Source organism: Lissotriton vulgaris, chromosome 4_1 (assembly GCF_964263255.1).
Source record: "Lissotriton vulgaris chromosome 4_1, aLisVul1.2, whole genome shotgun sequence".
NCBI classification, from domain to species: Eukaryota; Metazoa; Chordata; class Amphibia; order Caudata; family Salamandridae; genus Lissotriton; species Lissotriton vulgaris.
This window is the reverse complement of record NC_141691.1, coordinates 701,342,306-701,414,394: the sequence shown is the minus strand read 5'-3', so window position 1 is coordinate 701,414,394 and position 72,089 is coordinate 701,342,306. Positions and strand designations below refer to the sequence as shown.

General features: G+C 47.7%; 1 pseudogene; it reads left to right on the top strand.

Moving 5' to 3' along the window:
• The first annotated feature begins 19,573 nt into the window (after window positions 1–19,573).
• Window positions 19,574–23,385, top strand: LOC147722469 (uncharacterized; annotated as a pseudogene).
• The last annotated feature ends 48,704 nt before the right edge of the window (window positions 23,386–72,089 follow it).

Here is a 72,089-nt window from a genome sequence, read left to right as displayed (position 1 = left end):
ACGAATGTTTCTCGGGCCAAACTCAGGGCCACCTCTTTCTGAGACAAAAGGGCTCTTATTCTAGTCATACCATTGAACTCTGCTTTCAAGGTTGGGATGCGCGGCCAGATGGAAACATCTGAATTCCCATGCGTAGGGGGATACATTAAATTTTTGCAGCACACAACACACTCAGATACAGTTACCACATAAGCGCTACCGACAATAAGGCCACAACACTCCTCGTTATTTAATAGCAAATAACTACCATTTGCCAAAAGTGTAAACGTGGGAACAATTGCGGGTACATGAGTCCCTTTCAAAACACAGGCCAGATTAGGCCTTTCCTGGTTGCAGGAACCATGCAATTAAATGTGTCTGCATATTAATGAATGGGCAGGGGACTGTGCATTCTTCTCCATTGAGATAAACTTCTCTGCCGTCTTTCAGGCACCTATATGTGAAGGGAAGGGACCATGCTTCATGGAGGAAGGCACCTCCTAACGGTTCATAACGTTTTATTGCAACATGTCGCATACAACTAGTGAATTTGTACAACGCAAAAGGTAATGTAATTAATCCGTGAATAAGCCACGTTGTATCAGCGGCCTCAGCAACAGAGAACAGTAAAGATTCCAACCTCTCAATGTGTAACATGGAAAATGATGCATCTCGCATTGAAAGCATGCGCTGTTTGTTAGTCAAATTAAATGGGGCAAAGAGGGAGGAAACGTTCATGTAATTCCATGGCACACAGCCAGATTTGAGAGTCTGTAGAGTCCATGCAAACTGCATCACAGAACGCAGTTGATTTTGGCCATGGTATAAAACAGACACCTCATCATTTACAATATCAACTACAGAAGAAACAATGTTATTCAACGTGTATATGCGGGAAGAAAGCATGTTAATACTGTTATCGACAACTGCAAGCACCTTTTCTAAATTTGCTTGATCAATTGCTCTCAGGCGCTTAGCAGCCTCAATTTGTGATAGCTTCCAAATTTCATTGTAAGCAGCATAAATCCAACGTTTAGATCTACCACTTGCAGGGCCTTTAATGAAATCATTAATATCCACCTCATCAGTCAGCTTAGATAGATGTAATTTAACAGCAGCTAAAGTAGAATGTTGTAACCAATTTTGACATAATTTGCCAACTGAATATGTTGTGACAGTGTGTTCAGGATCAAAACGTGGATCAGGCCTGATTCGTGTAAAACCTTCAGTTAAACCCAGAAAGCGATGCTGGCAAGAGTCAGAGCTTCTGTGCCATAGCAGCCAACCCTTTGGATCAAAACTGGACACATTAAAGGATGCATTACCTAGTAATGTCTGCAATTCTCTAATGGAAAACTTTGTGTAATTATCCCACCCAGTATATTCTTCCAAATCAGGGACAGCAGGGGTATTTAACTTTTTTGAAGTAGCCAATCCAAAGCACGTTGTCTGAGAAATAGTAGAATTCAAAAACAACATATGATTCGGGATGAGACATGCACGGTGCAAAGCCTCAGTGCCTTGTACCTGCCAACCTTTAGAACCCCAAACCGATTTAAGGTCAATGGTTTCCTTCCATAGCTCATAGCCTTCTACAGCCAATTTGTCTAGAAAGGACTTCGAATACAATAATTTAGTATCGGTAAGTCTAACTTTGGACACGGGTTTCTGTGTCATCTTAAAATAAAAGGACTCAGGACTTGTTTGATTAAAGTCGGTAAAGTAAGTGTACTTCTTCAAAAATGTACTGGAGCCGCTATGTAATGGTGCTGGGCAATGTTCCCACTGTGTGTAATTACAGCAAAAGAGAAAGTTCTCTCAGTGTCCAAAATCTTTCGGTATAGGTTTACATCTCATTCTTAATAATAAGGGTGACAGATTCACAACAGACTTTTTATTTTCTTCAAAAAATATATGAAGCTTTTAGTATTTTATTTTTTGCATTGCTTTCAAATTTATATATTATTCATTTAAATTAGAATACATAGGAAACATATAATCACAATATTAACATATAATTCCATGGTTCATACAACGAAAGGAATAAAGTGACAATACCTATATGTGAAAAAAATAATTTGTACAAAAACATATGCCCCTGATAACACACCAATCATCACAACATCCTAACACATTCATACTCTCATTACATAGACATCCACAACATCTGAAAAAGGAATCTGGGTTTCTAATCAGCAGGGAGATCCCTGCCAACTAACGAGTCTCAAAGCTTAGTATGAGACCCCGCACTATGGTCGACGCGCGTTTCGGCGGCCAAGGGCCACCTTCCTCAGGACCTCTTCCAGGCTGTTACACCAACATGAACAGGGGACTCTTAAAAACCATACCTTCTGCTTAATTCCCAAAGGGAATATTATCGACAGCGAACCACATGGGAAGATAACTCAGACATTTATCAGTACCTATGTCAAGTATATAGATCTCTATAGCTGTCCAATGAAATACCCGGTAAGTTGATCACGTAGATTCCATGCAACCTCCTACAGGGAAACGTGGTGTTTGTAACCACGTTTCCCTGTAGGAGGTTGCATGGATCTACTTTTCGTGTGATATCGAAGTCTTCCTGGAACACAAATTACAGTCTTTCCGGACCTTGCACATATACGCGGCATAAAAGAAATTAGCTAAACGGTGAAACATAACGAAATAAACTACTCTACTCTAAGTTTGTCGAAATTCACCAGCTCAGCTGTAAACCGAGTAACAGTTACTTTATGGAATCTACGTGATCACCTTACCGAGTATTTCATTGGACACCTATAGAGATTCCTATATACTTGACATAGGTACTGATAAATGTCTGAGTTATCTTCCCACGTGGTTTGCTGTCAATAATATTTCCCTTTGGAAATTAAGCAGAACGTATGGTTTTTAAGAGTCCCCTGTTCATGTTGGTGTAACAGCCTGGAAGAGGTCCTGAGGAAGGTGGCCCTTGGCCGCCGAAACGCGCGTCGACCATAGTGCGGGGTCTCATACTAAGCTTTGAAACTCGTTAGTTGGCAGGGATCTCCCTGCTGATTAGAAACCCAGATTCCTTTTTCAGATGTTGTGGATGTGTATGTAATGAGAGTATGAATGTGTTAGGATGTTGAGATGATTGGTGTGTTATCAGGGGCATATGTTTTTGTACAAATTGTTTTTTTCACATATAGGTATTGTCACTTTATTCCTTTCGTTGTATGAACCATGGAATTATTTATATGTTAATATTGTGATTATATGTTTCCTATGTATTCTAATTTAAATGAATAATATATAAATTTGAAAGCAATGCAAAAAATAAAATACTAAAAGCTTCATATATTTATTGAAGAAAATAAAAAGTCTGTTGTGAATCTGTCACCCTTATTATTAAGAATGAGATGTAAACCTATACCGAAAGATTTTGGCCACTGAGGGTACTTTCTCTTTTGCTGTACTTTATTTCTTCCCCTCTGTTCCCTGGCCGCACTTTAAATGTTGAGGGGGTCCCATCATTACTACTTTTCCCACTGTGTGTAATTTACAGAACCTCTTCTGGAACCTGTTTTATGCAGGAAATGATTACCATTATTATTATTATTATTATATTTCTTATATAGCGCCAGAATCAACCCCCAAAGGGGTATCTCCGCGCTTGCCTTGGGAACCCGTCCTGGTTTTTCCCTGTGAGATAGCCCCTACAGGGCATCCCCGAGGTGAAAGCCAGGCATCCCGCCGCGGGGCCCGTTGTGGAGATTAAGCAAGCTTAATGCTCAGAGTTGCAGAGTGTGAACCCATGATTAGGTCAGGCACCGAAGCGAGAATTATCGAGTCCGTGGACATTTGAGCTCAACACCCTGCCGAGTCGGGAATTGAACCCTGGTCCCGGGTCTGACCTCTGCTTCAGGGTCTGCCTGCTCTAACCAGTGAGCCACACTTCTCCACACTCTCCATAATGTTGAAAGCAAAATAAGTCACCATAATTAGCAGATTCTAAATATAAATCTTCAGCATCAAAGGCAGCATAATATTTTAAATCAGTAAATAATGATGCTACGGCCTGAACATTCCAATCATCACAACGTATGTTTTGTTTAACCACATCCCCCCTGTTTACTCTACGTACATTTGGGACATTAACCACTTCAGTTGGGCCATGAATTTGAAATTTAACTGCATCCCACACAATCCCATCAAGAACCAGCCATGCTGTGATGTTAACAAAGTTCAAGTCTGTTTTCAGCCTGTGTGCAGAATGTGAAGAGGATAAGGGGGCCAAAGTTCCATTAATATGCCGAATGCATGTTCTCTCCTCGACCTAGTGTCCATCCATGAGTCGAAAAAAATAAAACACAAAACCAAATGTCATAAAAAGGTATACTGAAAAAAGCATTAGCCAAATATATGTCCAAGGGGGAACCAAAAAATGTTTTTTGAATAAAGAGGCATAGATTGCACAACTGGAGGGTTTTGTCGAAGTCACTAAAGCAGAGTCAAATGAGAATCTAGAGTCTGTGGCCAAACGTGTTTGTAAATCAGGCATCGATAAATCAGCAGGAAAGGAATAATGGAGGTCATCATTGTTATTAACTGGGAAAGTGTTTAGTAAAGGATTGGAAATGACAGGCATCTCTAAAGCCACTTCTGGCTCATCAGCTGCAGTAATGGCCAAGACAGAATTTCTCACAATCGAAGGGCATGAAACTGCCGGTGTCATACTATGAAGAATGGGCCACCCTGTGTATCTTGACATTGTCAATTGAGATAAACCTGTTTTCCTTACGACCTGGAAGTGGTGGTAAAATGACTGTTCTTGTGCCCTTCACTCCAAGAACGGGGACCGGTGCTCGATAGGAAAGACCAAATTCTTTCTCGTTGTCGATCTTCTCTCGAACCAGTTCTCCAACTTTGGGTAGCCAGCCAACTACCGGGATCTGCAAGGCATCATCCGATGTGGAGGGCAAATGTTCTTTTGCAAGACTGTCTCTGGTCTTTTGTATGTCCTGTAAAACAGCACAATGTTCATCTACGTCAAAGGCCGTGGCTTGAGCCACGCTGTCTAGACCGTCGAGGTCAGGGACGTACATCTTGATACCAAAGAGCATTTCCTACGGGGTCCGCCCACCCAGAGACCTTCTAGGGAGATTATTAAGAGCACGCTGCACGCCATTGAGGTGGGCCAGCCAGTTTCTGCCAGTGCCTATAACTCGAGCTGTCAAATATTGCTTTAAGTCACGGTTCATTCGTTCCACTACACTGTTACCCTCAGGTCAGTACAGAGACGAAAACTTGACTTGTACCCCCAACGAAACCATAGCATCCTTATACGCCTTAAAGGCGAAAGCCGGACCCTGATCCGAATGGAAGGTACCACAGGCAAAAATCCCTACAAAGACACGCAAATCTCTTATGACAGTCTGTGAATCAGCGCTGCGATGGGGCCATACCCACACAAAGCGTGTGCATGAATCAACTGCTACTAAGATGTACTTATGGAAAGGGGCGACCATTCGGTCCCCCCGAACGTATGGTGGAGTACCACAATCCCCCCGGGAAGCCATCTTGGGCGGGAGGAGAGTCTCGGCTGGTATGCCCGAAGCGGCGTAGCCGGGGCGCGCCTTTTCCCGCCCTGGAGTGGGTTGTCCTAGACACTGACGCGACCGGCCACGCCCTCGGAGGCAGGCGGGGGCGGGTTTATGCCCGCCCTGAAGACGGATAAAAGGAGCAACAAGCCAAGAAAGCATTCTCTTTTTCCTGTGCTCTGAAGCTGCACCTCCCCGCTGCACGTGAGCTCGAGACGGAACGAAGAGCCAATTTTGAGCGTTATAATCTTTCTTTTTGTCTTACAGATATCCCGTCTGAGAATGCCCAAGAAAGTTGGAAAGCGGGTCGGTACCGATCAGATGCTCAGCATGCTCATGAAGGAGGTAGCCGATTTAAAGAAACAGATGGCGGCTAAGAACGGGGAGGGAGGACCGAAACGGCCTTTGCCGGGAGTAGTCCCCGGTGGGAGAGGAAAGAGGTCCAGAAGGGGGGCGCTTGGGGGGGAAACCCCAGTTCCCGATATCCCACTTGAGGAGCCAACCCCGGTGCCGAAGGAGGGGAATCAGATCCCCGTGGTGGTCACCCCCGTGACCGGGGAAGATATGCCTCCCGTGTTAGCGGCACAATTGGCAGCGTGGTTGGGAAAAGATAGCGAGGGCACCACGGCTGACGACGCCCGGGCAGTAATGAGACAACTGCGGGAATCTAGGGAGGCTGTGAAGGCACCATCTTCTGTTACCCCGCCGGTTCCGGCGGCGGAAAATGCAAGAGGCCCAAGTTCGGCGGCAAATGCAGCTTCTGGTGCAGGTAAGCGGCCATTGCCGATCGCGGGGGAGGGGTCTGTACCTTCACGAAGGGAGAAAGTGGCTCAGCATGTTCCACTGGAAATTAAGGAAAAGATTTGGGCGAATAAGTATGTTAATATTTTTTCATTGCTTACCGACCATTATGAGATGGAGCATGTTAAGAGCCAAAAGGAGCTCATGCATCCGAGTGTTTGGCGCGCAAAAATGGCCGCCTTTAAGGTTGACGAAAACATTGGTACTTGGAGCAGAGCGTGGGGCATTTTTACCTCCATCATGGGCGAGCGCAGGCCCGAGTTGCTGACTGAGTTGCCTATTTATCAATCACGTATCATGGAGTATTCCGTAGCGTATGGGGGCAATCAGTGGTTCTGCTATGACAATATTTTTAGAAAAGCTAAGGAACACGACCCAGTTTTGACTTGGGATTGTTACGACTGCGTGTCATGGCAAAAAATGGAGAGTACAGGAATGTTAAAAGTGCCATTGTCAGGAAGTAACGGGGGTGAATCTTCCCGCCAATACTCTGGGACACCCTTTCGGACGGGTGCAGGTAACGAGTACCACTCGAAGCCGAGTGGCAACGCAGGTAAAAGGGGGATTTGTTGGAATTTTAACAGAGGTAAATGTACGAGGCCCCAGGGGTCATGCAAGTTCAGACATGAATGTGGGGGGTGTGGGCAGCCATCCCATCCTGAGTCCATGTGCAGAGCCAAAACGGGTGATAACAGTGGTAAGGGAGGCGCCAAACAGGTCTGAAATAGTCCGAGGGGCGCCTTTACCTACCCCGATTGATACCATGGCAATGATTCCTTGGCTCAGCGAATACCCGGATCAGGCTTCCGCTGGGGTGTTGCGAAACGGGTTTTCATATGGTTTCCGCATCCCAGTGGGGGATTTTCAGGGTGTAGCAAACTGTAAGAATCAACTATCGGTCTTGCAGCATACGGCTGTGGTACAGGTAAAGATTGGGAAGGAGGTGACTCGAGGTCGTGTCGCCGGCCCATTTGATTTGCCACCGGTTGCTAACTTTGTTTGTTCCCCTCTAGGGGTGGTCCCCAAGAAGGACCCGGGTGAGTTTCGGCTGATACATAACTTGTCAGCCCCACGTGGTCTTTCCGTGAATGATGCGATAGACCCGGAAGTGTGTTCGGTGCGGTACGCATCTTTCGATGAGGCCGTCGCCATGTTGAATCGCCTGGGGCCCGGGGCGCTGATGGCAAAATCAGACATCGAGTCAGCGTTCCGGTTGCTCCCGGTACACCCAGACGATCAGCGTCTCCTTGGTTTCATGTTTCAGGGTCGCTATTACATGGACAGATGTATGCCAATGGGATGTTCTATATCTTGTGCCTATTTTGAAAAGTTCAGTTGTTTTCTGCAATGGGTCTTCACAAAGAAGACGGGTTTTCAACATGTTATGCATTATCTCGATGACTTTCTGTTCCTGGGGGCAGCCGGGGATCCAGAATGTGGACAGGCTTTAAATGAATTTTGTGTCTTAATGAACCAATTTAGTGTGCCATTGGCGCCAGGTAAGACCGTGGGTCCCTCGACTTCCCTCGAGTTTCTGGGGATCGAGCTCGACTCGGTAGAGGGTTGTTTTCGATTACCAAGAGAAAAAGTTTTAAAATTCAGGACATCCCTTGAAACATGTATTAGTGAGACTAAGGTAAAATTGCATCAATTGCAACAAGTGGTGGGCCAGTTGAATTTTGCCCTGAGAGTAATGCCGATGGCCCGCCCCTTTTCCCGCTCGATTGCACGAGCCATGGTCGGCCTGAAGGAGGGTCATCACCGCACAAGGCTCTCGGCAGAGGTTCGCCAGGACATGCGCATTTGGTTGGCATTTCTGGCGGAGTTCAATGGTCGAATTGTCTGGAACAAACCGGCGGTGTCCTCTGAGGAGCTGGGGCTGTGGACAGATTCGGCAGGGAGTATAGGTTTTGGTGCCATATTCGGCACACAATGGTCGGCTCAAAAATGGCCGTCATGGTGGCACGAGTGCGGATTGACGAGTAACATTGCTTTTCTCGAACTTTTCCCTATTTTGGTGGCCCTGAAAACTTGGCCTGAGGGGTTCCGGGATCGCTCTGTGGTGTTTTGGTCTGACAACATGACCGTGGTTGAGAGTATCAATAGTCAGGCAGCACGTTGCAAATGGATGCTGAGACTGCTTAAAGAAATTGTGTTATTGTGCATGCAGTTGAATGTGCTCTTTAGGGCAAGACATGTCCCGGGGGTACTGAACCAAGCGGCTGATGCGCTTTCTCGTTTCCGTATGCAGGCCTTTTGGGGTTTTCTGCCCACAGCGGACCCGGTGGCGGCACCCTTTCCCGAAGCTCTCTGGTCTCTCGGTGCCCCGAACTACAAAACCTCGTGGGAGAGAGTTTAGCACCCAGGACAAGGAAGGCATACGAAGGGGCGTTCCGTTCCTATTGGTCCTTTTTGGGTTCTGCTAGGGGGGAGCTTTGGGGCCAGGAGGAGCTTGTCGTAAAATTTTTGCTGTCTTTACATCAGGCAGGCAAATCAGTAGCTACGGCCCAGAGGCATCGGGCCGCCATTTCCTTTATGGCTAGGGCTCATGGGATCCAGGACCCGACAGCGTCTTTCGTGGTGCAGAAAGCGCTACGTGGGTGGCAACGCCTTGAGGGTCGCAGAGCAGATGAGAGGCACCCGATAGGTCTGGATAGGTTGGCCCTGTTATTATCCGTACTCCCTGCAACGTGTTCATCACAGTATGAGACAGTGTTATTCCGAGCCGCTTTTGCGCTAGCATTCCATGGGGCTATGCGGGTAAGCGAACTAGTGGCGAAGAACAAGCAGGATACGATGGGGGGACTGTGCCGAGAGAACATTCAGGTCAAGGGGGAGACGATGACTGTCTCGTTTGTCAGGTCCAAAACCGATCAGAGTGCGATTGGGGACTGCATAATCATACAAAGGATTCCCGGGTCTTCCATGTGCCCTGTGGTTTGCGTAGAGGAATATTTAGCGCAAAGGGTGGCATCATGGGGGGGGACCTTGTTGAGACACGCTGACGCCACCCCACTGACGAGGTTTCAGTTCCAGCGGGTGCTTGCGATGTCGATTTCGGCCGCGGGCTTGAACCCCGGCGAGTTTGGGACCCATTCCTTTCGGATAGGGGCTGCTACAGAGGCTACAGCCAGGGGTCTGAGTGTAGAAGAAGTAAAACGTGTGGGGCGTTGGTCCTCGAACTGTTATAAGAGGTATGTGCGGTTGCACATGTTGATAAGCTGTAATGATGTACTCACGCTTCTTGTTTTTGTTTGGTTTTCAGTTGCGCAAGCCTACGAGGCGGGGCGGACTGTGCAGTCGACCCGACACCTGGGGACCAGCGGTCAGACATCACCGGCTGTGAAAAAGGAGGTGTGGGTCGTGGGCCACTCATACGTGAGGCGTGCCGCGGACGTATTCAAAGCAGGTGACATGATTCACGTGGCTGGGGAATACGGGTACAGTGTGTCCTTCTACGGAAAGGGCGGGCTCTGTATTGACCAGTTTCAATCCTTTTTCGAGGGTTTGTTAGGGCGGACAAGGTCACCGCCGTCTATAATCATAGTCCATCTTGGGGGCAACGATTTGGTGGCCACTGGTAGACGACTTCTTCTTGAGGCAATGCTTTCCACAGTAAGTTGGTTGGCAAGAAGAGTTCCAGGGTGCACAATTGCATGGTCCCATATGATCCCACGAAAAGTGTGGCGGGGGGCTATTTCGGTTTCTGCTCTGAATCATTCAGTAAGGAAAATAAATAACAAAGTGAGTAGATTGTTTCGTTCAAGTACACTGCATTCTGTTTCGCCTGGTTGTATCAAAGGGGACAGTATGTATTTGGGGGATGGTGTTCATTTGTCCCGGGTGGGGAATGAGTTACTCATAGGAGACCTCATAGCTTGGTTAAAGGGTTTATAACATGACCTTTAGGCAGGAGTGGTTGTGGGGGGTCCGGATAGCCGGTCAACTATCCGGCCTGTGGCGGTAAGGTCATGATCGGTGAGCAGTAATTGGAAGATCCCTATGGGGGGGCGTCACCCATTACGGATGGGAGCGCTCGGGGGAGGTGGCCATTGGCCCCTCAACGGGGAGGCGGTCCCGTCTAAGGATAGGCCGCCGGAAGGAAAGGAAAGGTGGTCAAGGCCCCTTCCTGGATAGGAGGGGCTACGGGCCCTCCTGGGGGAATTTCCCGGGGCCAGGACATCTGCGACGGCAGATGGGTAAGTTGTGTGGGGTTCGGGAGGGGGTTTACGCTACCTCTTAGACACCTCACACGAGTCCTCGGACGACCGTTAAATGGCGTCGAGTTCATTGGGGCCCCCATCAAGTCCAAGGGAAATTGGTAGATGCACTTGAGGTACGCCTCTGTGCGGTTGGTCCCCTCACAAGTGAGGGTGGTATTTCTGGTTTAGGGATCTGACACCGGTTACGACCTTGCCGTTGGGCCTTAACGTTAGGATGTACAATTTCAAGTCAAATGTTTTGTAGGATGTTAGTTCGGCTAGGAGAACCTTTGTATTAGAGATCTGTTAAGGTTAGCCAAACATCGTAATGTGGAAATGAAATTGTACATAATATGAAACTGTTATTTTAATGTTTTGATTTTGTTTCATATTTTAATAAATACGGCCGGGAGGGTCACTCCCTCCCGCCTTCCAAAAGTTCAGAACCGTTTCCGGTTTCCCATCCTTGGGGATTGTGTTGAGAGGGGGTGGCGGGTATCTCAGCCATATGGAAAGGGGCGACCATTCGGTCCCCCCGAACGTATGGTGGAGTACCACAATCCCACCGGGAAGCCATCTTGGGCGGGAGGCGAGTCTCGGCTGGTATGCCCGAAGCGGCGTAGCCGGGGCGTGCCTTTTCCCGCCCTGGAGTGGGTTGTCCTAGACACTGACGCGACCGGCCACGCCCTCGGAGGCAGGCGGGTTTACGCCCGCCCTGAAGACGGATAAAAGGAGCAACAAGCCAAGAAAGCATCCTCTTGTTCCTGTGCTCTGAAGCTGCACCTCCCCGCTGCACGTGAGCTCGAGACGGAACGAAGAGCCAATTTTGACCCACCCACCAGCCCCTGAGGACAGCTAGTTGTTTTGAATAAAGTTTTGATGTGGTAACTCTATTTTCTTACAGGTTGTGATGATTGTCGTGATATTTTTGAATATGCAATAAAGATGGTCACTTTCAGTATGTTTTGCAAATAAAGTATTTTGCACTAGTGTTGATCAGTAATCATGCTTGTAATAAGTTATAATTGTTTTTGTAATTTAGTAATTTAGGTAGATTTGTCGTATTTATTGTCGGGCGGTAAGGTCATGATCGGTGAGCAGTAATTGGAAGATCCCTATGGGGGGGCGTCACCCATTACGGATGGGAGCGCTCGGGGGAGGTGGCCATTGGCCCCTCAACGGGGAGGCGGTCCCGTCTAAGGATAGGCCGCCGGAAGGAAAGGAAAGGTGGTCAAGGCCCCTTCCTGGATAGGAGGGGCTACGGGCCCTCCTGGGGGAATTTCCCGGGGCCAGGACATCTGCGACGGCAGATGGGTAAGTTGTGTGGGGTTCGGGAGGGGGTTTACGCTACCTCTTAGACACCTCACACGAGTCCTCGGACGACCGTTAAATGGCGTCGAGTTCATTGGGGCCCCCGTCAAGTCCAAGGGAAATTGGTAGATGCACTTGAGGTACGCCTCTGTGCGGTTGGTCCCCTCACAAGTGAGGGTGGTATTTCTGGTTTAGGGATCTGACACCGGTTACGACCTTGCCGTTGGGCCTTAACGTTAGGATGTACAATTTCAAGTCAAATGTTTTGTAGGATGTTAGTTCGGCTAGGAGAACCTTTGTATTAGAGATCTGTTAAGGTTAGCCAAACATCGTAATGTGGAAATGAAATTGTACATAATATGAAACTGTTATTTTAATGTTTTGATTTTGTTTCATATTTTAATAAATACGGCCGGGAGGGTCACTCCCTCCCGCCTTCCAAAAGTTCAGAACCGTTTCCGGTTTCCCATCCTTGGGGATTGTGTTGAGAGGGGGTGGCGGGTATCTCAGCCATATACACAGTATCAGAAGAAAAAGGACCGCAGTGATCTAAATAAATGCATCCTAGTGGTTTATTAGAAATGTACAACTGTGTCTGTGGCGGACGTGCAGCAGTGGAAGGCTTGATCTGCTGGCAAATGTCACATTGAAGGACATAATCACACGTCTGTTTGTACAGTCCCCGCCACCAGAACCTCTGTTGTAGCTGAGTTACAGTGGCTGAGACGCCCGCATGCGCAGACGCCACACCTTCATGAGCCGCTGTAATCAAAGTAGCTCTGCGATCCGAGTTGGGAACCAAACTTTTGCCAACTTCAGGAATTTTAACATAAGGAACCTTATCGGGACTTAAGTGGTATGTGTACTTTGAAGGGAACCCCGCAGGATATTTACCTCCCTTCTCAGTGGCAGCAACCGCCGCCAAGATGTCATCATCTATTTTACTTTTGGACCGTGTAACTGCTGCAACTAAATATTTAGATACTGCTGATTTCGCTGCTTCATCAGCAAGCAAATTACCGACAGCGTGGACTCCCATGCGCTGATGGCCGAGAGTATGAATCACAAACACAAGTGGCAACTGCTCTTTAAGCTCAGCCACTCGGACCCAGATCATTTTATTTTTTATTGTGCTACCATTGGAATCATGAAATTCATTCTGATTCCAGTAGGTTAAGTTCTCATTGTAAGACTGGACACAGTAGTGAGAATCACTTACGATAAGAGTAGTCACCCTAGGATCTGCGTACTCCAATGCAAGCATCAAAGCACGAAGCTCTGCCAATTGTGCAGTGCAGTCTCCGAGTGTCTGCGTGTGCACGACACTGGACTTGAACTCATCATTCAACATGGCACCGACCACAATGGCGCATGCGGAAACGTAGGCATGTTTAGAGCCATGCGCAACCTGCGCCGAACCATCGGTGTAAATGATGCAATGGAAATCCTCTAGGGGTCGCATTGCTAAAGGAGCAGGATGAACGAATTCATACTGTAAGTACTCCTGCGACCTTAATGTGCCGTCAAAAATAAACGTGACATCCTGAGATGACAAGGACGCTGCCCATTGAATCCACCGAGGGTGCAAAGCTTTAGAATTAGGTACACTGGCTTTTGTGACTGCCTCCAAGGCAGGACACGGGGTAACAACCAACATGCGTTTTCCCTGTGACAGGGCACGTTCTTTAAGAATTGCCATCTGCACAGCCGTCAACTTTCTCCACAGTGGAAAAGCGCAATTCAGCCGAAGTGCATAAGTGTGACTTGTAAGCAATAGGTACTGTGTCTCCTTCATTAAAAGTTAGGTACGTGAAACCTACCGTCCCAGGGATAATTCTTATCACCAGGTTGGTCTGATTATCACGAGTCAGTGAGAATTTAGAAGCGAGCAGATCAGCCTGCAAAGACTGCAGTATAGCCGAATGCTCAGGCAACCAGCATGACTTGGAAAAAGATGGTTGTATCAAAGCATACAAAGGCTTGATACGCCGGGCATATTCCGGAATGTAAGTTCTCCCGAAATTCAAAAAGCCCAGTAAAGATTGTAATTTTTTCAGTGTTGTTGGAGCGTGCAATTGTGCGCATATCTCCAGGAAGTGAGGAGCCAATCCCTTTCCTTCATTGTTGAGCTCGTAGCCCAGAAACAACACTGTGTACTCAGCAATGTGCGATTTTGCAAAGTTGAACTTGTAACCTAAGTTTGCAAAGGTACAAATAATTCCGTTTACACAACACAGATGCTCCCAAAGTTTGTCGTCTGTGAGATATATGTCATCCACATACGAACAAGCATCCGGGTCGATCCTCTCATGAAGAGAAACAATGCGGGCGGAAAAAAAACCAGGACTATTCTTATAGCCCATAGGGAGACGCCGAAAGTGTTTTTGGACACCGCCGCATGTAAAACTGGTCCATTGGGAACTCATAGCATCCAATTGGTGGGCATAGAAACCATTAGAAAAGTCAAGCGTGGTCTTAAACCGCTTACGCACAAGACTATTCACAGGAGCAGAGCCATGAGTATTCTGTACTGCACAGTTACGGCAATGCGAGTTTAAATGCCGGTAATCCAAAACCAAACAATACGAACCGTCAGGCTTGTTTACAGTAAAAAGAGGGTTATTCATTGGTGACACACGTTTCAATTACACCTTGATATTCCAATTGTTCAAGGATTGCCGTGACGGAAGCTTTTGCTTCACGTCTAATGGGATATTGAGGTTGAGGCTGCGGCTGAGACCGTAAAGGTATCTCGTGGCGCGGGGACAATTTATCCCACCCACATTGATTCCGGTACACAGCCGTGCCAGATTTAGAGCCCACTCTTCTGCAAAATGCTGCGCATTCTCTTTCGAGACTGTGTTCGCGAAACTGGGGAGGTGCGAGCACAAAAGGTGGGGGCCAGTCAGCCTCCGAAAGCAAAATGTCATATGTAGACGAAAGATTTTCCCAAAATACCCCTTTTATGGTTCGCTGTATGTCACCTTCAATTAACAGGACAACTTCAAAAAGTCTATCAGGGGGAGCAACTCTTGTGTCAGCTGTTTCAATGACAACATAAGTATCAGTCGCTGTCACCTTCAGTAGTGGACGGAGTGCCTCTCTCACTATGGTTATCTCCGCCGCGCTGTCCAGTAAGGTCAGAACCCACGTCAGATTCCGAAGCCGCGTTCTCACTATCTGGGGCATATCGATGCGCTGTTAAGGCTGCGACTTTCTTCTTTGAAAACTGTGGTCTCCTAGGCGTAGAGCCTTCCTGCTTTTCTGCACCGTTCCTCGGGCGGGGCTGGTCACGTCCTTGCTGACCACCCCGACCCCTGCCGCCCCCTCCACCACCGGTTGACGGAGCCGATGAGTCCTGAAAGGAACGAGGAGAGCGTTGGTCAGAAGCCTGAAATCTATCAGGAGTCTTAATCGTTGCGCGGTCGCGCAAGTCAAACACGTTTCGACTGCGTAGGTAACGGAGACGCAGGGCGAGAAACCTGTGTTTGTTGTTGTTGTGGTTGACTTCCCTGTATCTGTTTTTTAGGCCAATTTTGTTTATTGGACTTGGGCTGAACCTCAGTCTCCGAAGTTTGTCCCTGGGGCTGCTTTTTATCTTTAGCAGAAAAAGACTTAACGCCCCGACTATTGCGACCAACGGTTTTATAAGCCGCAACAATTATCCTCGCTAACTGACGGGATTTCCCGGCCTCGGCAAGCGCTGCTAACGTGTTAGCAACCTGAAAGTTCACCGCATCCCCCTTGACATTAGCAAGGATCAGATCGCAAACTACGTCAAAGGTGCCACACAGGCGCATGCCCAACTCGACCGCAGATTCCGGTCCGTGATCCTCTTGAACACGTTTAAGGACCGAAGACAGCACGGACATAGACGGGGTGCCGTAGCACCGCGCATAGACCGCCGCAAAAGTCTTTCCCCATGTCTCACAGTCAACAAGTTCAGGAGCCAAATCCTTCGGCAAACTAAGCGTAAGAATCCAGTGTTTTTCACCAGGAGTCGTATTAGGAAATACAGCTTCCAGCTGGTCAAATTTCTTGGCAAGCCAGAAAGGAAAATCATCCTTTTCCTGGGGCTTCTTGCCCATTACAGCATTGACCATGACGGGGCTGATTTTCAAACCCCCCTGCCCTGCCGGAAGCGCCGCACCCCCCGGAGCTCCACCCGGAAGATTACGGCCCATGTAATGCACTAATCACGTTAATCGCGACTACATGTAGTCGTCGTAGTTCACCCACATTACAATTGCCGTGTATAGGATGAGGAGTAAATCCAGCCAAAACAGGCCAACTAGCGCCGGGAATGGACAAAGGACCTAACCTCGGAGCGGTTAAAGAATGGGGTAGGGCGCCACCAAACCAAACTCCATGCTGCCAAACATCAATAGGAACTTCCTGTGCCCTGTACGGAGTATACTCATTAGGTACAGGTGTGGGAGTGTATGTGTGCAATACGCCTGAATTTGCGTCCACTGCCGGAAATGTCACCCACGAATAAAAGAGTTCGTATGGGTAAGCATGTTCCGCACTCACCACCATAATCACAGCTAAGCCTTCAAGAGGAACACTGTAAGCCCGCAAATGATCTCGCACCGCAATGCGACTATTCAGCGGAATGTCCACGGCAGCCATGAGAGCACAGGAAAGAGAAAAAACAAAGTAAACTTTGTAGCACAACTGGGTAGTAATTCAAGGAAACCGTTTTTAGAAAGATTCAAGCTTGAAAAGACCTATTTCAAAAATAGGTAGGTTTTTCCGACACCACCGTTTACCGGAAACGTCAGTGAAGGGGTTAAGGTTTGAATGAGATACTACTCGAATATCATGATATAAGGCCAACAACGTATGGGCGCCATGTAGCGGGAATTCCGTTCTCCTACAGAACTGTGCACAGAGACCTGGAACCTCGGTGAATTAGGATGACCCAAAACTCACCTCAGTACCCAAAATCCCTTTACCAAGCTAGCTACAGTGTCTCATTGGTCATAACAAACTCCCAATGCTTAGACAGACCAGAACATGAACTTAGAGTACCTCAGGAATCGTGGAACACATGTACACTCTTTCGTTATATAATCATCACAAACCAGCACGAGGAGTAAAAGAGGACACGTGCACGTTTGAAATATTTATTTACTAATGCAAGGTTCTCAAACGCAGTATCTTGTATAATACTAACAAACATATTATAAGCAACAAAGTTATCAGCATAGTTATCAGTCCATAAAAGGCGAATGGTGAGAGCATACTAATATGCTGACATGAATAGAAATTAACAATGTCTAATTCACACTCTCCCTATTTAGCATAGTATATTATATCTATGAAGGTCTCATTTGGGTTTTAGCAGGGCGGGCCCATACCTTAAAATCTCAGTGGCAGGACGATCACATCACCTCCCACCAGCTCTCTGCATGCGAAGCATATCAAGTGTGTTTTTGTGCGTTCAGCATTTCAATATAAAACTCGCCTATAGCCCGATTTTGGCAGCAGCATGTGTATTATGTCTATAAGGGTGTGAAGATCAGACCTTACAACAACACTGGGTTAAGTTATCCGTGTAGCCTTCAGCACTCGGTGTGCAGACAGAGTGCAGAACAAAACTGATATCAGAGCAATAACATATTATTTCTTTAGTAAATCACAAAGCTCTTCTGGGTTGAAAGCTAAAACAACAATTATGTGTTGTGTGCAAAAGTGAAGCAAGAATGAAAAACGGCGTGCAAACATTTAATAAACTCATGCTAACTTAACACAATATGTAGAAAAGAAGTAGCTATATGACAACATTACACCCATTGACAAAGCCAATAGTCCTGGCTTGTTGTAGGTGTAATGTCAAGTCTTTGCTTGCCGGATCCACCCCAATTTTGAGCCCCTGTCCTCTCATGGTAAACAGAGCAGGTACAGCTCCTAGGCTTCCGAACCCTGGGCTTAGCGCTGCTGGGTCCTGCCAGTAATATTAATGTTTATGTGCCCTTCTAGTCCCAGTGCCCCAGGGACTACATTTTGTTTACAAAATAGCGCCTGGTGGGAGGCCAGTAAATCGAGCCTTCTTTAAATATAGAGCGAGTTAAAATGGAAGGCAAAGTTTTTCAAAAGCACATGCAGTGCAGGCTCGAACCCGCATTTGTTCATTTAAAGTCGGTTGCTGTAACACTAGGCCACAGCGTTTCCCTTTTGAAAACGGCTGGAATATTTAGTACAATTTTGAGCCCCTGTCCTCTCATGGTAAACAGCAGGTAAAGCTCCTAGGCTCCCGAACCCTGGGCTTAGCGCTGCTGGGTCCTGCCAGTAATGTTTATGTGCCCTTCTACCCAGTGCCACAGAGAATAGATTTTGTTTTAGGCTTGTTGTAGGTGTAATGTTACTTGCGTTTTAGAGCACATGAATGGACAGAAGCAGCGAAATACTAGTGGGGCAGCACACTATACCAAGCACAGATTTTAGGCTTTAGTATTAGTTACTTAATACATGGACCTGTTCCTTTTTTTGTGACACCTTCAACCTTACGGTATGCCCCAGTGTGCACATTTGTGGTGCCAGATGCATGTATATCTGAATGCATACTGCATATTATCTTAGTGTATTTTTTATAAAGACAGGGGCTGCAAGGCCTGAGTTCCAGCCACCGAGTCGGGGTGTCTTCAACACTGCTGCTGCATAAATGTTGATGTGTAGTTTTACTTCAATCGAAGGAGATGTGCTTCGTATGGCCAGCTTCCCAGCAGGTTTTTATGTCCCACTAATTTTCTAATTAGCCAGCTGGTTCTGAGCAAACAGGAGGCTGTGTGTAACTAAGGTAGAATGAAGTTCTCAGCAGTCAAATGATGTCAATTGTCACTTCTATTAATCCAGGTGTTTAGATTGGGGAGGGTGGGTATTTACAATAAAATGTCTGAATTTTCAAAATTGGTAACTCCACGCTCTGACAGTTTTTTTTTTAACACTTTCTGTCCTCTTCCTGGTTTCTACTTGCTTCCCAACTTCTCTTTGCTCCTGATGCCTTGAAATACCTGGGTAGGGTGGCTTAGTGGAATAAAGCATCATGATCAAAGGTTCAGATTGTGGTGGGTCTACTCAACCATTGGCCCTGCTGAGGTCGGCAAAATGAGTACAGCTGTATTGCGCTACAAAGCAGTGCCAATTTAATTGCTTTCTGCTTGATGACAATGAGTCAAATTATTGCTGATCCATAGGGAGCTGCCTACCATTATATCATAGGAATGTATTCCCTTTACCACGTAATGGCTAGGGCGGTCGACCTCGAATCTGGGTAACTGGATTAGAGTCTCGGCAATGACGCTGAACATTCTGTGATTCTGGGCAAATCGCTTAATCTCCCCATGCCTAACAAAAAAAAAGACTACAAAAAAAATGAATGTGTCCTCATGTAATGCAACTGGTACTATGTTAAGCGCTCTGATATCCGATTCGGGTCAAGTTTGCGCTAAATAAAACTCTGTAAAATATATATATTTTTTTAAACTGGATAATCAGGCTATTTCCTTAGTGGCCTTCAGTGACTGCTTAACACTTCTTTGTATTGCAAAATCTACGCATATTAGTTATAAATTGCACCAGGTCAGTGTACTTTTGGTGATGCTTTTCTCAAATTAAATCTGTGAAACAGTTAGATATGCTTTGTATGATACGTCTGAAACTTAAATCAGCCCCAAGCTAATTCCTGTTTTTTATTTCTAGCAGGACATAATCATGTTTTCATTCAACGTCCTATTTTTTGCTTGCGATCGCTCTGTGTGTGTTAGAAAAGATGGAGACTTTCTGCTTTTGGACAATTCCGGAGAAGTTGTTTGTAAATGGCTAGTAGAAAATGTAGATGAAAGTGCTCGGGCAATCACCGAAGAGAGAGATTTTATAGCTATGATTCTTTTCCAATCATCTGGTAAGCACAATAAGTACATTTTTATATTAAGATTGCAACTGCAGGATAATGGTACTAATTACCAACATGATTCAGTAAAATCCTGCATTTGGGAATATGTTAATCCAATAATGGACAGTGAAAATGAAACATGCATGTCCTTACATATGCCTTGCTTTACTCTCCAATGACAAATGTACCACTTATGAAAAGAGCAGAAACTTTTAGCTTGTGGCACTACTATAAGGCAGCCATTTGTGGATAAACTAGTTTACTTGGACAACGTTTTTCAGGAGGTTCAAGTTCAGGCTTACAATGTGTACTGTCTAATAAGGAATACTTTCTCCGTTATGGATAGATTATACATGTCCTTTAATATCAATACCTGTTTATTTATATATTCTGGCTAGCGCTTGAAGATATATTGCAAGTGATCAATGTGTTATCTCTGTTTAGAAGTTTATAAATAAAATGTTTTCATTTTTTTTTTAGTGAAGAAACAGTGTCTCACGATTCAAAATATTTTTGAAGACTTAATTGCAAGCTATTCTGGCACAACGGAGGGTCTAAAACAGGTGTTGCTTCAAAGGGCTCTGGAGAAAAAGCAGTTGATGATGGACTGTGGCAATCGGGGAAGCGCTGGAAGACTTAAGAGGGTGTTACGTGAGCTCCAAGAGGACGAAATTGCAGAGAAAAGATGCAAGGACAAAAAAGCCAAGCAGAGTGGTCAGGATTACATAAGAGTTGCTAACCATACTCATGCCGAAAGCACAGCTTCTCAGCCTGGTGATGAGAGTTCGCGGATTAATTTGCAGAAACTTGAAAACCTGGCCCTTTTAGCAGGGATGGCTAGTGTCCTTCTTCCAAAATCTACAACTAAAAATGACGTAGTAGAACGTGAAAAAGAACTTGTCTTGAAGTCCCCACTTAAAGCCAAATATAAAGGACAAAAACATGCCTACCTTTCACCACCAGGCCAGTTAAAACCCAAAAAACTATTTCCTACACAAGAGCTGGCTGTTTCGAGCAATGGAGTAACTCCTACTAGACCCTGCAAACAAGATCCTAAAATGATGGTACACTTTGCACAACATAGTTTGACACCACATGGTTTTGTGGCTAACGGCTCACTTTCACACAGCCCGGCCTACAGTGACTTTCCATCTGCAGTAACGCCTGTGGATGTGAACCGTACCCCTTGCCATGATGACCCATTTTGAAAGCAACGGAAGCTGTGACCATAATGTAAGAAGAGCTAAATGAGTGCTGCTCATTATACACATTTGCATATTGTTAGGCCTGTATGCCAGCCTTTTTTCCTTTGTGAACATAACATGCCTTTTGTTGCCAAAACCACCTAAATTCTACCAGTTATCTCTGCAAAAAGTCTTCATACTTATTTAAACATTGAATTAATATGGTGCATTCATTTCCTCAACAATAGGGTACATATACCTACCTATTAAAATGTGAGTAAACAAATGGAAAACTTTTTGATATGATCAGTATAAATGATGGACTAATGGTTGCTTTGCTTTTTTTAATCCCTCAGGACAATGAAGAATCATTTTATTTGATGACGGAGGAAAGTCCATCATTCAACACTGGGGTATATATTTTTTTTTTTAAAGGTACATAGGAAATGGCATTTCCACTTGTATGACCTAATTATGATTTGCTTTCTCTCTAAGGAAATGGTGTATAACTCCATGTCCATAATTAATGAAAACGAAAGCTTTTCTGTTGGCCCTGGTTCCTGTCAGGGGTGTATACGGTTACAAGCCAAAAATGAACACTTAAAAGGTGCGTGCTTCATATTCTACCTTTCCACGTAAACTGCAAAAAATTCACATTAATAATCCTTTTTTTCCCATCCAAACACATGCATTGCCAAAAAGTATGCTTGTGAAGTGTATATTGTATTTATTATCTGCTGCCTTTAACAAGTGTATTTATTTGATTATAGCACAGTTGCAAGGCACTTGCAATAGTGAGTTGGCTGTACAGTATTTGCAAGATGCGCTGTCTGCTTTGACCACTCCACGGAATTTAACAGATGTAAAATCGTCAAAAACATGCAGTCGATCATTCACTGTACAAAAGGTATACTTTTCTTTGCCACTCTTTTAACACAGTTAAAGTTTATATAGGACAAACCTTGTACATTTCCTGCATGAGGACTTTGAAATCTTTCTGCTTGCAATGTTTTTAAGTATGGCTGATTTATACTCCTGGAGCTAACATAGCAAATATTACATTGTTAGCCATGTACCAGATGCCAAATCAAAATCAAAAACCCGCAATCTATGCATATTTTTGAGATTGTAATCTAACATAATGGCAAATAGTTAATTGTTGTGTTATTTTGCAGACTGATATGCAGCAGTTGGTAAAGTACTCAAACGATCCTTCACAGTTCAGAGATGTACTCGTTCCAAAGAGAAAATTGCACAAACTCTTGGAGGAAGCCAAGTCAGCGCAGGACGGTGCAGGTTTTCTTCTCAATGGCATCAGTGAAATACTTTTTTCTCCTAAAGAACTTGCATCTGCAAAAGGTGTAACGAAGGCTCGTGCTGGAACAGCCGTCCTTGACGAGGAGAAGGTTAATGCATTGTTTGGTAAGATATTACAAATGTTCAAATTAACATTCAGTCGAGCTGGGATTGTGGCAATTCATTATACATTGCGTTAAGCTATGTTTCCATATGTGAGGTTGTATCATAATTGAACGATGACTCCATCATTGCTTAAAGCTGTCTGCAAAAGAACAATAAGAGTGGCTTGTAATTTCATAACAGTTTGTGCTACAAATGGCATGCAAATATGGCGCAAAGCCTTGAGTTGGGATTTCATTTGTAAATCTGTAGGTCCAGGTGTGAGGTTCTCAAACTGGATGAATGAGTGATAGCAAACTGCACTTATAAAATATACTGTGCCCGCAGCTTTTATTTAGACCGGATCAACTCCCTAATAATTAGATCAGTTGGTCCTGGTCCTAACACTTGGTTGTAAGCTCCTATTTTGATTTCTGGTCACTATGCTAGTTTCTTAGACGATTGTTTTCCAAATATGATTCTTGCAAGTACAGTTCAGACTCACCCTGGCTGCCTCAATGATGGTTTTGTAAAGAAATCTGGCACTGATTACTTTCTGTTTGCAGAGGAAGTTTGCCCGCGTCTAGTGAACAGGACTATGGCACATGCTTGTTTCAATGCATCTACATTTGTACAGACTTTCTTCCAAGTACCCCCGCATTTCAAAAGGGTGAAAGAGCCCCCTCTTCATCAATGCTTTGCTCTAAGCTGTGCCAAACTTTGACCAAGTGGCCTTAAAGTTTCACTTAGGAACCATGTAACACTAACCATATCTCATCTGGCACACTGTATGAAATAATGGAATTGGAACTTTTGATAGGCAGCCCAGCCGTATTAAAAACCATAAATAATGGTGGTAACACGATACCGATGTATTTTATTTAGTTTTTTGAGAGTTTATGAAGTCTGTGTGCAGTGCCAACGGCTGCCCATCACTGGACAACAGAAGTATGAGAAGGAAGCTGGCTATAAAAATGTGCAATGCCATAAGAGGATTAAGGAAATCTCTGCATCTAGAATCAACCCACGAAGTTGCTGGTTTTCGTTGAGCTATATGTTCTTGTTGCATTAGTCTCACCTTTCTTCCCTGGATCTTATTTTTTTCTGGACGTTTTCTCTTGTTTGGTATCCTGGCCCCTTTGGGGCCAAATATGTGCTTTAGATAAATAAACTTACATTGAAACATCCCATTTGATCATTTTTTCCTTTACCACTGTTTTGTTTAGTGTTTTGCAAATGGTCACCATGTCAAACAACGTCCGATAATGCTCTGTACCTCTAAATAAGGCAAATCCCAGTGATTCAGGAGTATGGGAGTAGTGGCACATGTTAAGCTGATCTGAATCCAAAGGTATAACATTGCTGCAGGCCACTTCTTTTATATAAAGGTGCTTGTGGTATTTCTGCAGCACAAACCTAGCCGAAAATAGAGTTTAAAAAGTAATCTTTCCAATGCAGGGCAAAAAAAATTTGGAGTATTAGGACCAGATTTAGAGACGTTTCGTGTCTGGTTTGCTTGAGTTTTATAATGCAGACCTGATTCAATATTTTGGGATTTGCAAACAAGAGCAAATTGGTATTTGGTACAACACATCCAAAAAGGGAAAAGTTTCACTTTTGTGTAGACATAGTATTTTTTGGGTAATGGAAGGGTACCCTTCCATTACAAAACCTAAACTAGACTCTCGCAGACAACATTGCATTATAGTGCCAATGTGTGGGCATGGTTCTCAGCTGCCTAATGGTGCAGCGGTGCTAGTGAAAGAGGTAGACATGACACTTTCCTACTCTCCTAGTGGCACCCTGCAAGGCAATATTGGCAGTCTGCCAACGTGCTCCTAACATGGAATTGTCAAGGTGTAATCCAACCCGTAATGATTTATTAGTGATCCACAGGCATACTATATTAATTAAATCATCCTTATGTAGTCCTCATTTAGTAATCCACACATTCTTTAGTTGTCCTTAAATAATCCTGAGTAATCCATGTTCATTTTTAGGTTGTCATTAAATCACCCGAGAGTAATCTACACTCATACTGAAAATGTCATAGGGCCATTCGAAAGTAATCAATAGCCATCCTAAAGCGGTCATAGGATCATCCAGGAATAATCCAGACTCATCGATCCCAGAGTAATTGACTGCCATCCTGAAGCGGTTATAGAATCATCTAGGAATAATCATCAGTCATCCTTAAATTGTCTAGAACCCATCCTGGAGTCATTCTCACTCATCCTGATGTTGTCAATTAGTATTCGTGGAGTTGTAAAAGGTAATCACTCCCTGCCAGTGGAAGTCATCAGAACACCTTCCTAGCATAGTTTTTGTGATTACAGTAAGAGTCATCCCATTTAAATAATCGACCCTGTGGGCAGACTTCAGGATGGCTTGAGATGACGTCCCCAGGAATGGCTGGCTGAAGTCATCGGATGACCGCAGAATCACTCCAGGATTATCTTCCTTTTTGACTAGGGTCCATAGCTGGGGTTGCCGTGACGCTTCGCTCTGCTTGGCGGCTCGGAGACCCATTGACCCCCCCAGACAGCTCCCTGCCTGAGCACCCCACTCCATTACAGCTCAGGAAGAGCAATCTGCGAACCTCCCTGGCTTCACTGTGCCACATATGCTCTGCCACACCACCCTTGAGGAGCTCTACTGAGCCATGGCCCGTCACCCAGTCGGCAAACATGCAGATGCCTGCACTCTCATCTATTGGAGAGATCTAATCACGTACATTGCTAAACTTGCGGTGACATCTCATCCTCATCTGATCTGAGGCTGATGCCCTAGGATCTGATACTTTTGCAGCCCTGCTACCGAGCCCTCTCAAGTGTAAGATTCCTTTAAAGATCTAATGGGAGTTTTATCCTTCCCTCCCTACAAAGCTCTGTCGTACTCTGCACACTCGATTTGAAAAAGGGTCCCAGGATGCCTGACCCCAACATGGCCGATAATGATGACTTCTTCTCCCTTGCTGAACTTTTACTTACTCAAGCCTTTCATGACTGTGCCTGACCTTAAGAGGACATCTAGAATTCTTTTGGACCATGGCTCCCCCCCCCTCCCGCACTACTCTGACAATCATGGAGTACGCATGACCTCTTTCCTGACAGCGGAGTCCGAGCATTATGTCCGACACCCGGTGGAGCTGCTCTGTTCAGCTAATGAGGAGATCGGACTTGGTTCACCCCTGACCGTCATCTGCCCAGTCGGACCTTGGGCACAGTTTCTCCCCTTCTCCCTGTCTCGCCCACCCTCCCCTTCATTGGATTTCTGCCACTCTGCTTTTGCCTTGTCTCCTTTCTATCCACCTGTCTGACCAATACCCGCTGGAGCTTCCTTGAGAGGCATAGAGGAGACTGACCTTGCACTACCACCCTGGCCATCACCTACCCATTCGGTCTTTGGGCTGCCTTTACCTCTGTCTCTTATTCCATTTTCACCCTCGTCCTCTCCCTTCTCACCCCCCCCTCCCCCTCTCCCCCTTCCCTCTCTACTGGTCTCTCCTTATCTCCTGTTAATGTGTCTCATATATTTGATGTAGCGTGTAATTGTTATTATTGTTGTAACTTTGCTGACCTTATGTAAAGCGCTCTGATACCTATGGGTCTAGCCAGGGCTATATAAAACTCTTTAAATAAATAAATTAAATAAATATCTATAAGAAAGGAGTGAAGAAGATTAAGACCAATATCACTCACTCCAGCATGCTGTAATCGTTGGACCATGTGCAAGTGTGAGACGGGATAAAATGCTGCAGAAAAGTCAAGCATCAGCAGGATAGCTGCCCCATCCTGATCTACCTGGCACCAGATATTGTCTGCTGCCACAGCCTGAAACAAACACTCTTATTTTCAGACCGGACTATAAACCAAGAGGTAAGGGAAATATCCTGAACAGAGGCAAAATTTTACTACTACTGTCACACAGGGACGTAACGAAACTTGAGGGGGCCCCATCTGACCACACTCAAGAGCTCTGCCTTTGTTACACACCTGCTGTCACACATTCAATCAATAGATTTGTAGAGTGCACAACTCACCTGTGCGGTTCTCACGGTGCGGGGGGGGGGGTGTTAATACTGCTTGAACAGCCAGGTCTTGAGGAGTTTCCTGAAAGCCAGCAGGTCCTGGGTCTGTCGTGTTCCAGGTTTTTGCGACCACAGCCAACACAGTGCAACAACACAGGTACACAGCAAGGCATACCAAGTAAAGGCACAAGGAAGGATGGAAGGCCTGGAAGTGTAACTGAGAACAGCCACACGTGCATACAACAACCCCACAGGAGTACACCTGCAGCATAACACACAGGGCCCACATACATACTCCATTACTGACAAAGCCCAGGAGGAATTTACACACATACCCCCTCACAACAGCAGCACACACCAGTGCCACACACTTGCCAGTACATACACCAAACAAACAAACAAACACCCTGGGTGTAGCCACAAACATAACACACACACAGGGATGCCATGACAGATGTCTGACCAAAAACAACACACAAACACAAAACATAACAGAAACACACACAGAACCCCATCAGAAATAGACATACCCTGTCAGCCAAACTGTGGAAAGGCAATGGGAGCACAGACACAACAGGAGTGCACAACCCCATCACCCAGGACCAAAACACTCACAATATACCACAAATCACACAAATCACACAAGAAGTGCACCATCACAGAACAACACTGCCACATCAAACCAACTACAAATGCACATGAAATAAAAACTGAACAAACACTGAAGGTCATCAGTTTTTTTTGAACACCGAACGAAGAGAGCCGTTTGTGACAAGGAACAACTTTGCATGAAGTTGTGAAGGTACAAGATTAAGTGGCAATGATAATTTATCACGAGGCATGAGCGATGGAAAGGAATGGCAGGAATTTAAGAAAGGGTTAACAACTGCGTGTTATTTGGCATCTACAAGAAGGTTAAAATCAGGAGGTTAAGTAAGCGGGACTGTGGGGTTGTCAGGCAAGATAGCGGTAGCAATTTATGCTCTGTATTTAGAGGGAAAGCGCTTTATTAAAAGGTGGCAGTAATGTTTATGCACAGAGATGTATACTGTGTACGATAGCGGTCCAAAACCATATTTTAATAGCAATTTTTTTTATTTGTAGAATACCCTTGAAGAAGGGCTTTTTCAATAACCCGAAATGCATTGGGTCACATAAGATTTGCAACTGGGAATGTTTTATGTCTTTTGGTGTCCCCGGAAAAAGGCATGGATTTGCATATCTGCGGCATGAGAAGCAGTTAAAGATATTTGTATCTCACAAGTGAAAAAGATCTAAGGAAGTAAATGAACTAGCACAAAAATTTGGAGTACATGGATTAATTATTATTAAGAATGTTAAAAATGAAAAGAGTTAAAAATACGTGGTAATCATGACATACGCAGTGCGCCTGGTTAAGGAGTGAAACTTTGCTTCATTTTTGATGGTATTACACCACACACACCATGCCATACGAGAGGATAAAAGGCACCATGTGCCTGCAATGCATGAGAAACACAACCACAATGGCAGTGTGGAGCAGCAGGGCTGCAAGTCTACACAAACAGAATCAAGACACGTGGATGATCAAACACACACAACACTGGTGTGCAAGTCACACACTCTGCACACTCACAAGTGACTAAAACAACAAGTTGGAGTCAGACAGAACAGCACGGACACACCAACACACTGCACAGTGCACAACAGACAACTTATACATGTGCATACAACCACATCTACAGGGCTGAACAATCCAAACAGGCACACAACCCCTGAGTGACACGTGTGTCTTTCACAATCCAGGGGCACACACACATCCACATCCCCTACAAAGTCACACCCTTCGCGCTGCACACCTCTTGACTACCCAAGAGCATGCATCTCATGTAGGACAAGGGCTATGGGCCATCACAAGATGACCATACGCATGCACAGCTGGGCACACATAAAGGAATAACACACATACATGATGACATTGCCCAGCCTGCATGCAAACCTGTGCACAGTATCACACCCTGTGCTGGCAGTTTCCCACAACCTGACATGTGAATAATGTAGCCAACAATAGCAAACCACGAAAAAGAGAACTGCATGACAGGTAAAATAGACACCACAGATAACACAAGTATCAGTGTCTGAATGGACCGAAGTCCCTGTCACCCTTGTTAAAAAATGTGATGCGGGTAAAGAGCTTGGCAATGTTGAAGTGACACATAGAGCATGGGGCACAGTGAACCAAATGCACTTCAATCAGCAAGGACACTGACAAAACAGACAACATGAGTAGCTGTCTTTATTCACATATTGCACAGATGTGACAGTAGAACAACAGTAGAGAAGAGAAAGGCACAAAATGCTGAGCGTATGCAAGAGAATCTGCACAGGCAAACTCTAAACAGGAAGGCCAGTGGCCAGTTCAGGGTGCACAGCAAGTACATGAGAGGCTGCACAGGGTAGAGTCCAACACAGCGGAGCAACGGGGCCAGTGTCCATGGCAGGGTGCACAGCAAGTACATGAGAGGCTGCACAGGGGAGAGTCCAACACAGCAGAGCAACAGGGCCAGTGTCCATGGCAGGGTGCACAGCAAGTACATGAGGCTGCACAGGGGAGAGTCCAACACAGCGGAGCAACGGGGCCAGTGTCCATGGCAGGGTGCACAGCAAGTACATGAGAGGCTGCACAGGGGAGAGTCCAACACAGCAGAGCAACAGGGCCAGTGTCCATGGCAGGGTGCACAGCAAGTACATGAGAGGCTGCACAGGGGAGAGTCCAACACAGCAGAGCAACAGGGCAAATGTCCATGGCAGGGTGCACAGCAAGTACATGAGAGGCTGCACAGGGTAGAGTCCAACACAGCAGAGCAACAGGGCCAGTGTCCATGGCAGGGTGCACAGCAAGTACATGAGAGGCTGCACAGGCATAGGGCAGAACAGGAAGGCCAGTGGGCATGGCAAAGTGCAGAGCGAGTCCATGAGAAGCTGCACAGGCAAGGGCAGAACAGCAGTGAATGACAAGGCCAGTGGGCATGGCAAAGTGCAGAGTCAGGACATGAGAAGCTGCACAGGCAAGGCCAGAACAGCAGTGAATGACAAGGCCAGTGGGCATGGAAAAGTGCAGAGTCCGGACATGAGAAGCTGCACAGTGAGTGTGTTTGACTGTTCTCTTCCATGTCCAGCAACACACTCGGGTGGTAAACAATGGGCAGGACTAGCACACCTGTATGAGAGACAGGTGAGTGAGGGGGACTAACACTCACTCTTGGATGTCAGGCGGACTTGGAGCTGGCTGTGTGTCGGGGACAGCAGGACCACTTGACTGGGGAGAGAGAGGCCCAGGTGATGTAGGGTTATCAGTGGCTTGGCATGCTGGAGGGCTGTTTGGACCAGGTGGTGTAGTGGCAGGTGGAGGTGGAGTCATGCAGACCTGTAAACTTGCAAGTAACAAGGACCCCCTGATATTGGATCAAATTCCTGGGTCAGTGTAAGACAATTTATGACAAGTAACAAACCCAGGCAAAATAAAGAAAGCGGCAATGTAAGCAAACAAAGAAAGCAAATATACACTTTAAATTGCAAAAATACTCAATTTAATAAATTTCATAAAAATCGGATAAAATGATTCTTGGTATTTTTTTTAAAAAACAGGAAGTATCTCTATACACAAAATCGAGACTATGTGGTCAACATAATTCATAATATACAAATCAATATAGAGAAAAGACAGTTTTCTTCAACGCGTTTCGACACAGGGGTGTCTTCATCAGGAAAATACCATCCAAGATAATGAATCTAAAAATAAGTGAACAATATTTGTAAAAACAGATACAATAAAATGTAAAGTGCATATAATAAATGCAAAACATTGCATCATACATTGCCTAGTACAGGATAACAATACTCGACCGGCCGCTATTGTGTATGCTATTATAGTATATACGTAATCTGATGGTGCAATAAACATGGACAACAATACAATAATGCAATAATACATACATGTGTGCATGAATTACAATACAATAAATCATTTAACACAAAACTGAAAAAAGAATACAGGATAAATAAACAGAATATAAGTGCCTGTGTAGGTAAAACTAATGTGCGAACTGACTAAATTTCAGATTCGCGGCAGTACTTGAGCTGAGATAGTATAGATAATGCTTGGGCGTGTGCACATGGGGTGATGCAGTCCGTAAATGTCGGCGCACTCGCTGGGCTTTAGTGCTTTCGGAGAGGGAGCGTTGCTTGTTGGACAGGCTCCCATTGCTGGAAGAGCAAAATGTTTTAAAGAAATAGATTAGGAACTGTTTACGGTCAAGTACGCGCGAGGCGTACATACCTTACAGAGGGGTTGGGAAAGCCTCCTCCATGCTATTTCGATCTTTGTCGTGAACCGGCAACAAGAGATGAAAGGTTGTTGCCGGTTGGTCTATATAAGCAGGGGCATGATTGGAGAACTAGGCGGGTCCTGCCTGTTCTTAAAGGGAGAGATGTTTATAGGGAAAAACGACGGAAAGTAATATATTCGTCTAGGTTTAAAATAACGTAATAAGAAGTCTTAATGTCAAATAACTCATCATTGGGACTTATACAATGAAGTGGGCAATGACTGCACGGCACAGGAGAATGTAACGTGAGGATGGCGACTATGTAGTGGTCGAAATATCGACATATAATAAAACACTAATCATAAACAAGGAACTGTGAGCAGATATTAATCAGCCAAAATCGTATCAAAATGCACAAGTATGACATGCATATCATGAGAAAGGGTAGTGCATACGATGAGGAAAGGTCATTTATATAATGGCATTCTCCCAAGGCAATTCTTTGTTCAATCCATGATAGAAGGTGCCGAGGGAGAATATCCAGAACACCTCTCTTTTTTTGCGAATCTTTTCCCCGCCATTCAGGTTGGGAATGGGAATCTTCTCTAAGATGCACCATTTGATGTCTGAGGAGGAATGTTTTGAACTCTAAAAAGTGGTTGACTAGAGGTACTGTATGTTTAGAGGTTTTAATAGCAGACCTGTTTTCCGTTAAGTGGGTTTTGATGGCGCGCGAGGTTTCCCCCACATAACCTAAATTACATGGGCATGTAATTAAGTAGATGACATTGCGTGTGTTACAATTCCACAGTTCTTTAGCACGGATGTTAAAATTGTTGAAAAGCAAAGTTTCTCCTGTGAGGATACTGCTGCATGATTGACAGGACGCACATCGCGTGGTTCCTTTAACTGGGTTGGTGCCATCAATTGATTTCTGAATAAATGGTCGATTAGTAGTAGTAGTCATAGTATATCTGGATTGGACTATTATATCTTTTATGTTTTCATTTCGGCGGTGAGCAAACAAAGGCTTGGCCATCTTTTTTTGGTTATGGTCTATGTTTAAAAGATGCCAGTTTGAATTAATAACTTGTTTGATGGTGGAATCCCGCATTGAATGCTTGGTTATGCATACAAGCTTGGGTTCTTGTGTTATTTTTGGTGTGTTGAATAGGGAATCTGTCATAAAAGCGTGCCCTCTTGTATGACTCCCTCACTAACCGATGAGGATAGCCCCTGTCTAAAAACTTTTTCTTCATGTCAATCGCTTGGGTGTCATAGTCTTTCTGATTGGTACAGTTATGTCTAACTCTAAGAAACTGTGAAAAAGGGATGCTGTTCTTTTGGCTTCTAGGGTGATAGCTGTTGAAATGGAGGAGTGTGTTTCTTGCCGTGGGTTTGGTATATAGATCAACCTCCAATTTGCCACAACTATGTCTAATGAAGATATCTAAGAATTCCACTTGGTGAGTGTGAGAATGGGCAGTAAATCGAAGGTTGACGTTGGTCAAATTGAGCCAGGTAAGGAATTCTTTGAGAGTCTGTTCCCCATCGGTCCATATAAAAAAATGTCATCAATATATCGGTACCAATGGGAAACAGACTCATAAAACGGGGCGATTTCATTATAGATGAACTTGAATTCAAAAAGTGACATGTAAATGTTGGCTATGGAGGGTGCCACGGAAGCCCCCATGCTAACACCTTTGGTCTGGAGGTACATTTGTTCTCCAAACTCAAAAACATTTTCTTTTAAGACTAAAAGGAGACATTCAAGAATGAAGGGTTTGGAGCAAGGTATGTGGTGCTGATCTATGAACCACATGGCAGCTTCAGATGCCTCTAGTTGCCGGATGTTGCTGTATAATGATTCAATGTCTAGGGTCGCCAGAATGTCTGTCAATGGATTAAAGGGAAGATGTTCTACTTTGGATATTATATCTCCTGTATCCTTGATGTAAGAAGGGGTGAATGGAATATATGGCCTCAGGATGTTATCGATGTATTTCGAGACTGCTTCTGTGGGTGTACCTATGGTTGAGACTATCGGGCGATAGGGAGGGTCAAGTGTATTTTTGTGTATTTTAGGTACACCGTAGATGCAGGAGATTTTTTTTGTCATATTTATTTTAAAAATCATGTTCTTTACTAGTAATTACACCTGCTTCCAAAGCCTTAGTGGTTATACTTTGAATGGTCCTCATGATTCTTTCTGTGGGGTTAACCTGAATTTTTTATAGAATATGGGATCATTGAACATTTTTAACATGTTAGTTTCGTAATCTTTGGAATCTATAAGAACAATGCCTCTTCCCTTATCACAGCTTTTTATAGTAAGGGTCTTGTCGTTCTTGAAGGCATTGAGAGAAGCAAATTCCTCTCTTGTGATGTTGTATTGAGGTTTAGGGACACATTTTAAGGCTTGTTCCAATCTATTTAAAATTAACTTTTTCAAAGATAGCGACTTCTGGACCTATTTGTTCCAGAGAGGGGGAAAAAGTTGAAGGCAGAGCCACTATGTTCTCAACTCTATTGTCATTATCAGTGATACCTTTATTGGCAAAGAATTTTTTTCATCTAATCATTCTAAAAAAAGAATGAATATCTTGATGCAGTTCGAATAGGTCAGTGTAAGAGTCGAAACAAATGAGAGTCCTTTTGATAATAAAGATATACTGGAATTATTAAGGCTTTGGGATGATAAATTGAAAATAGGTATTACATCCCTTGTTTCCAATATTGTTTGTTGCGGGTTTCCAGGTAGTGATGGGGTTCGGGGGGATATTGGTGGTTCTGGTAATATCCTCTGTGATGATTCTGGAATCTTACCCGCTGGTGTCCCCGTCTCGCACTGCGCTGGCCTAAAAAAGGTTGACGAAAGTTTCGGCGTCCATTCTGGGGATTATAAGGTCCTTCATAATGGTAATTTGAACTGCCTTCTCCATCAGAATCAGATGTTTCTGAAAAAGTGTTGATTTTTCGTAAATTAGAGTTAGATTCTCCTTGATAATGGTCTAATATGCAGACCTGTGACACAGGGTGGGTGGGAGAGGTTTGAGGGTGCATGCCACTTCTTGGGAATTAGAAATGGCTTCCCTGTACTGGGGTTAATGGGAACTCGTGATGACACAACAGGCACATACACCAACCGAGCCACATCAGGTGCAGACACTGGCACTCCCTCTTGTGACGTGCTGGATCCTGCGGAATGCTTTGTCTGGCTACACCTCTGCACCACCTTCCCCTGTTTGCCAGGTGTACCCCCTACAGTGCCCTCCTTCCTCTGTTTTACTGCGCTTGGAATGGGAGTCGATGTGGTGGATGATTGTGGCTCTGAGCCCTTCCTAGGTGTACCCTTGCCATACAACACCTCAGTGGGCATAGAAACTGCACGCCTAGCTTTTCATGAAGTTTTAGGGACAGGAGAGTCCTTCGCTTGTGATGCCTCTGAGGCATGTGAGCCTGATGTCTGCTTCATTGCTTTTTCGGCCTTGCTCTTCCTTGACGTGCTCTTGTCTTTGCATTCTGGGGTGGCCTTGCTCTTCTGTGGAGATGGTGTCTGCGGGCGGACTCGCTTGGGTTGTTTCTGCTGGGTGCTTCTTGTGCTGTATCGTGACACATGAGAACCATGGTCACTATCATCAGATGTGGCCACTGACGGGGGGTGAAAAAGGTCCTGGAGCAGGAATGGGAGTATGTGCCTGTTGAAGGGCAGACATCACTGTGGACGACAAAGCATGGACAGTACGGTGTAGTCCACCCACGTTAGAGTGTATGCCCTCCATGTAGGCAACCACCTGGCCTCATTTTTTGTCATGGTCACTGAAGGCAATGAGCAGGGCTGTCTGGCCCACACAAAGCTGGCACAGGAGCTCAACAGACTCGGCACTGAGGGCAGCAGGAGGGACAGGGGCAGCGGTGCCAGGTGTGAATGTAACTCATCCCCTCTTACTGACACAGACCCGGGCAGCACCAGAGGAAGTGGATGGGAGGGTGGGCACTGGCCGCTGTGTGGTAGAAGATGATGCAGAGACCCCATGCCCTGTGCCTGCCAACATGGATGCATCCCTGCTGGCATCAAATTATGTTGTACTTTGTGTCTCGGGCACGGATTCATCCTGCATACTCAGGTCCCCCTCTGATGCGCAGGTGACCTCTGTGTCACTGGGCTCCTGTGCAGCTGTAGTGCTAGTCTCGCCACCACTGGTGTCTGGCTCTTGTCCCTCCGTGTCCACTGGTGAATCTTCATGAGAGAGAGATGCAGGGTTGGGTTAGTGTCATCAACAGGACAAAGCAATTCAATCAATGCAGTACAGAAGATGACCAAATCTACGTGTTGACCACCACACTCTGCAATCACATTGCAGCAACTCACTACATAGACCACTATGGTGCATGCAACCCTAAATATCTGCCATGACTGAGCCATGTTAAGGCCACACAGCACAACACCGTGCCCCGTAGATTAAGTCTACCAGACACAGAACTTGCTCTGCCCACACCTAGGCACATGATGTGGACACACCACTTATTGCTACTGACAGACCTTGAGGGGACAACACAGACACCTATTGGGACATGACAGTACACAATGGCAAGTAGCCCATGCCAAACACCATGTTGTATTCTGGAGCACATGGTTTTCAGATGTGTAGGACTCAACAATCTTGGTGCATGCAATGTACGCATACATGAAGTCACACTCAGATTGTGGACACTGCTGTTCACTCTCATATAGATTCCCCACACTATCCCAATGCTGAATGACCATGAAGATCCTAACACGTACAGCTATGGGAATACACAGCAGGAAGGATCACCTTTGTAAGGCCCGTTTGAGCTAATGCACGACAGTGGTACCCATCCCAGCAGCCAATTGCATGACACAGCACTGTACCACCCCACAAACTTCACATAGGCCACCGCTTCCACAGGCCCTGTACACATGCATCCGCTCCCTGCCAAAGTCACCCTCCCCAAATACTCACCCCTACCATGCTGCCGATGCTCCTTCAGACGTGCATCCAGCTCAGGATGAATCACTGCCAAGATGTGGTGTCATGCTGCGCTGTGCCAAACGCCCAGTGCACGGAAGCAGCCCCAAGGTCATCTCTGCCACGTTCTTTGCCAGCCTGCTGATGTCGTACCACCTCTTGTGGCAGTGGGTGCGTCATCAGTTAGATACCCCCAGGGCTCGCACCTTTGCTGCAATGTACTTTGAGCTGCAGGCATGGGAGAAAAGAGGGGGAAATGATCAGTGACACAGTGTCATGTACCAACATCTATCAGTACAGTAGCACGATACAGACTCATTAGCAAATGTAATCTCTGTCCATCCCACCCTGGGGTACACCTCATATGGGCACTCTGCATGGGCTAAGCTGATGTGATTGCATGCATTTATGAGTGCATACAGGGTCCCTGCTAATCTCACACACATGCAGGATGACTGCACTGAACCCCCTCTGTGACTTGCACACATCTCCAGTCTTATGCATGTCTTGCCACTACATACATAACATATCGACTTGTGTCTGTGTATAGACTCACTGTGTGCATGTCTGGGCAGCATTCAATGAGCATGTCCTGTGAACATATCTGTATGTCATGTGTGTGGCATTGGGGTACATGGACTCACCAACAAAATATAGATCTGCACAAGTGTGGTTGTGTGCCATGTGGTGCATATATGGATTTCAGTGTGAATGAACAAGAGTAAGGACACAGTAAGTGCAGTGATGTGATCTCGTCTTGGTGGGCGGGCACTGTGCAGAGCATCAGAGTGCACACTGAGTCAGACAACCGGGGCGCGCAGAGACACTCAGCCAAGCAATTACTGTCCTGGCACCTGCATGTCCAACATGCTGTGTCTCTGTATTTATTTATTTGTTTATATAGCGCTAGAATTGACTGCCGGAGTGGTATCTCTGTGCTTAAACAGACTGAGCGACGAGGCAGTGGTTCTTAGCAGTTTAACAAATACCAAACAAGAAGGTTTTGAGCAGTTTTCTGAATATCAAATGTTCAGAGCATTGTCTAAGAGAGAGAGGGAGCTCATTCCAAAGACGAGGGCCAAGATAGGAGAGAGCTTTTCCTCCTAGTCTAGCCCTTCTCATACAAGGCACTTCCAGGAGATGTTTGCCACTAAAACGGAGAGATCTTGAGGGAGCATAGGGCAGAAATTTCTCCGAAAGATAAGAAGGGCCCAAGTTCTGCAATGCTTTGTGTATAATGCAACAGGTGTTAAACTTGATCCATTGGCGAATGGGAGGCCAATGGAGCTTTACAAGAAGAGGATGGGAGGGAGTCCTGGAAGGAGCATTCAGGACAAGCCGTGCTGCTGTGTTTGGAACTACCTGAAGTCTGCTGAGTGAGCTTTCATTAGCCGAGATCAGCAGACCATTACAATAGTCCAGGCGGCTTAGTACTAAAGCCTGGACTAGAGTTCTATAGGTAGAATCAGGGCGTAATGGGAAGACTTGACGAAGTAAGCCCATTGCATAGAAACATGAGCAAGCAGTCAGAGCAACATGCTCCTTTAGGCTAAGGGCCTGATCCAAACGAATGCCCAGATTTTTAACTATAAGCTATCTCCAAAGAACATTACCTCGGTCTTTTCCACGTTGCATTGTAAGAAGTTATTTACGATCCATTGGGATATGGCCCTCATCCCATTTGAGAAGGCCAACTGGACTGCAACCGTGAGTTTGTTAAATGGAAAGAGGAGCTGCGTATCATCAGCATACGATATGGGAATAAACTCAAATGTCCATAGGAGATTGGCCAGGGGAGCAACATAGATGTTAAATAATGTTGGGCTCAAACATTAACCCTGGGGTACTCCCTTGCTGAAGGTGAGCAATGCAATGGCTCCCAAGTGCTTCTGGGTGGGGGAGAGTGCTACATCTTGCTTAGGGGTGGGACAGGGGGCATGTTGGGAGTAGTGTTACACGTCTCCCTCCCCCAAACAGGCCTCCCAGGCAAGATGGCTACCTACCTGTTAGGTGAGGGTATACAACACAATGGGGTTTTGGTTGTGCAAGAAAGTACATATCAGTGTGTTGGTTAACATTTGTTTGTACTTACCAGCCTCCACTCCCCCGGATACTCCTGTGAGACTCTCAGGATGCAGTATGGCAAGCACCTTCTCCTCCCATGGTGTGAATGTTTTCTGAGGGATAGGAGGGCCACGGCCAGTCTGGTTAGCCAGCACCCAGTTCTTGCTCCTCCTTTCTTGGACAACCTTCTTGAGATCATGCCACCACTTCATGATCTACTCCTTGGTTTGCGGGGTGTTCCTTACTGCATTGACCCTTTGGACTATCCTTTGCCACATTTGGGTCCTTGTGGCTAATCGTGTCTGTAGAACAGGCTACCAAACAGTTGTGGTTCCACTCTCACTATCTCATTTACCATGACTTTCAACTCAATCTCCATGAATTTGGGCATTTTCTAGGATGTCATGGTGTGAAGTGTGCAAAGAGCTTGTGGGCGCAAGAGTGTAGGTTGTGGGTGTGGTGTTTGTGTGTGAGGTGTGTTATGTACTGTGGGATTGTTGGTGCTGGTGTGATGGTGGTGGTGAGTGTGTTGTGTTCTCTTGCCGCTCCTGTCTGGCCTGGTGTATGCCCTTCACTTCTGGAGTGTTGCAAAGGATTGTGGTCATTGAAGGGGCTAGTTTTATACTCAGCTATGTGGGTGAGTCCCAATGGAGTTTTGCTGTCAGGTGTGTTGTGGGAGTTGGCATTTATTTGTTTCATTGGGATGTGTTTGGTGTATTCAGGGCATGACTAGTTTGATTTGTGCAATGTTTGCCTTTGTTGTGGTGTTTTTGCATCGTCCGCCATGTTTTGTATGGATCATCCGCTGCGGCGGCTATACTGCAGCTCTTCCGCAGGCTCTCCCATTCACTCCAGTGTGCGACCGCGGCTGTGGGAAACAGCGGATTGTACAGCGGAACCATCGGGGATTTCCTAATTTCCCGTGTGGTGCCTCTGCTATGCTTGCGGTGGGTTGTAGCTTTTCCGCTGCGTTTCCGACCGCTGCAGTCATTTTCTGATAGTCACCGCCAGCGTCGGGCGGTTATTATTCACCCGCTACCGCCACGGTCGGTCTTTTTTGGTGCGTGATCCACGTCCATGGCAGTCAGGTGGTTTTCCGCCTGACATCCTAATGGGGCCCTGAGTATGCAAATTACAATGAAGATAGTAACTACAGAACTATTTTTAAATATTACAAAATCTTAGATTAAGCATACAAACTCAACTTTATGAGCCCCATAATGCTACAAAGTCCTTTTGACTTACATTTAACTTTGGGTTTAAACAGCTGATGTTTTTCTGTTTTCACTTTACCACAATGCTAACCAAAAGATGCAAATACCTCCCAGAGCAGCGCCCTTTGCTTTATAGTATACTATATCTATAACAGAGCGGATTACCCTCCACTTCTCTGGAGGTAGGAGATGCCAGGTTTTTTTTTTCAACACAGGGGTAACATTTTAATGATTGTGGGTTTTACAAAAGAGCTGTAGGTTTCTATTTTTATCTGACCCTCATTTTTCATGTTGCTTTGTAAAAAAATAAACACACAAAGTATACTTTAAAAAAATATATATATTTATTGGCATTTCAAAAAAGAAACAGAGAAGAACGAAATACAGGCACAGACACTAGAAGCATGAATCATCGACAATGCAGTATAAACATACAAATCAAGTAGAATGACAGCATTTCCGAAACTAAAATCAGGGCTTACACATAATAGGAACATATCCACACTTAGCACATCCTGGCGTAGACTATCGAGGGAATATCAAACTGGATCCCCCCCGCCCCCCCCCCCAAAAAAAACAGGAGCCCCCATAACCAGTAAGCACCTATTCTCCAGAGTGGGGGGGGATTCAATGTGCGACCTCCCCTCCATCAAAGTCGTGTCAGGCTCATGTGTATTTGAAATGTCAGGATCAGGTCTTTTTTCAAGAAACAGTGCCCAGAAGTTTTTGGGCCTGTTGCGGGGAGGTAGTAAGCCATTATATAACTCAGTTTGTGTGCAGCAGTAAAGGATTTCTTTATTCCACTGGGAAAGCCTCGCCACCGGGCCATGCAACCAGGAAAGTGCCACGCACCTCTTGGCCACCAGGAAGGACATGTCGACCAGTCGTCTATGTTCTGTCTTAATGGTCTTTGAGTAACCCAGAATAGCTAGCAGTGGAGTAGGGAGTAGTGAAAGTCCCGTGATTCAATTTACTTACTCAGACTGCGCACCAAAAGGCAAAAACTCTAGGGAAGGACCAGGACGCGTGTAAAAAATCAGCCAGCTGCACACCGCATCTCTCACAACATGGGCTCTCCCGAAGTCTGTATCGATAGAGCCGTTCTGGGGTGTAATAAACCCTGTTTAAGTACTTGAAGTGCAGCAACCGGTGGCGACCGGAGAGTGATAATTTTTTTGGTATTAGCACAACAGTAGTGCCACGTTTCATCAGGTAGTTCCACAGCTAAGTCAGTCTGCCACGCCAAACGAGGCTTAACGCAGTCAGTTATTCTCTCAGAGAGAGCGATACGATATAGATTCATTATTAGCTTAGTCGACGTCTTGGCGTTAATAATATAATCATATGTCCTGACCACCGGGGGTTCCGCCATGTCTTCCCCTAGCAGGTCTTTAGGTGCGTGAAAGCGGGGAAGGAGGGAGCGAGTGTTGTCCCCTGACTTGAGTTTGTCCCAGGAATGAGCCCTACCATCCGAGAATAAGTCACCCATGTGAGTAAAGTCCAGAGCAGCCAATGCTTCCAGCACACCTTTATCCTTGCATGGGGCGAGCCACAAACACCAGGCCACGGGGCCTTCGGGGCATATAATAGCGTGCAGGCCTGTGCATCCATCATGTGATGCTAGGCATCGGTAACTACCTTCAGGGAGTCCAGGAAACCCGTCCGGCGGTCGCGAGGGCATGACATCAGTATAGGGAGAGGAACCGGGGCAGCAACAATCGACTCTATACGTATGTGCCGAATATTCGCAGGGCTGTGTATCCAATGATATGCATGTGCGCTTTGCGCAGCTCGATAATATAGCTCAAGGTACGGAGCATTCAGACCTCCCTCAGCGTAAGGACGGATAAGGTTTTTCCACGCAACTATGGGTTGCTTGCCAGCCCATGACAGTTGAATTATAAGCGAGTGTAGTTGTTGAAAAAACAGGCTAGATAGGACCATGGGTATGTTGCTGAACAGGTACAGAAACTGGGGCAGCGCAATCATTTTCATGAGGGAAATGCGGCCCATCAAGGACAAAGGGAGGCCGATCCACTTGGTAATATAGTCTTCAAGCTTGAAGACAGCCACCCCGTAGTTCTCCCTGAGAACCACCTCCGAATCTGTGTGTAGCCGGATCCCCAAATACCGTACCGCATCTGTGGTCCACTGAATGGGATATTCTGGCTCAAATCTCTTGGTGGCGGGAGTGAGCGGTAACATGACTGATTTGTTCCAATTTACGTGGATACCCGAAAGGAGCTGAATAATATCACTTCGCGTAGCACCGCTGGTAGGTTTATCTCCGTGTCGCGGACATATAATAGCCTGTCATCTGCATATTTGGACACAATCAAATTATATGTGGGGAACCGTATACCCCGATATGCATGGTATTCGCGTAGAGCACACGCAAGAGGTTCTGCCACTAGAGCGTAGAGTATAGGGGAAAGGGGGCACCACTGCATTGTGCCGCGGCTGATATTGATGGGGTCCGTGATAAGAGACCCAATACGAACGCGGGCCGTAGGGGACGCGAAGAGTGTTTTCAGGAGTGGGAGGAAGAGGTCCCCCACCCCCATGCAGCTCAGGACTTGTCTCAGGAAAGGCCACTCGACAGAGTCGAAGACCTTTTCCGTGTCTAAAAAGACCGCGAAAGCGGAGACATCTGGGCAGGTATGTTGGAATGCCGCAAATTGTAAGTGAGGTTACGGATGGGAACGAAGCCTGCCTGTTCAGGTGAGACCAAGGAGGCAACCAGTGGGTTGATGCGGTTAGCGATTATTTTTGCAAATATCTTCGCTTCAACATTTAATAATGATTGCGGGCGGTACAAAGAAAAGTCTCCCGAGGGTTTCCCAGGTTTAGGGATTGCTTCTGGCATCGTGGGGGCCATTTCACTCTCAAAGAGCGTCAATAGTTGAGGGATCAAGAGGTCGGAATATGTATTGTAGAATGACACCGTTAATCCATCACAACCCGGCACACTCCCAGCTCTCATTGCCGACAGGGCCGAAACTATTACCTCACGTTCGAAGGGTCGAACCAGGAATTTGCGATGCAAGTTAGACAGCCAGGGCAGTTCGATATGCGTCAAGTAGTCAAGAATGCGTTCCTCCGGGATAGGGCCTCTAGAGGCGTTTAGAGATGTATAATACTCCAGAAAACAATGCGCGATCTGCTCATTAGATAGGGGCTCGTCTGTCTGTGGAGATCTCATATCGGGAATTGCAGTACCACTCCTACGCCGTTTGGTCAGCTGCGCCAAAACCAACTCAGGGCGCTCTCCCTCCCCATAGGATTGCGCAGTGGCATACTTTCCCTGGTGCTTGATCTCGGAGTCAGCCTCCTCATGGTACTCACGCAGCGTTTGAGCGAGTTCCTGAGTTAGGACTTCGCCATCGCCCCATAGGCGATGTGCCTCAATGTCCTTAAGCCTGTTCTCCAGAAGCGTCAGTCGTCCCGGATGTATTTAAGAACCCCGGCATGTTTAGAGATGGCGACTCCCTGTATGAATGCTTTAAAGGCCTCCCACACCGTCAAGAACGAGTCGACAGAGCCAATATTTGTGTTGAAAAATTCTTCAATGGCAGTGGCTAGTTCTTCCCTGAAGGCGTCATTCAACAGGGAGTAAGGAGGAAAGCGCCAGGCGAATGGTGGGATACATTTCACCTGCACGTTAAATGTGATAAGAACAGGGGAGTGGTCTGAAAAGGTGCACGGAAGGATCGTACACGCCCCGACCAGGGAAAGAAGATGGGAAGTGGTCAACCAATAGTCGATCCGAGTATGAATGTCGTGCGGAGCTGAATAGTGTGTGTATCCCCCCTGAGTTGGATGTCGATATCTCCATATATCTTGCAACCCCAGTCTCATCATCTCCACGTCTAAAACCCTGGCAGAGGCAATGGGGCGGCGATCAGGACCGTCCGATCTGTACAGTGAGGGCTGTCGAGTCATATTAAAGTCACCCCCCCCAGAGGATGTGTCCGTCAGTGTTCTCGAACCCTAGCAGCTAGATCAGTGTAAAAAGTGGTGTGGTCATAGTTAGGTTCATAAGTTTTCACTATATAGAACTCCATACCCTTTCCTGTGCATTTCGTGATCGTGTACCGTCCCTCACTGTCCGTTGCTACTGGGGTAAATTTCAGTGATGCTTTAGGGTTGACCCACGTTAAAACTCCCCTAGCGTGTGAAGTGAATCCCGCCGCGTGTACATTATTCAAGAATCCTCTGTATAGCAGTGTCGGGCTGTCCAGACGCAGGTGGGTCTCTTGTAGTAGCGCTACATCAATTCCATGTCTCAGGAGGTAGTGTAGGACTCGCCTAACTTTGCGGTGGTCATTAAGACCCCTGATATTCCAAGTCAGTAATGTAATAGTATCTAAAGTGTTACTCGGTCATGCCATCCTGGGAAAAGCAGTTGGTATAAATGGCAGTGTGGTGTAGCCCGTGCATATATCAGCAGTACATGTCGTTCAGTGTCTGTGAAAAAAGGTACATACATAAAGCAAACATAGAACCTGTAAACATTCCCCCCCCCCCAATAACTTCAGGAAGCACCCAATCCCCCCACCTGAAACCCATCCACGCCTGCCCTACCCCAACTAAGCCGCGATCTTCCCCCAACACACCAATCCCCTCTTGTCGTCCCACCACATGTCCCAAAAGCACTCTCCTCCCCTCCCCCAAAAAGGTGCAAAACAAAAAGAAACCCTACTCAAGGAAGTGTAATTCACATGGGCGTGTGTAGCCGGCAGCAGAGGAAATAGAGACAACTAGTCCAAATGCATCATGCTGCCATGCAGGGCCCCCGGTCCCCTAAACAAAAAGATAGAAAGCGTGTGGTCTCAGCTATCTCCCAGACACTCATGATACAACAGGATCTCGTGCCCTCCCAAGGAACCCCCAATCCAGTTAGCACAGCTATAGATCTATGTTTCCAACTTCTGAGCACATGCAAGCGCTTGTCATTGTAACAGGAGAAAGTGCTTTTCGGCAGGACCGGGAAATAAAGTCAGCGACAACGTTAATGGCGTCCCTCAACTGGAGGCAGCAAATAATGTAGCTCAGGCGTCAACTCAAGGAATCCCCCTCACACCCTATCCCACAGGAAAGTTAGAAGAGCACAGGAGGCACCGCACTAGCCAGAGGTGGTCCCTGAAAAAGGCCCCCCACAGCAAACTCTAATGACTCTCCCTCTCTAGCATTCGGCAACAGAATTTTGTCGTGTACCACTCAACGAGCGATTCCGCAGTTCAGCCTTGTTCATCCAGGGAGCCTTCCATAGCATCAGCTTGTTGTTCGTGGTCCGGGAATGGCTTCCTTTCCCTGCGCCATTCCTTAAGGGCCTTCTGGAGAGCCCTGGGGTCAGTAAAGATCATGGACCTCCCCTGCCTGTCGACCCGCAGCTTAGCAGGGTATAGCATTGCATAGTCTGCGTCCATTTCCCGAAGCTGGGGTTTCCTTGGCACAAACTGTCTCGCCCCTCCTGCACCTTTGCAGTGAAATCAGGAAAGAGGGAGATTGTCGAGCCCTCATAGGTCAGTGGTTGCTTCTCTCTGGCAATTCTCAGTGCCACATCACGGTCTCTATAATTTAGCAGATTAGCACTTATTGGGCGCGGGGGTGCCCCTGGTTTTGGCCTTGGGCCCAGGGATCGGTGCGCTCTCTCAACGACAAACATCCCTGAGAAGGCTGTGTCTCCCAGTATTGATTATAGGAGCTTTTCCAAGAATATCTCTTTATTCCCGGTCTGTGTGGATTCCAGCAAACTCGTAATGCGAAGATTGCATCTCCGGGAACAGGCCTCTAAGTCCTCAATTTTGTCTTGCAGGAGTTGGATCACTCTGCCCAGTTGTTTGTGTCCTGTATTAAGAGACGTCTGAGCTTCCTTCACCTCGACGATGTGGCGCACCGCTGCTGGCAAATTAGGGTCTATTACGTAGGGCTCAAGGGCCACCAGCACCAGGGTCACAACTCGCACCCCACCAACCGAATGAGCAGCAGGCTCATGGGCTTCAGTCCGCAAGGCAGCTCGGGCAGGGCACATCTCCGCAGCCGGTATCAGGCGGATATCCCACTTGAAAAAGAGAGGGACAGTGCATCAATCCCACCAGCAACCCCTCTCAGGCGACCATCACAGCCGCCGGAACCTCGCCCGGGTGGCCCGCAGCACTAATCTCCTAATATGTTCGGTAGGCACCAAGTGGGGCTGCAGTACTTAGCACTAGGCACAACTCTGGGATCCAAGGAAAGGCCCTGGATCACATCGTTCCTCTCCGACAGAACCCAAAGAGTCCGCCTCCCTCCCTTCCGCTCCGAGGCCACCAAGATCATCTGCGGCTTACTCCAGGGCTCCTCATTCAGCCCGACCCTCTTCAATATCTACATGAGCCCCCTCGCCACCATCGCATGCAAACACAACATCAACATCATCTCCTACGCCGACGACACCCAACTGATACACTCCCTCAACAAAGACCCTCTCACCGCCAAAGCCAACTTCCAGGACAGGATGAAAGATGTCGCAGAATGGATGAAGCACAACCGTCTGAAGCTCAACTCGGACAGGACGGAGGTCCTCATCCTCGGACAATCCCCATCCGACTGGGACGACTCCTGGTGGCCCACGACGCTGGGCACCGCACCGACACCCACGGACCACGCTTGCAACCTGGGATTCATCCTGGACTCCTCCCTCACGATGACCAAGCAAGTCAACGCAGTCTCGTCCTCATGCTTCAACACCTTGCGCATGCTCCATAAGATCTTCCGGTGATCCCCACCGAAACCAGATAGACGGTCACCCAGGCCCTCGTCATAAGCAGACTGGACTACGGGAACGCCCTCTATGCAGGAACCACAGCCAAACTCCAGAAATGGCTTCAGCGCATACAGAACGCCTCCGCACGACTCATCCTCCACATCCCTTGCTGCAACCACATATCCGCCCACCTGAGAAACCTTCACTGGCTCCCCGTCAGCAATAGGATCACGTTCAGGCTGCTCACCCACACACACAAAGCACTCCACAACATGGGCCCCGAATACCTCAACAACCGCCTCTCGTTCCACACCCCCACCCGCCAGCTCCGCTCCACCAGCCTCGCCCTCGCCACCATCCCACGGATTCGCAGAACCACCACCGGAGGAAGATCGTTCTCCTACCTGGCAGCCAAGACATGGAACTCCCTCCCTGCACACCAATGACTGACCCAGGACCATCTTACCTTCAGGAGACACCTCAAGACCTGGCTATTCGAGCAGTAGCAGCACCCCCCCCCCCCCCCCCTTCAGCGCCTTGATACCCTCACGGGTGAGTAGTGCGCTCTACAAATGTAGTGATTGATTTATTGATAGGCATGGACTGTGAGACTCAACAGCTCTCAAGTGAGATGGCGGGGGTGCTCGTCGCAGTGGCAGGAGGAAGAGTCACTCCATGAGGACTGCCCCACTGCCAGTTCAGAGCTCGCGCCCAATGTCAATGAGCTTCCGCAATACTGCCCATGCCACTCCACCTTACCGCCGGAATGTAGTGATGCGCCCCTTGGTGACTCAACGGTGTGGAATTGTGGAGATCGACATGTGGCACAGATCTGTAGGGCACAGTCGCGCCTCTCGGCCCGCTGCCGGCACACCAGAGCACTATCCAGTCGCCTCCACGGTGTAGCTGGGTCTCTAGCGCCAGCAGCCCCCGCAGCATCCAAGAAGGCCGATCACAGCTGCAGCAGTGAGTCCCCCGCAGGTAGTGCCTCCCAAAGCCCCCGTCGTCAGTCTCTCCACCGCAAATCCACACGGAGGGGGCAGGGGACAGCAGCAAAGCGCAGGCAGGCCGCCGAATCCCCAGAGGCGAGACCGGGCGGCAGGCTCGTCTATAACAGGCCGCCACCGACTGAGTAACCAGTGCCCTCCGCTGTTCCCAGATCTCGAGGGGAGCCCTCTCCGCCACCATTCAGCACACAGGGCCGCGGCTCAGCAGAGAGCAGCCTCCGGGCACCAGAGTTCCGCAGGCCTGCCGGGCGCTCACGTAGCGCGTCACCGCCGCCGGGCAGGTCGTCCCGTCTCGCTCCTCAGGTGGCGCGCCCCTCGCCACAGCAAGCAGGAGGATATCAGGCCCCAACAGGAGGCGCCTGATCCATGGATCCCCTAGATGGCGGAGTCTGTTGTTTACCGTACGGTTATTGCCAACAAGGGATCACGTCTACACACATAATTGATGCCAGACTTTACAGGCAATTGACTACGTTGAATCTTATCTGGCCCTTTGGAGGATTACTGTGGACGTGACTAACTGGAAGAATATAATTTACGATTATTCAGATTTTACCCTGAAGAAGGGTTAAATTCAGAACCCGAAATGCATTGGGATTACTAATTAATTTTTGAATTTGTGCTTTTGTGTATAATGCTAAGTTTTCATGAAACACTGCTCATGTTTAACTTGTGAACAGATTATAATGATGAGACTCTCTATTAGTATGCATAACATACTTATAGATATTGAGTCCATTTCAGTTGATGATTGTTTATTCTTGATATGTCAATAATGTTTGCCTTTTGATCTTTTGAAATACTTTTGCATGTAATTTACCCTAAAACGTGTAAGAGACATATTTTTGTCTATCGCTGTGCACCACCTAGGCTGTGGGTACCCCACAGTCCCTTCTGGTATTATAGTAACTGAGAAAGCATTGGGCCTCTTCTGACATTCGGGTGGTAGCACGCAACTTTACCAAGAATTTCGAAAATTCCAAATACAAGTTAAAAAAATTTTTTTACACAGGAGTGCAGGCGCATACCCTATTATGACTCTGCACTTTGCCATGCCCACCGGCCTGGTCATTCACGGCTGTTCTGCCCTTGACTGTGCAGCTTCTCATGTACTCACTCTGCTATGCCCACTGGCCTTCCTGTTCTGGCCTTGCCTGTGCAGCTTCTCATGTCCTGACTCTGCACTTTGCCATGCCCATGGCCTTGTCATTCACTGCTGTTCTGCCCTTGCCTGTGCAGCTTCTCATGTACTCGCTCTGCACTTTGCCATGCCCACTGGCCTTGTCATTCACTGCTGTTCTGCCCTATGCCTGTGCAGCCTCTCATGTACTTGCTTTGCACCCTGCCATGGACATTGGCCCTGTTGCTCTGCTGTGTTGGACTCTCCCCTGTGCAGTCTCTCATGTACTTGCTGTGCACCCTGCCATGGGCATTGCCCTGTTGCTCTGCTGTGTTGGACTCTCCCCTGTGCAGCCTCTCATGTACTTGCTGTGCACCCTGAACTGGCCACTGGCGTTCCTGTTTAGAGTTTGCCTGTGCAGATTCTCTTGCATATGCTCAGCATTTTGTGCCTTGCTCTTCTCTACTGTTGTTCTACTGTCACATCTGTGCAATATGTGAATAAATACAGTTACTCCTGTTATCTGTTGTGTCAGTGTCCTTGCTGATTAAAGTTCTTTTGGTGTGTGCATTTGGTTGACTGTGCCCCATGCTCTATGTGTCACTTCAACATTGCCAAGCTCTTTACCCGCATCACATTTTTTAACAGGGGTGACAGGGACTTCAGTCCATTCGGACACTGATACTTGTGTTATCCGTGGTGTCTATTTTACCTGTCATGCAGTTCTCTTTTTCGTGGTTTGCTATTGTTGGCTACATTGTTCACATGTCAAGTTGTGGGACACTGCCAGGACAGGGTGTGATAATGTGCACAGGTTTGCATGCAGGCTGGGCAATGTCATCATGTATGTGTTATTCCTTTATGTGTGCCCAGCTGTGTATGTGTATGGTCATCTTGTGATGGCCCTTAGTCCTGGTCCTATGGCCTACATAAGATGTGTGCTCTTGGGTAGTCAAGAGGTGGGTAGTCAAGAGGTGTGCAGTGCGAAGGGAGTGACTTTGTAAGGGGTGGGGATGTGTGTGTGCCCCTGGATTGTGAAAGACACATGCGTCACCCAGGGGTTGTGTGCCTGTTTGGATTGTTCAGCCCTGTGGATGTGGTTGTATGCACGTGTGAGTTGTCTGTTGTGCATTGTGCAGTGTGTTGGTGTGTCCGTGCTGTTCTGTCTGACTCCTACTTGTTGTTTTAGTCACTTGTGAGTGTGCAGAATGTGTGATTTACACATCAGTGTTGTATTTGTTTGATCATCCACGTGTCTTGATTCTGTTTGTGTCTTGCTGCTCCACACTGCCATTGTGGTTGTGTTTCTCATGCATTGCAGGCACATGTTCCCTTTTATCCTCCGGCAGTGTGGGTAGGGCTGGCGCACAGCGGTTTTTGTGAGAGATTAATCCTTAGTTTTAAGGTGCTATGCAAGTGATGTCAGGCGTCCCTCGACATCAAATATAACAGTCTATGTTGTGGGGTCAGTGGGTCACTGGTCCCATCCTTGTATGCACACAATGGTTCCTCTGTGAGTTACAAAGGTTTCTGTAGATTGCTTCAAGCAGTGTTTGCAATCATCATTTTATTCATAATTTTCTTTTCTATAGGTTATTGACATTTTGCTTTGTTCATTTTTGATTTGCATAATATGATACCATCCTTATATACATCCAATGCATTTCGGGGTTGTCATACACCCCTTCATCAGGGAAAGGACTTTGTATCATTCAGAAAATTAGCGCATATTCCTTAGTGATTATGAGTAGGGTCCTCCTTTCTTAGACGCTGGTTCTGGCCTTTTATCCTCCTGCATGATGTGGTGTGTGTGATGTAATGCCATCCCCTATGTATGCCACTTGTGCCTACCCATTGTGAGTCTGCAATCCCTCTATTTGTGTATGGTACACCCCTTACATGTCGACTACTGACATGCAAGACAGTTCACTTTGATGTCAGCTGTACCCTTGGTTTACATGTGTGTGCCTCCCCATCACTTCATTTGTGACACTGCTTTGTGGTGCAGTTCTTGGGCCAATAGAAATGTTCCACTCTGGACATTGCCCCAATGGTTTGTGTGAGATGTGCTTGTGCTAATAATCAGTCAAGATTGCTCATGTGCACTGGGCAGCTGTGTGTGCTGCCCAGTGCTCTGGTCAAGATGGTTCTTGTAGCCTAAAGTGGTGCATCTGTTGTTGTTGTGTTGGATGTATGTGTGTTGGCTGTGGTATTGCTTCAGTTCCTGGGTGTGCTGTTGTGTTTTTTGTGCTATGCTTATTTGTATTGTGTGTGTTGAAGTTGTGTCAGTCATTACTGTGTGTGACTTATGCGTGGTGTGCACACACTGCTTGTTGTGCATACAGTGCTGTGTGTATGTGGCTATGGCATTGCCTGATGTGCATCCCCTGATGTCCTGTAGTGTTTGTTCAGTTTTATTTCATGTGCATTTGTAGTTGGTTTGATGAGGCAGTGTTGTTCTTTGATAGTGCACTTCTTGTAGGATTTGTGGTATATTGTGAGTGTTTTGGTCCTGGGTGATGGGGTTGTGCACTCCTGTTGTGTCTGTGCTCCCATTGCCTTTCCAAAGTGTGTGTGTTTCTGTTGTGTTTGTGTTGTTTTTGGGCAGACATCTGTCCTGGCATCCTGTGTGTGTGTTATGTTTGTGGCTCCACCCAGGGTGTGTGTTTGTTTGTGTGGATGTACTGGCAAGTATTGGCAGCCTTCAGTATGTGTGTCACTGGTGTTGTGTGCTGCTGTTGTGAGGGGGGGTATGTGTGTAAATTCCTCCTGGTGTTTGTCAGTAATGGAGTATGTATATGGGCCCTGTGTGTTATGCTACAGGTGTACTCCTGTGGGGTGGTTGTATGCATGTGTGGCTGTTCCCAGTTACACTTCCAGGCCTTCCATCCTTCCTTGTGCCTTTACTTGGTATGCCTTGCTGTGCACCCGTGTTGTTGCACTGTGTTGGCTGTGGTTTGACGTCACTGACTGTAGCAGCAATGTGTGGTTTGATGGGCGGAGGGAGGTGTTCTGTGTTCCTGGTCTTGGATGAGATGTGCACATGCATGTTGTGCGTCTCCATGGCCTTCCATTTGTGTACATCCCACTTTGGATTGCTGATTTGTTTTGCTCCATTGCCGTTGACATTTTAGGTGTCTGTGTGTGAGTGTGTGGTATTTATGTGTGAGTATGCAGGCTGTGTGTCCATTTGTATGTTTGTTCCTTGTATGTGTTACTTTGGTGCTTGTATTCATGTTTGGTTCCATGTGTGTGGTGGTGTGGTGTGTGTGTGTTTCGTGGCACTGTGCTGTGTGTTGGGTGTTGCTGTGCAGCCACTCCTGCAGTGGCTGTCTCCCTGGTTGTTTGTTGTGTGGTGCAGGGTGTGGATTGACTTTGCGTGTTGCTGTGCATGGAAGTGCACAGGATGGGCACCTGGTCTGTGCCTTCATGTGGTGTGTTGTGTGGTGGGGAGAGGTGAGGTGAGTCTCTGGGGTGTTTGTGCCCTGAATTGATAATGTACCTGTGCACACCTTATTTCTTGCTTAGTACTCAGTTCTTGGATCTGTTTTGCTAAAGATGCCTGCTGTTTGGGGATAGGGCAGCCAGCCCGACTATGTAAATCAACAGCTAGTAGACAACCACTGGTTTGCCAAACGCACAGCTGAATTTAAAGTATTGCAATGAACGAGTTCAAAATCATCAAACTTAAATCACATTAATCAATGAAATAATCATTCTCAATACGAAAACCGTAGACAAATGTATTCATTGTCAATATCATGAATTACATGTAAAATTCAAATTGTTTTTGAAAGATCCTGACAAGGTATTTGTCAAATAAACATTGTAAGTACTGTTATCTCAATACAGCACTAAAAATTGTAATAATACAAATTATGTACCACACAAACAAAAATCAATAAAGCCCAATGCATTTCGGGAAGATTCCCTTCTTCAGGGGCGCTGTAAGAGAAAGGGCATGAAAACAGTAAGCATTACATAAGTTCTATTGATCATTCCAGTCTTAATATCACATAGTTCCAATTTGTAGAAGACGCTAAAATCAAAAATGGCCAAAGAATCCTGTAATTACACTAGAAAAGGAATGCCTCGTGCATCTTCTTATGGTCAAAAGGAAAAGGGTGGTACACCACAGGAGAGCTGCCACCAAGTGCGTGTAAACAGTATAAAGTTCTGTGTAAAAAAACGGTGATCATGTTAATCTGGGAAAGTGTGTGCCAGCTCACTATGTTAGTGGCATGGTGTTCTTGCTAACCTGCCATATCTCCAAGCATAAAAAAGAGAGAAGAAAAAGACCTACTCACTGTATTTAAGATGTGTGGAAAGTTTCCGTATAGGACCTCGCCCTGCCCATGCCTTGGACTGGCCCTACCTTCTGCATTATGCGCATGTATGCATTGCTGCGTCGACGTGACCAGGACAATGCTGCAAGTTTGCTGTCGATGTGTGTCCAGAATGCAGAGGGGTGACTTGGTGGTATGTGGGTCATGTGTGGGTGCCCTTGTGGATGTGTTGATGCCCCCTTCAGGGCATCTGTTGTGTATTTGGACCCTGTGTCAGCCCGTGTGTTGTATTTGTGTAGTTACCTACCTGCGGCGGCGTCCGCGGCGGCCCATAAGATGATAGTGCTGTAGCAGGTACAGCACCGGCAACACGTATAGGGTAGGGTCCATGGCGGTCGTGACTGGGTGGTGTGGACCGGGACTCTGGTATCGCGCTCCGCTGTTGAGTTTCGCCGTCTCTGGTTGGGCGGTGTCTCTTCTGCGGTGCATCTGCTTGTTTGGGGAATCCTAATTTGTGTAGCGGCGGACGTCATTCCGCATGGCGTTGTCTCCATTGGCTCCCACCGCCACAGTGGCGGGCGCAATTTAATGGTGGTTCCCGTCGCTCCATGGTGGATGGGAATTGACCTATGTTTTGTAATACTAATATGGCGGACGTGTTTCCCGCTATTTGGGGGTGGAAAAATGTGTTTTTCCGCCCCACCAGCACCGCAGTGGTGCCACCGCCCGACATCCTAATGGGCCCCTCAGTTTTATGGGCCTGCTTAAATGGGTTGAACAATAGTGCTGCAGACTCATTAGTAGCATTACATTTACATGCCCTGGGTATTTACATGCCCTGGGTACATTTTGTACCCCTTTAATAGAGCCGTACACGTAAATTAAATGTCCATATCATGTGTAAGCCACTTTTTAAATGTTTTAGGGAGACATTAATCACTTTAGCACTAGTTTGCAGTGGCAAAGTGCACAAAGTCCTAAAAGCCAACAAAACAGATTCAGGAAAATGGAGGAGTGAAGGAAAAAAGCTTGGAACAACTCTTAAGAGAGGGCCTACTCCAAAAAGGTTTTAATATTCAACATTCAAAAGCAAAAGTAAAAATGCAGCTATATATTGTCATGAAGGAAAACCAAGTGCACAATGCCATCACTCACCGTGAAGTTAGCCAATAGCTGAAGAGGGCTGGCACACTGGCCTATGATGTAAGCTATAGTGGGCGGAAATAAAATATAAGTGCCACAAATAAGAGCTTGATAAAAGTGTGCAAGTCAGTATATTACACATATCATCTAGTACAGAGAAGAGAAGCTGGCTAATGCCAAACCTAAAAAACACCTTGTGTGTCTTGTGAGATAAATTATCCTTTATGTTTTTTAAGCTCACAACATAAGCAATTAAATTTGGGGACATTGGATGAATCTAGCATATTTTCACAAAGCACTTTAGTATTTCAACGCCACTAGTCCTGCAAAGCTATGTTATGGTGCGTCTCTGTTGTCTCTTCTGTTAGGTGCTTTTTCAAAAACTGGTCTTTGTTGTTTCGCTCATAACATTGCATAGAATGCTCCATTAATTTCAAAAGATTTTTTTGATAAATTATGTGCTGATCAGACAGTAAACATACATTCAATAGTTTCACAATATTTATACATTAGATCAATAAGCATCCAGTTCATAGAAGCATTGTATTCTGTGCTCTCCTTTTGCCTAATTTTCTTACGACATTCCTCCGTCTCTCTTCTTTGCTGGCTCCTCATTGGTTTGCGTACCAGATATATCACTTTCATTTGTGGCTCAAGAGCACTGGCCAACTACTGTTTCCTTACTCTGTTGATGTTTATATGTTCCTTTCGGGGCTACTTCATTTCATTTCCTGCTGTGCTACACTGTGGGTGCCTGTTTCTACTACCGTGGGTTGTTTATTTCATCATCACGACGTCCACGTCAGGGGCGCCGCACACTAAACTTGCATCTACACCGGTGCCACGCTTCATATTTTAGCACGGCGCACACCTGTTTTATGGGTCCATTTCACTCCAAGCCAAACCCCACTGGTAAAAGTCATTGTACTTTACAATGCCGATAGCTCTAACTCCCATAAATGCGAGACGTATTGCATTGCAAATGCTTGTTATTTTTGTGATGGGACTCACATGGACCCTGGTTTGATCCTTGCCTGTGACAGGCACTAGGCCTAGCTACACATGTGAGTTCACTTTTTAATAGGGACAAGTGAAGAAATGTCTTGTCTCAACCTGATTCAGCATTACCAACAAACTGACACCACTTATTCATTAAGTGTGGTCTATATGGAACAGGGAAGAATTCAAGGAAAATCACTGAGCAAATGGGAAAGTCCAATATACTGCTTGCAGGCCGACAGGGTATCGGAAATCTTCCAGTTCAAGGAAGAACTATAGAGATACCTATATTCTAGGCTGAGTTGCTGGGATTATCCAGCCATAAGATTTGCAGACCTGCAACATGGTCATCAGACCACACTTTTGTTACACATTGCTGGCTGAATAATGGGGCAGACTTGCAAAACAATATCAGTACAGGGGTTCCAAGCCATCATGATTTATTTTTCAATACTGTTTTTGGTTTTCCCTCAAATTAATTAGGATTTTGGGTGTTGCATGTTTAATATTCTTTGGCAGACTGGATCCTTAGATTGTTAAAGGAGTGCAGCTTTCGCATACTTGGTATTGACTGGGACCAGGGATGTAGGGGTAATGCACGGTTAGTTACCTGTAATCTTAATTTCCCTTAGACCTTTTCCTCCTCTTCTGACATTACTTCTCACCCATCTTTCTTTGGTTCTTTGAGAAGGCTTGAATACATACAGGAAGTGCCTAGGAGTTTCACCTCTCTATGGTGACAGACACTACATTGTTAATAATTATTGAGGACAAGAAAGATTTACTGTAATGCAGTTTGCCACTGAATCAATACAAGGACGGTCTCAGTAGCAGGCGAGGTGGTGTTAGTGTATTTATTCCTCACATCCTGCTGTTTCTCATTCTTTGTTACCACCTGTTGTTGCCGGACCAGTGGCAGATAAGGAGCTTCATGCAGTCCCAGGCTCCAGAGGAGAGAAGACTGGCCCTGCTTGGAGACCGGAACCCCAAAGATCAAGTTGGTTATCTGAGCCTACTGCAGCAGTCTGATGAGTTTCCATTTTCTTCACCCGGGCACCTTAGGTGTTCGGGTAAGGAAATGGATGGGTTGGGCTAGATGTGAGGGCAGAATGGTGTCGTGGGGCAAAGTTAAAACAAGTATTACTTGAGAATATTAAGCACACACAATTTACCATTTGTAACCATATAATGTATACCAATTGAATCACAGGATACATAAACTTCATTCACATTTCTCAAAGGAATTTCTTTATTCTAATCTTCTTAAAACTGACCCTCAGTGTAGCCAATGCATTTTGTCTCTTTACGAGAGACTTCAGGGCTTAATGTGTTGCTAACTCCTAACGACCACAGACACCTTGTTCATTAATGTCCAAATGATCCGTTTTTAGTTAAGAAGTCATATCATCACTCTAAAGCATGTATATATATTTGGCAAACGCTGTGCACTTGTTGTCACCTAATTTATTAGATCTCACATAGTTGTGTCATAATCACTCTAGTCTGGGTGAACCAAGAGGGCACTTAGTAGAATTAAGTCTTGGGCCTGCCGTCCAGTGGGGCATTTTCTAAATTAAGGGCCAGATGTATGAACACATTTTCCCATAGACACAGAATGGGTAAAACGGCTTGATACATCTGGCCCTATATCTTGTGTGCCACAGTGGATACAGTGAGCCCAGGGGGTCATTTTCTTTTTACTGAAAATCTAGGGCCCACCACCCATGGGGACTACGTCAGGCCCATGGGGGTAATTTGTTTATTATATTTTTAGCCTGCTGCCCTCAGGGCATATGGCAGACCCATGAGGGCACGTCTTAAAATTATATTTCAGGCCCAATGGGCATGTGTCGGATCCAAGGGGGCACATATCATTTATGTTTTGGGCCCGCCAACCACAGGGCATGTGGCAGGCCCAGGGGGCTGTTTATAAGTAAATCTAAGGCCCACGGGGCACACAGTGTGCTACGGGGCCATTTAAAAAATAACAAATTAGAGCTAACAGGCACATATTTTTTAATTGAATTTCAAGCCTGCCACCCATGTGCACCACCGAAGGATATCTTTGCATGGTATAGTATCTGTTGCTATCTCCACTGCTCATCAATGGTTCCCATGTTGACAGCCAATTGTTCTGGAGCTCCACCTAAAATCAGTGTTCCAATAATGTGGGTCCTTGTCCTTCTTGATGAATGTGTCAGAGCTCCTTTGAGGATAGAGTAGGTTTGGGTGCTCAGGCCACCTTACACACTGATGTAATTCAATGGCAGCAGAGATGAGGGGTAGCAGAGCTTTCAACTAGAATTTTCTGTGAAAGTGAAATGGCGTTCGTCAGACAGCTGTGATTCAGAGCAGATTAATTCTATTGCTAAGAGGTCCACTGTGCATAGGGTGGTTATGGTGGGACGACAGCTTCAGGAACCAGGCCCCACCGACAGACACAAATACCCCAGACTCTGATGAATACAGGCCTCAGCAAGGCCTGCGAGCGCGAAAGGGTTCGCCCTTCTGTACACAGAGTCCTCAGACTTACACAAGAAATTGGCACGGAAACTGGAAATACAAAAACATAGTTTAATAAACCTTTAAAGGTGGTACTACAGCCCACACAACACTCTACAGTATTGTACAAGGTAGCACAAAGAACTCAGACATGCAGTCCCCTTTTATACACAAAGAAGGGGCTCATAAGTGGGCGGTTACATCTCAAAACATGATTTACAACCATATATGGACATTTCTAAAACATGATCGATACATGGGTGGAGTTAAAGGTTCATGAAGCCCGCCGAATGCACATTCCAATCCCCTCTAAGCAGAAACAGATGTTACACGTACTGGGCATGCACCAGGCAAGCTGTAACTATTTATAACCTGTTGCTGGGCAAACTTCAGGGGTGACCATCAGCAAGGTAGGACTTGCCTCGTGCCGAGCACATGGCGATGTGTAGCATATAAGATGGACGCCCGAAACCAAAATGGAGTCTGGCCGTATTTCAAATACGAGCGGGAAAACTAGAACGGAGACATGATAGCATGTCTTCAGCGAATGCTTAACATTAACGCTGTTTTATTTACAACAACTCACCGCCATCCAGCCTTATCAACATCAACCCCCTGATATCCTGGAGCCACGTCAACGACGAAGACACCATCAAAATTATGAACACCATCCACTCCGGCTCACCAACTGACCCCTGCCCGCACCACATCTTCAACAAAGCAAGCTCCACCATCGCACCCCATGTCCGCAAGGTCATCAACAGCTCCTTCAAGACAGCCACCTTCCCGGAGAGCTGGAAGCACACAGAGATCAACGCCCTACTCAAGAAACCCAAAGCTGACCTCAAGGACCTCAAGAATTTCCAGCCCATTTCCCCCCTCCCGTTCCCGCCGAAGGTAATTGAGAAGATAGTCAACAAGCAATTGACCTTCTTCCTCGAAAAGAACAACATCCTGGACCCGTCCCAATTTAGATTCTGCCACGCACGCAACCGGAGAGTCATCCTGTACTCAGCATTATCAATGACCCTGCAGCTGAACGCCGTCTCCTCCTCCTGCTTCAACACCCTCCACAAGATATACAAATGGATCCCCACCGGTACCAGAAGAACAGTCACCCAGGCCCTCGACAGCAGCAGACTCTACTACGGCAACGCTCTCTACGCAGGAACATCAGCCAAACTCCAAAAACGACTACAACGCATACAGAACAACTCAGCTCGCCTCCTCCTTGACATCCCCCGCCACAGCCACATCACAACCCACTTGAAAGGCCTGCACTGGCTCCCCGTCAACAAGAGTATCACCTTCAAGCTCCTCACCCACGCTCACAAAGCTCTCCACAACACCAGAACAGTGTAGCTCAACGACTCACCTTCTACACCCCAAACTGCCAGCTCCGATGTCCTCTCCCTTGCCACCGTCACCCGCATCCGTCGTGCGACCGCCGGCGGCAGATCATTTGATCACCTTGTTGCAAAAACATGGAACACCCTCCCCATCCGCCTACGACAGACCCAGGACCTGCTGGCTTTCAGGAGATTCCTCAAGACCTGGCTGTTCGAGCAGCTGCAACAACCCCCCCCCCGCACCGTGAGAACTGCACAGGTGAGTTGTGCGCTCTACAAATGTATTGATTAAATGTCTGACAGCAGGGGTGTAACAAAGCCCCCACGGTGCAGGGGGCCCCTTCAGCCCAGTACCCTGTCAGTAGAGCTCATGAGTGTGGTCAGATGGGGCCCCCTTCGTGCACTTTCAGGTGGGCCCCCTCAAGTTTTGTTACTCCACTGTGTGACAGCAGTAGTAAGATTTTGCCTCTGTTCAGGATATTTCCCTTACCTCTTGGGTTATAGTCCGGTCTGAAAATAAGAGTGTTTGTTTCAGGCTGTGGCAGCAGACAATATCCGGTGCCAGGTAGATCAGGATGGGGCAGCTATCCTGCAGATGCTTAACTTTTCTGCAGCATTTGATACCGTCTCGCACTTGCACATGGTCCAACAATAACAGCATGCTGGAGTGAGTAGTATGGGTCTTAATCTTCTTCACTCCTTTCTTATAGATATTTTTTTAAAGAGTTTTATATAGCGCTGGCTAGACCCATAGGTATCAGAGCGCTTTACATAAGGTCAGCAAAGTTACAACAATAATTACACGTTACATCAAATATATAAGACACATTAACAGGAGATAAGGAGAGAACAGTAGATAGGGATGGGGGAGTGAGAAGGGAGAGGACGAGGGGGAAGACGCAATATGAGACACAGGTAAAGTCAGCCCAAAGGGTAGTTGACGGCCAGGGAGGTAGTCCAGGGTCAGTCTCACCTATAGCTCTTAAGGAAGCTCCAAAAGGTATTGGTCAGACAGGTGGATAGATAGGAGACAAGGCAAAAGCAGAGTGGAAGAAATACAATGAGGGGGAGGGTGGGCGAGACAGGGATAAGGGGAGAAACTGTGCCCAAGGTCCGACTGGGCTGGTGATGGCCAGGGGGTGAACCAAGTCCGATCTCCTCATTAGATAAACAGAGCAGCTCCACCAGGCATCGGACATAATGCTCGGACTCCGCTGTCAGGAAAGAGGTCATGCATACTCCAGGATTGTGAGAGTAATGCGGGAGGGGGGGAGCCATGGTCTGAATGAATTCTAGAAGTCTTCTTAAGGCCAGGCACAGTCCTGAAAGGGTTAAGTAAAAGTTCAGTAAGGGGGAAGAAGTCACCATTGTCGGCCATGTTCGGGTCAGGGATCCTGGGACCCTTTTTCAAACTGAGAGTGTGCTGAGTACGACAGAGCTTTGCAGGGAGGGAAGGATCAAACTCCCATTAGTTCTTTAAAGGAATCTTACACTTGAGTGGGCTCAGTAGCAGTGCTGCAAGAGTATCAGATCCTAGGGCATCAGCCTCAGACCAGATGAGGATGAGATGTCACCGCAGGTTTAGCAATGTACGTGATTAGATCTCTCCAATAGATGATGAGAGTTCAGGCATCTGCATGTTTGCCGACTGGGTGATGGGACACGGCTCAGCAGAGCTCCTCAAGGGTGGTGTGGCAGAGCATATGTGGCACAGGGAGGTTGGCAGATTGATCTTCCTGAGCTGTAATGGAGTGGAGTGGAGTGCTAGGCAGGGAGCTGTCTGGGGGGTCAATGGGTCTCCGAGCCGCCAAGCAGAGCGAAACGTCACTGCAGTCCCAGCTACAGAGTGGTGGGGCCGCCTAATGCTGCTTCTATCGCCCGCAGCTTGGAAACACAATGAATCACTGAGATGTGTGGAGAAGTGTGGCTCAGGGGTTAGAGGCAGCAGACCCGGAAGCTGAGATCGGCCCTGGACCAGGGTTCAATTCCCCACCCCGACGGGGGTTGGGCTCAATAATTCCACGGACTCGATAATTCTCGCTCCGGTGCCTCCTCGACTCACGGGTTCACACTCTGCGACTCTGGGCAATAGCTTGCTTAATCTCCACAACAGCCCCTCGCGGCGGGATGCCTGGCTTTCACCTTGTGGATACCCTGCCGGGGCTATCTCACAGGGGAATACCAGGACGGGTTCCCTAAGCAAGCGCATAGATGCCTGCGATGTGGGCGATTTGCACTATATAAATACATGTACATTTACATTTACATTTACATGTCTGCTTCCACCTGAGCGTACCTCCCCAACTGTGAATAGAGGGGCCTGGGGGATGCGCACCACACAGTCCCGGCTCAGCCTGCCAGTACTAGGCTGGGAATCTGCAGGCCCGGTCCTTCCCACCGCCCCCCTACCACAATCACAGGCCAAGGCCAGTCACCACACCAAAGTCGCCTGTTGTCTTCCTCAGCGATGATCGGCGTGGTCCACAGTGAGACCTCCGTCAATCGCATTCAAGCCGCTCCTCCTCCAGCCACGTCTCACAAAGGGGTGTAGTACACTGCACAAGCTGCATCACAAGGCAGTGGAGCCTAGGATGGCACTTTCAGCTCCGCAGTGTTGCACAGGTAAGTGCCAGCTGGTCGTATGCAGTTAAATCGCAGTTTCCCTCAGTATAATCGATCACCGGTAACACCCAGGTCAAGCTGGTTTCAACTACGGTAGATCAGGCTTCTTTCATTGCAGCGGCCATCTTGTATTTTCTCTGGGCGGAGCAATTTTTCCCCCAGAGATGCAGAGGATAATTAATGTCCTTACTGCCGCAGGCACCTCGAGTCGCCACGGACTGCTTCCTCTGTCCCTCTTGGGCCTGGGAAAGCTCTCGTGCAGGTGAAAAATTACTTTCTCATCAAAGTGCAGGCCGCCCGACACGTCGCCGCATGTGACCCTCATAAGAGGGCGGTCACCGTAGTGCCACAAGATGGCAGGCGCACCAGCCTTCTGGTGTCCAGCGGCCGGTGGCCGCTGCCATGACGTCGGCGCGCTTCCATGGGGGATGGGGGGGACGAGGTATTTATGTCTCTCCCCGCCTCCGAGCAGTCTCTTTTGTGCCTTGCTGCCCTCGATGTTGTTGGTGCCCAGGACTTAAGGTGAGTGAATACCCCCCCCCCCTTCGTACTCGCTCCCCGCCTCGGGTGGTTGTGTCGGGCCGGGGGGGTTGCTGTTTCTAACGCTGTTGTGGGGCTTGTTTTGGCGATACTGAGCTTATCTCTTTTATTTCTCTTTCTGTTTCTGTTTCTCGGATGGGGGCTGGGCACAGGGTTGGGGGGTTGTATTTTTTTTTAATTTTTTTAGTTTTTTACTGTCCTTTTGTGTATGGAGGTGGCCTTGTTTTGTCTCGTTTACCTAGGGGCGTACAGTACAATTTTGGGGGATTATGTGGTTGTTGCTATTTCTGTATGTTGTTTCTCTTGGTCATCAATATTGCGGGCGGTTTATAGGGGTTACGCAGCGTACCTGTGCTATTTCTCCGGGAGTAGCTTCATGTTCATTTATACATGTGGTGTAATTTTCTTACATAATGCGGGGCGGGTGTTTTGGGTAGTTATGTTTTGTGGATTTTTGAGGGGGATATTATTGGTTGTTCCTTTTTATGTGCTCAATTATTCTTCCCTATTGTGGGGCGGGTGCAATGGGGAACTGTACGTAGTGTTACTTTCAGTGGCGCTTTCCATGCGCGTTCGCCAACGGGCCGAGGGGGCCTGAGGCTTTCCCGAGCATCGACTGTTGTAGCTCCTTTGATCCTTCCTTTAGCAGTAGGCTACCCAGGGTTTTCGATCGGTGGGGCTGCTGGCAGCCGGCCTGGCCGGGCCCCCGGGGTCAGGGACCTTATTATCTGTGGGTCTTCCATGTTTCACGCCCAGGCCCTAAGACTGCTCGCGCAGCTGCAGCTCCCCTTGGCCTGCTCAGTCTCCTCACTGAGGGTACTCGGCCGCCCCCTCCTTTCTCCTTCTTCCTGTTAGGTTTCAGGCCTGCTCCCTTGACCTGGGCAGGTGGCCCACTCGATCCGGGGGGCATCCATGCTTCCCTCTCTTCGATCCCCCGGGTATGGCCATTTTGTAGCCCAGGAGTCGCCTGACTTTCCTTTCTCGGGGACCGTGTGCCTCTCCGGTGTTCTTGCAAGGAAGGTTTGCTGGGGGTGCGCTTGGTCCTCCGACGTCGGACAGTGGCAATCTTGTGGGGCCGTCATTGCTGGCCACGTGGGTCATTTGCCCGTGCGGCCATCTTTTAGGTCTCGGCCTGCTCGGCCTAGGGGGAGGGGCGGGGGGTGGCCACCTCTACCTCAGGCCTTCCAAGGAGTGAAGGGGCCTACTGGTTTGGGGAGTTTTGTTGCTGCTCCCCCAGCTTGGCACTCATGGCGAGGCCGAGCTTTTGGCATAACACCAGAGCAGCCGACCTTCGAGCTGAGTAAGCAGATTCGATCCTCGCGTTGGCTCAGTGTACTTCCTGTCATTCATTAAATAAATACTTTTGGCAATACTATTCCCTGAACCACTGGGTTTGTATCGCAGGCTAGCAGGTCCCTCCACGGTGTTTTCACGTTTCCCCCTGGTCGGGCAGTTACGGGGGCATACTTATGCCTTCGCGGGAGCCTGCGTCTCACGTTTCCCCCCCCTTCGTATTCTCTCACGCGACCCCTTTTACTGCTTGGCCTGTTGGGGGTTCGGGGGCCCGACTCCCGTCGTCCAGAGAGTCGACCTTGCGCCAGCCTCGGCTGGCCCTTGCATGTGAGCCCCTCTAGATCCTGCCCCTGTATTCCCCTGCCTGACTGTTTCTCGTCTTGGCCCATTGGGTCTGAGCGTCCTTGGTCATGTGGCAGCAGTTTCGGCCCTCCGGCTTTGGGTCCCGCGGGACAACTCCTGCTCCGGCCCTCGCGGCTCTAGGGCAGTTCACCCCCTTGTTGTTTCCTCTGCGGGCTTAGGCCCTTCTATGTATCGCGTGTGTTTTGCGCGGCGGCATCTGTTGCCTAGCTTGATCGTCCTGGGTCGGAAACGGAGCAGGTTTTTTCCCCCGTGTTGATCTAGTGGTATCGCGCAGGTGATTAACCTCTGTAAATCAGCCGGTCATTACAGTGAGAATAAGTCTTTTTCCCCGTATCGTACCATCCCGCTGGCACTTACATGCAGATGGCACGCCTTTGACTAAATTCCACGTAGAACATGTCATGCACGCATGCTTGTTTGCTGCAGGTGTCATCTGTGGCCAAAAAGTACAGTTCCCACTACTTCCGCATAGGCGCAGCCACAACTGCATCCTCAGAAGGGGTACAGGTAGAAGGGATCAAACAGCTGGGGAGATGGTCATCTGACTGTTACAAAAGATACATCAGACCAGACAGTAACTGGTAGTGCTCTGTGAGCACAGGAGATGTTTGATGTGTTGTCCTGGGGCTTGAAACAGAATCTGTGTATATTGGGCACCCGGGGCCATGTAACAAGTGCATTACAGTGAGAATCAGTCTTTTTCCCCGTATCGTACCATCCCGCTGGCACTTATGCTCCTTTGCGGGGGATCCAACGGTCCGAGGGGGTCTCTCTCGTCAGCTTCGGCTCTCTCAGCTTTTGGGCTAAAACCGCTCCCACCCCCACTACCCTGGACAGCGTGGGTCCCTGGTTCGTGGGCGGCCAGGCTGTGGCGTCTCACCGAGTCCAGGTGGACATCGCCACCGGTTTTCCTGGGGGATGGCAGACATGATTCTTTTTTCTCTCACTTTTGGGCTTCTGTATCTCTCATGCACTGTTAACAGGTTTCTCCTTAAACACTTAGCCATGGAGTATCTATGTGTGGTGTATAACTTTGATAAGGAATACAGGAGAGCTTACAAGGGCTGATATTTAATTCATATAAGGTGGCACTAACATCCATATCTTGCAGGATTGAATGTGTACGGCTAGTGAAGTCTGGAGGGGAAGGAGCAGAAATACAGTGGCAAGGCGCCTAGAAGCGGAAATGGCACAACGGACGAAGGAGAACATTTCAATGTATTGGAAGAAACGTTGTGACACTGTTCTTTATTTTTCAGATTACAAAGTAAAATCATCAGTGGAAGGTCAACGAAGCGGGACAGGTGGATTCTAGTGGTCCAGAGACCGGTATACGGGTAGAACCAGCCTCTTGGGGTGGACATGGAGGGAGAACTTATGCACGCAGTAGGGGAGAGGAAACAAGTCGGTTTGTGGTCTATAGAAATTGTCACCTACAAGTACGCCAACTAACGTCCGCCTTTTCCCTCCATAGCCCCTTCTCACTCTCGGAGTTCCTCCGTATCGCTCGAAACTTTCGTTCCGCTTGTCGCATCACTGAGATTTAAGTATGGAAGGGTGTGGGACACGCACCTGTTGATTCTCACGAAGGCCAGGTTCTTTCTCCATTTGTGTACTGTGGCTGATCCTAATTTTTATCCCCAGATTCCGTGCAAGCGTTGTGAAGTCATAATGGACAGCCAGAGTTCCCCTCCCCTCTTCCAAGAAAATACCCAGGTGGAGGACTCGTTGCCGGGCACCTCCCAAGACGCAGTGTGGGCTGACTTTTTGGAGCTGGCAAAGCTGAAGGGCCTGGCTTGGGCATAGAACCTGTTGAATACGCCAGAGCCAGAGGATTCTGGGTGCCCAGCTGAATCCCCTTCGTCCGACAACTCGAACAATACTGATGCCGCTTCTTCCAGGCCCAAGCGGATCAGAAAGCCCACTGTTAGGGATTTCCCCTTGGAATCTTTGCCGCTGACTCGTAGCAAGTCGGTGGCGACCCCCCGGGAGGTCCAGTCACTGGGGGCAAGTGCTACGCCTCCGCCTCCTGCCCTCCCCAAGGACACTCGGGCGACACAAGGTAATTTTGCTACCAAAGACGATCTGACCAAAGTTTTGGACTCGTTGAACAATTTCATGGAGCGCTTTCAAGGGGGGGTTACCTGTTTCTAGCGCTACTCCAGCTGGGGGTAGTGGCCTGGTTAGCGGGAGTTCTGTTCTGGCAGCCTCCACTGTTTGGTCTTCGGTGCAAGCTGCAAAGCAGGGGGGGTCAGTAATTGTTGCTTCACCACTGGCGGCTCTCACGATCTCAAATGGGGCATCTAGCGGGGCGCCTCCGGTGAGTTCCCCCGCCGCTCGTCCGGCGCCCACCGCTATGGTTTCTATCTCTCCCTCGGCTTCCTCTAGCGCCCCCTCGGGGGTGCCTCCAGCCAGCAGCCCTTTGCCTGTTCCCGTGCCTACTCCTGTCCCCGCGATCTCCGACGGTCCGCTCCTCTCGGGGCGATGCTCTCTGGCCTGGCAGGTACCCCAGGCCGCCAAAGAGGCCATTTGGAGACGGGAGTTCATCGACATTTTCACCCTTCTCATGTTAGGGCAGGAAGGCATGGATGCTAGAAAGTTTGGGGTTAAGGAAGAGGATAAAAAGGTCAAGTACCAGCCCTGGCCTGAGAAGAACATTGCTAATTGGCTAGAGGCTTTCTCAATCTTAGCGTCTGTCACAATGGAACGTTTTCCGGAGCAGGGCCCAGGCCTTGTTCAATACTCCAGGATCATCCACAATGAGGCCTTGAAATGGGGTGGAAACGGGTGGATCAACTATGATAGGGAGTTCCGTAGAAAAATGCCTCAGTGCCCAGAGATGAACTGGGATCAGAAGGAGGTGCAGCTCTGGATGGAGCACATGGGAGCGCGGGGCCAGCTTCCAGTGGGTCCAGTTAGCAGCACTCCCAGTGGGCAGGCTTCCACGGGGGGATCTTCCTTTTTTCGGGGCAAGGGTAAGCATTCCTTTCGGGGTGGGCGCAGAGGAGGTGGTGCCAGAGGTGGCCTCAAGCGTTCTCCCCCCCCCGGCACCTGCCGCTTGTTCAATAAGGGGTCTTGCTTCTGGGGGAAGACATGTAAGTTTGTCCACACCTGTAACACCTGCGGGGGGCCCCACCCCGCAACCTCAGCCTCTTGCCAGTCCAAGCAGAGCACCCAGACAGCTAACAAAAGTGGACAGTAAGGGGGAGTCAGGCTGCAGGTCCCCGGGTTTGGTTTCTCCTCTCACACCCTCTTTTTCTCCCCCTTTGCTTTTCAGCGAGTTTTCTGGGCGCCCTCTTTCCACAGTCTCTTCCTCTCCCCCTCCAAGTACACACCGGCCGGTGCCACTGGGAGGGTCCCCTGTGATTATTGACAACATTACTCCTTTACTCAGGCGTTACCCCTTAGAGCCGGACAGACGCTTGCTGTTATCGGGTTTCCACGAAGGTTTTAGGATCCCTTTCTCGGGGACCCTGGGAAGCAGGGATGCTGAGAACCTTATATCTGCAAAGGAACAGCCAGATGTGGTGAGGCCGAAGGTTGAGAAAGAGAGCGCTGAACAGGGTAGGAGGTCCTTTTATGCACCCACCTTTAGAGAACTTTGTTGTATCTCCCCTGGGGGTCGTGCCCAAAAAGGAACCAGGTGCCTTTAGACCGATCCACCACCTTTCCTACCCTAAAGGGACTTCGGTCAACGACGGGCTAGATGTGGAAGCATGCTCTGTGTCTTATGCCACGCTGGATGTAGCATTGGATCTGGTCAGGAGAGTGGGCAGAGGGGCCTGGTTAGCCAAAGCGGACATTGAATCAGCTTTCAGGTTACTACCAGTACACCCGAGCAGCTATCACCTGCTAGGTTTCAAGCTCGACGGCATGTTCTACTTTGACAAATGCATGCCCATGGGTTGTGCTGTGTCCTGTGCGTACTTCAAAGCTTTCAGTTGTTTTTTGCAATGGGCACTCCAAGACACATACGGTGTAGAAGGGGTGACTCATTACTTGGATGACTTTTTGTTTATCGGGAGCGACGGGACACAGCGGTGCTCACAGGCCCTGGCAGATTTTGTCCTCCCTACAGACCACCTGGGGTCCCCCTTGCCCCGGGAAAGAGAGTGGGGCAGGCTCAAATCCTGACCTTTCTGGGTATAGAGATTGACACTATTGCAGGGGAATCCAGATTACCTGAGGAGAAGGTGCGCGACCTGTCTAGCAAGATTCATGCGCTGGTAGGGCTTGACAAAGCTTCCCTGGGCTGTATCCAGGGTATCCTAGGCCTGCTCAACTTTGCTGCTAGAATTATTCCAGCAGGTAGGGTCTTTGCCAGGAGACTTGCTAGGGCCACTGCTAACCTCTTCAAAAAACACCACATGGTTAAGCTAACCAAAGGTATTCAGCATGATTTGGCCATGTGGGCGGAATTCCTGCGCAATTTCAATGGGGCAGTGATTTGGAGGGCTCCCTGGGCGGGCAGCCCTGACCTTGCTCTGTTCACGGACTCTTCAGGCAGGCACGGTTTTGGGGCCATTTTAGACAGGGAGGGGTGTGCAGAGAAGTGGCCCAATGCATGGATCAAGAAGAAGTTGACTGCTAAGATTACAGTACTGGAGCTCTTCCCCATCGTGGTGGCCTTCCACCTATGGCCCACCATCCTGTCCGCCAAAAGGGTTCTGCTGTGGTCGGATAATTTAGCAGTGGTTCAGGCCATCAACTCCCCCTCTGCCTCTTGCCCCCTGGTTCTCTATCTGCTGCGCGAGCTGGTGCGTACTTGCCTGTATAACAATGTTAAATGCAGGGCGCGTCACATTCAGGGCATCAAGAACATCGCTGCTGACGCTCTCTCTCGTTTTCAGTGGCAACGGTTCAGAGAAGCTTGGCCGAGAGCGAGAGAGGAAGCCACCCCTTTCCCTGCGCACCTCTGGTACCTGCTGAAGTGGTGAACAGGATGAGGGCTCTGGGGGAGATGTCCCTGGCACAGAACACTATCAATAGATACAAGGCTTGTGTTAAAAAATGGTGTGCCACTGTCGGACCTTGGGAAGTTGAAGGGGATGCGGCAGAATTAAAAGTCCAGGCCTTCATCCTGTGGGCTAAAGACATCAATAAGAGCCACTCTTGGATCTCGGGACACATAGCAGCCATCAGTCACAAGGCCAAGTTGTTAGGACAGGCGGACCCTACCAGGGCATTTGTTACCAGGGCAGCATTAAAAGGATGGGCTAAGGGGGAGCACAAAGTGCCCGATAACAGATCGCCTATTGACTTTGCTACTCTACAGAGTATGATCCTGTGCTTGCCTCAGGTCACTTCGTCCGCTCACGAGTCTGCCTTGTTTGCATCTGCTTTTAGTCTAGCCTTCTTCGGCGCGTTCAGGATCTCTGAACTGGTTGCCAAATCTAAACACGACTTGTCAGGTGTAGCGTTATCTCTGCAGGACGTCCTGGTTTTGGGAGAGACGCTCAAGATTACTCTGCTTCAGAAAAGGGGGGTGGTAATGAACAGAGTGTCTGAATTAAGCAGACCACTCTTACCCAGTCCAAAGATCAGGGCTTGATCCATCACCGTTTTTTAGCTCACTGCACCATCCCAGCTCAGAACTTGGCTATATGCAAATTAGTCTGACCCTGGCCCAGTGCATCATGGGAACAGGGCAGACCAAACTACCAAGCCAATTCTTATACTGGGAAGGAAACAAGCTACCGGGGACCGGTTTCTGGCATTTCAGCCGTCTTCGGCCCGGCTTGCTTGAATCCTGATGGTGCAATGAGCAAGGGACTCACATCTGAGTATACCCTTCCACGCTTATGGTGGACAAAAATGATTCAGAAAAGGGGGGTGGTGATGAACAGAGTGTCTGAATTAGGCAGACCACTCTTACCCAGTCCAAAGATCAGGGCTTGATCCATCACCGTTTTTTAGCTCACTGCACCATCCCAGCTCAGAACTTGGCTATATGCAAATTAGTCTGACCCTGGCCCAGTGCATCATGGGAACAGGGCAGACCAAACTACCAAGCCAATTCTTATACTGGGAAGGAAACAAGCTACCGGGGACCGGTTTCTGGCATTTCAGCCGTCTTCGGCCCGGCTTGCTTGAATCCTGATGGTGCAATGAGCAAGGGAAATGCCAGAAACCGGTCCCCGGTAGCTTGTCTCCTTTCTGGTGAAGAATTGGCTTGGTATTTTAGTCTGCCCTGTTCCCATGATGCACTGGGCCAGGGACAGACTGATTTGCATATAGCCAGGTTCTGAGCTGGGATGGTGCAGTGAGATAAATAACGGTGATGGATCAAGCCCTGATCTTTGGACTGGGTAAGAGTGGTCTGCTTAATTCAGACACTCTGTTCATCACCACCCCCTTTTCTGAATCAAGATTACTCTGCGGCAATCCAAGACTGATCAGAGGGGGAGGGGGATTGAACTTTGGCTTCAAAGCCTTGGCGCGCCCAAATTTTGCCCCGTGAGCCTTCTGTCGGATTACCTTGCCATCCGTCCTCCCGGCATGGGTTATCTCCTCTTACATGCAGATGGCACGCCTTTGACTAAATTCCACGTAGAACATGTCATGCACGCATGCTTGTTTGCTGCAGGTGTCATCTGTGGCCAAAAAGTACAGTTCCCACTCCCTCCGCATAGGCTCAGCCACAACTGCATCCTCAGAAGGGGTACAGGTAGAAGGGATCAAACAGCTGGGGAGATGGTCATCTGACTGTTACAAAAGATACATCAGACCAGACAGTAACTGGTAGTGCTCTGTGAGCACAGGAGATGTTTGATGTGTTGTCCTGGGGCTTGAAACAGAATCTGTGTATATTGGGCACCCGGGGCCATGTAACAAGTGCATTACAGTGAGAATCAGTCTTTTTCCCCGTATCGTACCATCCCGCTGGCACTTATGCTCCTTTGCGGGGGATCCAACGGTCCGAGGGGGTCTCTCTCGTCAGCTTCGGCTCTCTCGGCTTTTGGGCTAAAACCGCCCCCCCCCCTACCCTGGACAGCGTGGGTCCCTGGTTCGTGGGCGGCCAGGCTGTGGCGTCTCACCCGAGTCCAGGTGGACATCGCCACCGGTTTTCCTGGGGGATGGCAGACATGATTCTTTTTTCTCTCACTTTTGGGCTTCTGTATCTCTCATGCACTGTTAACAGGTTTCTCCTTAAACACTTAGCCATGGAGTATCTATGTGTGGTGTATAACTTTGATAAGGAATACAGGAGAGCTTACAAGGGCTGATATTTAATTCATATAAGGTGGCACTAACATCCATATCTTGCAGGATTGAATGTGTACGGCTAGTGAAGTCTGGAGGGGAAGGAGCAGAAATACAGTGGCAAGGCGCCTAGAAGCGGAAATGGCACAACGGACGAAGGAGAACATTTCAATGTATTGGAAGAAACGTTGTGACACTGTTCTTTATTTTTCAGATTACAAAGTAAAATCATCAGTGGAAGGTCAATGAAGCGGGACAGGTGGATTCTAGTGGTCCAGAGACCGGTATACGGGTAGAACCAGCCTCTTGGGGTGGACATGGAGGGAGAACTTATGCACGCAGTAGGGAAGAGGAAACAAGTTGGTTTGTGGTCTATAGAAATTGTCACCTACAAGTACGCCAACTAACGTCCGCCTTTTCCCTCCATAGCCCCTTCTCACTCTCGGAGTTCCTCCGTATCGCTCGAAACTTTCGTTCCGCTTGTCGCATCACTGAGATGTAAGTATGGAAGGGTGTGGGATACGCACCTGTTGATTCTCACGAAGGCCAGGTTCTTTCTCCATTTGTGTACTGTGGCTGATCCTAATTTTTATCCCCAGATTCCGTGCAAGCGTTGTGAAGTCAGAATGGACAGCCAGAGTTCCCCTCCCCTCTTCCAAGAAAATACCCAGGTGGAGGACTCGTTGCCGGGCACCTCCCAAGACGCAGTGTGGGCTGACTTTTTGGAGCTGGCAAAGCTGAAGGGCCTGGCTTGGGCACAGAACCTGTTGAATACGCCAGAGCCAGAGGATTCTGGTTGCCCGGCTGAATCCCCTTCGTCCGACAACTCGAACAATACTGATGCCGCTTCTTCCAGGTCCAAGCGGATCAGAAAGCCCACTGTTAGGGATTTCCCCTTGGAATCTTTGCCGCTGACTCGTAGCAAGTCGGTGGCGACCCCCCGGGAGGTCCCGTCACTGGGGGCAAGTGCTACGCCTCCGCCTCCTGCCCTCCCCAAGGACACTCAGGCGACACAAGGTAATTTTGCTACCAAAGACGATCTGACCAAAGTTTTGGACTCGTTGAACAATTTCATGGAGCGCTTTCAAGGGGGGTTACCTGTTTCTAGCTCTACTCCCGCTGGGGGTAGTGGCCTGGTTAGCGGGAGTTCTGTTCTGGCAGCCTCCACTGTTTGGTCTTCGGTGCAAGCTGCAAAGCAGGGGGAGTCAGTAATTGTTGCTTCACCACTGGCGGCTCTCACGATCTCGAATGGGGCATCTAGCGGGGCGCCGCCGGTGAGTTCCCCTGCCGCTCCTCTGGCGCCCACCGCTATGGTTTCTATTTAATCGACATTTTCACCCTTCTCATGTTAGGGCAGGAAGGCATGGATGCTAGAAAGTTTGGGGTTAAGGAAGAGGATAAAAAGGTCAAGTACCAGCCCTGGCCTGAGAAGAACATTGCTAATTGGCTAGAGGCTTTATCAATCTTAGCGTCTGTCACAATGGAACGTTTTCCGGAGCAGGGCCCAGGCCTTGTTCAATACTCCAGGATCATCCACAATGAGGCCTTGAAATGGGGTGGAAACGGGTGGATCAACTAACTATGATAGGGAGTTCCGTAGAAAAATGTCTCAGTGCCCAGAGATGAACTGGGATCAGAAGGAGGTGCAGCTCTGGATGGAGCACATGGGAGCGCGGGCCAGCTTCCAGTGGGTCCAGTTAGCAGCACTCCCAGTGGGCAGGCTTCCACGGGGGGATCTTCCTTTTTTCGGGGCAAGGGTAAGCATTCCTTTCGGGGTGGGCGCAGAGGAGGTGGTGCCAGAGGTGGCTTCAAGCGTTCTCCCCCCCGGCACCTGCCGCTTGTTCAATAAGGGGTCTTGCTTCTGGGGAAGACATGTAAGTTTGTCCACACCTGTAACACCTGCGGGGGGCCCCACCCCGCAACCTCAGCCTCTTGCCAGTCCAAGCAGAGCACCCAGCCAGCTAACAAA